This window comes from Scophthalmus maximus, chromosome 20, assembly GCF_022379125.1.
Source record: "Scophthalmus maximus strain ysfricsl-2021 chromosome 20, ASM2237912v1, whole genome shotgun sequence".
In the NCBI taxonomy this organism is placed as follows: domain Eukaryota; kingdom Metazoa; phylum Chordata; class Actinopteri; order Pleuronectiformes; family Scophthalmidae; genus Scophthalmus; species Scophthalmus maximus.
The window spans coordinates 3905008-3977096 of NC_061534.1; the positions used below are offsets into that span (position 1 = coordinate 3905008).

The window sequence follows — 72089 nt, forward strand, 5'->3', positions numbered from 1 at the left end:
AACTGGCTGCAGTCGTCAGATCGTTTTATGCTGAGGGGCAGAGTTGCAGTGTGGTTTATCTTTCAGGCTTTGGGGCTTGAAGGAGATGGGTGAAAAACTCCTGGAAACCTAAAGGACAAACTCTGAGCACTTCTTTGGGGCCCTCTGAACGCCAAAGCGGGGCTTTTAAATAATTTGGGGAGAGCCCACTGGAAGCTGAATAATTCACTGCAGCATGATGAAGTCTCTAGCCAGCTGGGTGTTCCATTAGTAGACTCACAAGTCGACAGCTCTATTGCCTCACAGGCCAGTGGAGGGAAGGAGAGCGGAGGGGGGGGGAACTACGTCTCTGTGAGGGGGAGTGGGGTGCATCGTCCCATCCTCACTCTGCCCACTTCAATTACATCAGCCACAGGCTCTCCGTAAAGAGAATCAGGCAACCGTCTGCCCATTTTGCTTCAGACGAGCCTCCATGCGCCACACCCAACATGTGACATTCAGCTGTTGCGCGTCAACCTCGGAGGACCCCGGTGCTAGACATCTGACGGTGGCAGGGGAAAGAAGGAAAGGAGGAAAAATCGTGTCCTCTGAGCATTTGACGGTGCAGACTCTTGACGTCTAATCTCTTCTGCCATATGACCCGGATATACAGTTTTAGATCTGATCTGGCTGCCGAAGTAAATGACCCCGGTCTTGTCCAGAGGACTGCCATTGTTGGAGCAGCTTCTTCTATGACAGGCAGGAGAAAAATGCTGGCCTGCTGTGGCATGATCGCCAGTTTAGCTCATTTAAGCTCCCCTGGCAGAGGAAGCAATGAAACGAGTGGACATACCAGATCAAACGCTGCTTGGCTGTGACTAAAATCTCCTTTCCTATGAGGCATCAAAACCAAAATAGGATTTTCCGCTGAGGGATATCTCCCTGCCTACCGTCTCTCGCACATACCAATTATCCGTGATAGTTGATAGCCAGGGCATGAAATGTGAGACAAGTGAAGACCTGTCAGTGAGTTACTCTACCATGCAGGTACACGCGCATCGCAAGAATTCCACTTGGCTTCATATAGGACGTACCTTCATACTACTCATTCGTCTATCATGTCCTTTCTGAGGATGGTCCCTTTCCTATCGCATCCAGATATCACTCAGGTTAACCTTGCCTGCATTCCCAAGGCCTCCTTGTCTCCTTGTATGTGCACAGACCCTGTCAACTCTTGCCCAGAGTGACAGAGCAGCCAGCATTACCTTGTGCTGCCAGCCAACCTCATTCATAACATCATCACCCTCACTTGGCCATGTCATGCCTCTTACAGGAGATGGATGTCTCCCAACCAAGGACAGCCGGGTAATGGCCCTCATCCTGACTTCAAGACGGGGCGCAATCACCTGTCATCCTCAATCTGTTTGCTTCAAGCCAGGAAGAGCGAGGGAGTTCCATCACAGGAAGCAATGTGCTCTAAACAGATTAAACTCTAAAGCTGAAACAATAGATTCCAAATGCTTATCTACCTTTGTTTGCCTCCATTCGGTTGGCTTCTATGCAACATGTGTAGTTGATTTCAAACACTAATGCTTCAAATACAGCAATTCATTTTTAAAACCAACATAATATATAATAATGCCAGTGCCATTGGTCTCAACAGCTACCATGTACACATTAGCACCAACTGTGTAAGGACACCATTTCCCATGGGTCTGTCTCCGCTATGCTGACAACGTCTGAAACCATGCAGACCTAGTTCTCCCTCTTCCAGCTCAGGATGCTCGCGTGGTAAAAGTCTAGACCCCTCTGATTAAAATTTAACATCTGCCAAAGTTCTGTGAATCTTTCATTTTCCCCCGGGGGCCCACCATGATGAGTCTAGTGAACACTAATGAACATATAATGAGCTACAAATAGCTCTCCAAATGGCCTGGTTCCTACACTGCTTCCTGTGTCCTTAGATTCATCTCAGTTGGAAAATAGAAAAAAAAGGAAAACAATGAAACATAATTAGTTTTGGTGGTTACAGAGTGACATGTAAAAAAAAAGGGGACAGATCTAGTCGCTGGTGCAATCATTGGGGATAACACTGGGGATACTAAACAAATGCTTATTAGCCCAAAAATTAACTGATTTAATCCCTTATGTCTTTATTAATAATGGCAATGACAGCGTATCCATGACTAGGGGCGCTTCCTCTTTGGAAGATTACTCCTTAAAATCTCCTAATCCGTCACCAGTTAGCTGTTTTCCACGCACCGCGACAGTCATCTCTGCATGTGAGGCAGGCAGCTTTCTAAAGGGGTTTGGGTTCTCTCCAGCCCCAGGCAGCGGGCGAGGAAATGACAAAACACACATGAAGGAAGGACAGAGAGAAAATAATCACGATACAATTCATTCAGTCTCCTCCGCACTGCTACCTAAACCCTTTTATCTATTACTAAGAAACCACTGAGTGAAGAGCTCAGGAATATGCTCATGGTTGAGGAACAATTTTCAGAAACCTTTGAAATGCCAGGGTCAACACGAAACCATGGCTACACACTGGATCTGGTTTTCAGTGAAAGCTTCCATCCACTTGCTTTTGATGCACATTTTTTATTTCAACTTAAACAAACAAGTGGAAAAGCAAAATGCGAGTAAGTGCTATGGACAAAAGCTCCACTGTAGAGATGAAAAATTCCCGCAGAAAAAAAAAACATTGGATCCGTGTAGGGCGCTAATGAGACTAACCTTCCTCCATTACTACTTGACAAAAGCAACGACATAATATTTCCATCATTGGTTTGTTCATCTGAGGTTTTACACGTGCCCTCTTCTTCTGCTGTGGTTTAATGTTACGCAACTGTGCCACCAGCTGTTTGCACCCGACTCCAAATGCGTGCAAAATGGAAATGGAACAGGAGCAATTTCCTTTTCTTTGCCAATTCTCTGGAATTAGACTTCAGATTTGAAGGAAATCTGGCTGCTGACCTATGGCTGACCTATGATGCAGTCTCTCAGTCCCTGAAGTTTTGCGCCATTAACTCTTATTTGTTCTTCAAAACAAAAAAGTTCTGCCCGACACTTGTCTTGATAGTCCTTGAATGTGATATAGGCCATTTCAACGTCGGTTTTCATAAAGCTCTGGTCGTTCCCATCGTCCTCAGATTCCGTCCTTCCTTCCGTTTACTGCTAAACAGTGAATGCTAGCTAAGCTAAGACCATGAACAGCATGTGCGAAACACAGGCATGTTGGCATTATCAGCACGAGCCCGTGTAGCGGTGGCGAGCCAGTCGAGCGCTCTGCTAGCACCCATGGGTTTTAGCTCCCTTGCTTTTATGAGTTTTAATTGAAATAGCTAGACTGTGGAAATCAATTGCCCTCCAGGTAAATTAATAAAAGTGTCTAAATCTGAATCTGCTAGCATGCTGCTATTAGCATTCCGCTCAAGGAAACACTGCATTTAGCCTCATTTTCATCTTTCAATGCAAAAATGAGAATGATAGGTAACAACAACAAAAAAGATAAAACGGGAGCAAGGTATCTGTGATTATTGTGTGGATTATGTTCTCCATTATTATTTATAAAAGGAGATCAAGTCTAAGTTTTAATTCATATTTGAGGCAGTCCCATTCTGCAGGTTTCTCTCTAAAGATGTAACCATATCCCAGGCTGCGCTTCTGACGGCGCATGAAATTGAAAGGTGATATTGAAAGGGCATGATTTTTCTTTTCTTTGGAATTGTGACATACAACGAGGACACACAACACTGTGCGGGTGCACAGAGAGAGGGAGGACCAACGAGCTGAAGCAGGTGACAGCAGGCTGAGAGCAACGTGCTGCTGCCAAGAAAAACCTCATTCCCACCGTGCTATTGCTGTGGCAGACTTGAACACCCAGGAGTGATCGGGAAAAAAATACATAAAGGAGTTATGTGTTTTTATACTATGCCTCTTTTATACAGCAGCTCACCTGGAAGCATATAAGAATCTGACAGGATGACAAAGGACTGATTTGCAGGCTGTCACCCACAGTATATTCACCTGTATCTCTGCGCTGCAGTTTCTGACTCTATGGGGTCTTGATAGAATACAATAAAAAACAAACATTACAATCCGACGCAGGAGGGTTGAAGTGGTTTCTGCAGTACCTACGTTTTGACAAGAAAATAAATGCTGACATCTTAAAGTTGTCTGTTATTCTCTTTTGAGCGATTCATCAAGGTTGAGTCTGAAGTTCAACCCGCTTTTTTCTGCGCTGAAAACACAAAATCATTGAAAACAGTCTTTAAGCACTGCTTTTATTATTGGGATTTCTTTCATGTTAACATGGGTTCAACACGAGGTTTGTACGTCCACGAATCATACACACAATAATGATTCATGTTGGACTTCAGAGAGACTCATTCGTCGTGGTGGCTGTTCCTTCGGTGTGACCTTGAGAGCTTTCAAATGAGTTTTGCCGAAAGAAGCATTAATGCAATGCACTAGTATTTAAATTCATAGCAGTATGTGAAGCTATCTAATGCCTGTGCAGAATCAAACACTTAGTTTTTCCACAGACCTCTGGGCACTTTTCCCTTCCACAGGGAGACGGATTGTATTTTTTCCCCCATTCATCCTTTTTTTTTAATTTGAAATTAGAGATCAATTGCTTTCTTGTCCGGAAAACAAGGCTATTTTACCCCTTGTCAGTTTTAATTTGATAATTCTCACTAATATAGTCAACACTGGGACCCTGTGTCACAGCAGGAAGCAAAAGCAACGGGTGCCAACGAGAGAAGAGCAGATCAAAAAGAGAGACCAATTAAAGGTTGCAACCACTCGTTATTTTCATAATTATTTACTTGTTCTATAAAAAGGTCAAAAACATAGTGAAAAATGCAAGATCCACTTGCCTAATAATTCTTTTTTCACAAATCCAGAAGGCGAAACGAACAACTCAGTCGGGCACTTTTGCTTGATTAATGACTTAAATCACTAATAAGTTATGAAAATTATTTTGAATTAATTTGCTGTTGATTGTCGTATCACTTCATTGGCAAATTGAGGCCAAAATAAACACAATAATGAGGTTTTTGCAAGTGGCAAGTAGAGTCCTTTTCTCAGAGACGGACGTCTTTTTGCAACTAGTGGAGTCTCCCCCTGCTGGTCATTAGAGAGAAAACAGGTTTTAGGCACTTCCTCGTCGGCTTCACTCTCCGAACGCGGTGCCTACGTCCATTTCTATACACAGCTTATGGGTTTTCACTATGTCCTCCACCATATAGATCCCTTGTCCCTTAAAAAGATAGGGAAAAAGACAGAAAGCAGGTCAGCAAAACTGTAACGCCCCCTGACTGAGTAATGGAGAGGCATTTGCTCCACTTGCCCAATTGCTCAGGCGCCGATGAAACAACTGCGAGTCGTACAATGCTGCTTTCTCCTCTTTAAAAAAAAAAAAAAAAGAAGTACAGTCACGTTCTCTTCCTGTCTCGCACATCCCCACCATCAATTTTTCATTTCATTTAACTTCCATCCATCCTCTCACAGCGACCGATCTGCTCGGCCCGTGATGAAGTCCTCATCACTCTCCTTTACCCGTCCCACCCCCTGGCACCGCCCGGACAGATCCCTGCTCCCCGTGGGGAGTGTTCCTTTTCCCCCAAAATATGTCGGGCACAGTGTTGGTTGAAGCTCCACCCCGCCCCTGCGTGGCAAAAACACCCCCTCAGGAGCGGCACTTACAATTACGGGAATCAAACACACGAGACGTGGTGAGGGGAGTGGGTGGATGGGGGGTATGTGTGCACTTTAAGATGACTTGCTGCATTAGGCTGCGGAGGGGAAGTATGGATAATCAGCATTCACAGAAACCCAGAGTGAGTCCGGCCTCCACACTGTACTGTGTTTTTGAGTGAAAGAGTGGATGAATTGTCATGTTACCATTGAAATGATGTGCAAGTGGCACATTTTCAGTACATAAAATAAGTTAAATCAGTGCATGTTTGCAATCCCCCCCCCCCACCCCCGCCCAACATATTCAAAAGGACAAGACAAGATAACATCAAGCACCAGAGGACCACTGCTGCTTCGCATAAAAGATTCTTCAGATTCATTTGCACCCTGTTGCGGTTTTATCAGCTACTATGGTGATAAAGAGCAGGCTGCCATGCAACAAGGGTCCCTTGTTTCTGATGGAAAATCTGTTTCCATCATCACTTATCATTTATCACAGTCTCTCTCTTTTTTTCAATGTCAACTTTTCCATCTCTCTCTTTTTTTGACAATACATTAGTATGACAACGGATGGAAATCCATCTGGTGGGTGAAAAAAGCGACTCGGTGAGTTGATAAACACGTTGGAAATATGGTTATGGTTGGGGAACTATATAACTTAAGGTAAGTGACACGGTTACAGTTAATTACATTAATGTATATGAGAACGCAAATATCCACAGATGTTGCTCCGGATTAACGGCGAGCAAGTGGGTGCTCCACCAAAAATGTAATAAAACGATCTTAATTTTTTGTAATTGTGGCAGTTCTTTTTGTTTGCCAGCTGTATTTGTATTATTGTATTCACATATGTAGGTCTCTCAGCTTAACCCTAGTTGATTTTCCATAAACTGACCAACCGATTAATCCTCACATTATGAAACTCAAATAAATGATGGAGTACACTATGCAGTACTTCAGTCACATACTGTACATACATCACCCTGGCACATACAGCTGCACGTGGAACGTTGGTGACCAGTGGTCAATTGGACAAGTGTAAACAACCTGTATAAACAACTGGGACGTGGCTTTTGAATCAGGCTTTTCGTCTGCCGAAATGCCGGCTGATTGACATTTTGTTGTGTTTACTTCAATAAAATCTTTCATCATTTTGAAAGCTCACATTTTCTTCTTCTTCCTGTGGTGTAAACAGGGCCTGTTTATGCCCCAGTTCTGTACCAAGATCAACATCAAGATCAACTGTACGTCGCGCTGCAATTCGACATAAACAGAAGAAAATCCTCGAACAGAGATCATAACTGATGAAAATATAGCTTTTCCAGTCAAATGATTGTGAATCTAGGAGGAGAAGTTCAAGAGTTTATTCCCCTTGAAATCAGGGATGGGGCTCAGGGGCTCTCTCAGATGAGGATGGACGACATGACAGCTCCCCAAAGTGAAGCCCTGATCGCCACCTGGTGGCTGGCTGCAGGACAGGTCGTGAACCCCGTCTCCTCCATGTTAGCAGACCAAATACAAAACTGAAAGAACACATTAAATATAATTTTCTCAAAGATGTAATTTTAGGTAGTTCTAATCACAATGGTGTATGTTCAAGAGTACATGTGTCTGATAAGTTTGGTTTTAATTAGTTATTTGATTTTTTTAGATTTTTTCGGTGTGAGTGAAACGTCATGATTGACAGCTGAGACTGACTCGCTTTTGGTCGAACAAGATTGGACGAGTACGCTTTATAATCAATATTCTGTGCAGACACTGACTCCAAATTACGTCAAAAGGGTAAAATTGGAAATGCCAGCCTGAGACTGTATATTACGATGTACGACATGACAGCTCCCCCTAATTGAAGCCATATCATCTTGATCGCCCCCTGGTGGCTGGCAGCAGTAAAGGTCATAAACGCCGCTAAAAAATTTAAGGTGCACATAAAATGATTTTTTTTCACAAATACAGGTTGGTCAAATTCCTCGATACCGTAGCTGCGCTCCACCATAACTCCTGTACAGACTCAGGCTCCGGATGACATCAAAGGCACAAGATGGCGGCACCCGTATCCAAGGATATCTTAGCTTCATTGTTGTACAACAGGAGGAAGTCTTTTACAGTGTATGGCTCCAGCTTCTCAGGATTTGCTGTTGTTTAATTTTAATGATAAAAAAAAACGAATATATTTTGTTGTTGTTCAATATATATTCTAAGATCTCAGGCTCTCTTACTGATGGATGTGTCCTTTGTTAAAATATATATTACTTGGTCGTGCTAGATTTACTGTATATGTGTAGTATTTCTAGGGCAGTGAAACATTGCCTTTCAGCCTGGTGTTAAGTTACTCTTCCAGCAGATTTTCCTCCTACATAAAAATGACTTTTTTTTAATCTACTCATAGATCTGTTCTGTGTTATTTTATCCCATAACATGCACATACTGTAAACCTGACTCATACCATTTACATTTGCTGAGGAAAAAGTGGGGGAGTGAAGGGAAGATGCCCTCTCCTCTTTTCCCTTTACATTTTAGTATTGATTCGAATGAAAATGGCATATGCGGCAGAATCACTTTTCCATTCATCACGGCTGCGGATAAGAATAAAGCCACGTACACCGCAATTGATCACAGTGGCAAAGCAGAAAAGAAAACGCGTGGCACGGCCCCTCTCGAGGGTACCACACCCCCGCCGGTGCGGCCGTTGTAATGTGATAGATGACTTTATGGATAAATTAAACAATAAGAACGGAACTAATGTGTGTAATCGTTACGGGATATGACAGTGAAATGTGTGCTATAAAAAGAGATGTATGGCAATAGAGTCACGCCGCGTTCACCATTCCTTACTTTGATCATTTCCCCAGTTAAATGCTCTCTCCTCTTCTTTTTTTTTTTACAAACTCACTCTTGGCATTGTCCTCTACTTGTATTGAGACTTCAGGCATCTAAATGGAAGGAAAAGGTTTCTGTGGTATTGGCAGAGTAAAGACATGGTTATATAAGGGAAGTGGCTATCCAAAAGCCAAGGGTAAAAAAAAATAAAAATACCGAAAAGCATGTGTTTCCAACAAGAGGCCCACTTCATAATGTGGCCTCAGGAATGAAAAGACGTAGTAAAGAAGAAAAACTAAAAAAACTCCAGACGCTGGGATCGTGGCCGCACTCAAAAGGACAGAGATAGAAAATTGCTATCCAGAAGAGAAAGCAGCCATTCTACCTTTTGTTTGAGATTTTTTTAAGTGTTAATGAGCCCTCCGTGTGGCAGCATTCGGGTCCAGGACGGTTGGAGGAAAACCCCCCGCCGCATGTTGCCAAAGAGGCAGGGAGGCAATCAGTCAGGCCGAGAGTTGACACGGCACCCGTGGGGGCCGACGGCTCGGTCCTCTGGGAAGGTCTCTCTCTTTGATAAACGCTGACGTTTGTTGAGCTGCGCCGTTCCTCCGTTTGTTCTACCGCACTATCACAATCCCTTTATGCTCACTACCCTTTTGTTTCCTCTGCTGCCTCTCGTCATTTCTTACGTTCTTCAGAGGTGTTGATTTTTGGTACTTTATGGTGCTAATGAGTCCTCGTCTCTCCGAACGCACGTGGCGGGTGAACCACAACAAATACAATAAGCGCATGACAAATCTTTTGATTATACAGACGGCGTGTTGGAAGGGTCCTCCTCTTATTGGCACACTCCAAAAGAAGTGGTGGATTCCTGTTCAAATGAGCAGCCATTATAAAAACATAGTGACTTCACGTGAGTCGTCGAAGTCGGTCAAAAGACAAATGTTAATAGATTTGTTTTCGTTTTTGACTCCTGTCTATCCGGCGAGAAGTTTGTCGCCGACACCTATAGATCCTACGGAGACACTTGTTCGGCGGATGCTCACATGCCTGGTTCATCAGTCGGACGGAACTCAGGACAGGAGGAGTTCAGACGGAGGCTAGCGTCTTAAACTGCTCATTTGCCGAGATAATGGATTCACAGGAGAGTGCTTTGTGCTTCCGCAAGCCCGGCCGCAGCCGCGTAACTGAAATAAACACATTGCCTCTTGCAGGAGAGCAACGAGATTTCCAAGGTCTGTTTACACTGTGCTCTTTCAATGCGGCCAACACGTCGTCGAGCGAACGTCGAGAGAGCCTGTAAGATTTAAAAATCCCCCCCCCGCTATCAGGTTACACATAGTGACCCAAGCGAATTCAGATTTTTCTCCTGAGAAACAAGGAAAAAAATGATACTGCAAGGGAGACGTTTTTGACAAAATTCACTGCACCACCGTCTTTCACATGCAGTGGCTCAATTACCACAGTTCCCTTGTTGTATTGTGATTGATAACGTATGTTCCCAGGCCTAGGTTAAATCTCAAACATCCTTTCATTACCTCCTGAACTCTCCCCATGTATCATGCCACTTCCTTTCCCCATTCTTCTGCAGTGTGCACTAGTCGCAGCCAGCACACATGTGGTTAATACGATGATGATGTGCAGACCTCCGAGTTCAGTAGGGTAGGGGATTTGGCGTGGGCGTGGGCGGGCGGGCGGGCGGGCGGGGGGATACAGGCCCCAGTCGACTAAAATAACCAAATAATTGGAATTTCTAAAAACAATGGTTTCCTGACTTCTCCGCGACCCCTCACCTTATCATTTAAGGGTCGCGAGGCCTAAACTTGAACCCCGCGTACTCCAGAGCATTTGGCGAGCTGCCACCTCAGGTTAACCCCGCAGCCGGCAGCCTGCCACAAGAGTTACAGGCCTGTCATGTGCGACTCGGCGGATGTGGGCCGCTCAGATAAGCCCTCCCACTGGATGGCTATTGGATTCTGCTTCCATCCACTCTCTCCCTTCTGGCCTGAAATGCAGTTGCAAAAGCTGAAAAAGCCACACGTGACATTTACAAAATGGTATGTACGACTATAGCATTCACCATTGTTTCATCGCATAGTGAGTTAAGTGTGCAAGCCACGTCCTCTCTTAGAGATACAAACAACGCAGTATGTTGAGTGGACACACTACAGGTAATGATGTGAAACAACAAACCTGTTGCTCCTGGTCGGTACCAGGGAAACAACAGCTAGTTACCTTGGTTACAGATCTCTATCTCCCGCTTGCCGTGTACTGCAAAGAGGAGAGAGTGGTGGACAGAGTGGTAATGGCATTATTAAAAAGGATTTCTGTCCGTGTAGCCTGCGAAAATGAAAGAAACGCAAGAGATCAGTCGTCACATGGTTCGGACACATGCACATCTGTGTCAAGAAATGAACTGGGTTTGAATTCAGGGGCTTACAACGAGTAAAGATGAGCAATTAATCTGCAATATATCTTAATATATATATATAAAACCACAAATTGTATTCACTGTGATTTCATTTAACACATTTGAATTATTTGAACCAAAGTTAGATGAAGGATTATCAAAGACATCAGTATAGCACGTAGCCTTAGCCCGCTTATTTGGTCAAATATGCAATTATCTACAGTTAATTTCTCCGCAGTAATTAGTGTTTCTCTAAGGAGCTGTGAACTTTGAGCTTACTGTAATTAGACTGGTTCGGTATCTCTATCTCTTGTTAATAATGCAGGATGAACACACGACGCACAGCTAAAGTCCCATCTAGCGCCGGCATGCTATTGCTTATTTTAGCAAACTAGGGCTAACATGCCTAGTTAGCCTTGTCCGCTAGCTTCCACCTCATGAATGATATACTGTACAATACATCCATTTCCATGGTACTAAACTTTCGATAAAGGCTCATGACGTTCTCGAGTCAGCACAGCCTCACAGAAATTGACAGCGTGTTTCCTAGCAACCCCAAATGTCAGTCAAACCCTGCCATGACTCGGCCAGAGGCTTGAAGCTCCCGCAAATAAGTCCAAAAATGGTATAATCATATTTTGACAAATGGAAAACGTGTTGAAATTGCCTTCAACTGCCTTCTGTTTGACTTTCAAATGTCCAGTATGTTGGCTAAATTGTGTTGTCTCTAAAACTTTATCATAAAAGTCAGTTGGGTTTAGATTTGCCTCTTTGGATAATTTCCTTGTTCCCTTTGTAGCTGATCGCTGCTTTGTCCTCTCAAAAATAAATATGAGGTCTAGTTCATCTTCTTAAAAATCTCATCCACTCCTCCTCCTCATCACATTTAATCATTAGATAGTATTTTGTACACACTTTTCATAGGTAGGCCCACAAAAAACAACCAAAATAAGACCCTGTCAAAGTTTCTTTGTCTTCATTCTGCCATTTGTTAGATCTTATAAGCAAGTAGAGGCAGGGAAGACAAAATAACGACGAAATATAAATAATGTGAGAGCATGAACACCTCGATACAGCATCAAAATATACTCCCGTCTGCAAAGCTCGGACCCCCTGCTGCTCACCGTTTATTTTGCTGTATTGAAGTTGAGAGCAGATTTATGTTGAGCTCCACTCGCTTGAACAGAGAAGGAGAAATGTTTTTTTTGTTCTCACCTTCAGTTTCTTTCCCCCTCAATCTGCGTTCTGTCATTGATTTTGCTGTAATATCCCGGCGCGTTTCTTGAGTGGATTCATTACTCTTTTTAATCTGAAACCTGACAACAAAGGAACACCGTCACATTATTATTACACATAGATATGTCTTCTTAACACAACTTTGATCTTTGCTCTTCATCATAGCAAAAGATTCATTTTAAGCATTGAAAACAAGCAGACGGACAGATGGAAATGAGTTAGAGAGGGAATTATTATGAATTTCAGTGAAACATTTACACTATTGTTTGTTGGAACTGTTCACCTCTCTGAAGGTCATGTTGAACTGCACTAATCTAAAATCATTGGGGGGGAAGCACTGGCTGCAGTTTCATAATGGTTTAAAAATTATGATTCTATGATTATGCTTATTTTAACTCCAGTTCTCATTTTATTTGCACTCACAAAAATAAATATTAGTGTTCATTGATGGCTGAAGCTATTCAGATGTGCACATATTTTCTGACTAATTTAGCTGTAGTGTAGCTGGTATGTTGCTCTTTATTAGTTCTTGCAGATCTAAAATTGCTCATTTTAGTTTTTGCTTAAATCAATGCCATTCGTGGGAGGCCATTAAATTTTTTCCGGCTTGCTGATTTTTTTTTTCCATGTCACATTATCTGTGTAGTGTTATAATTGTTTCGTCTTGTGTGTGCGGGTTAACCCCCCAAGAAATGTTTACAAAGGAAAATCCAATTACTCGTGATGCCGACACAGAACGCAGCATGTGACCAAAGACACATTCGGATGCCGTCAGTCACCGAGGAGCAATTTGTTGTTGGATTGTGACGCGGACCCGCGAGGTCGTGACAATTATGAAAGATCACAGATGCAATATCATTATTGCACACCACTTTCCACTCAAGTTGCATTCCCGTGAGTGAGACAAAGAGGGGTTTTGTGTTCACAAGGCATCGCTGCTGCCGTGGAAGCTCTACCTGTCTGCACACTTCCTGACTAGTGTTTTTTTTTTTAAATTTTTATTGAACACAGCATTAATGCACCCACAGGCCTCATCATCCAGGACGCCACAGAGTGACTCTCTAACTAAAAGGCTTCAATTGTTCGATTGTGTCCTCCTGGCTATGTCGCGGAGTGAAAAGTGAAGGGCTTGTGTGTGTGTGTGTGTGTGCGCGTGTGTGTCTGCGATGCAGAGCGTTATGTGCACAGTGAAAGAGCTAACTGTGAGAGTGTTGACAGGGATTCACATGAGCTCTGGCTCTGTCCGTCTTTGACGCACATTCATCATACACACAGGGCCTTGCGTACAAGAAGATTACACACATGCATGTACAATTATTTAAAGAAAAAAAGCTCTTTCTTCAGAGGGGCGACCGTCTGTCTCCACAACGTCAACTTTCCAAGAAAGTAAGAAAGGCAACTTTGTTTTCAGCATGACAACCGTTCATTTTTTGATCATAACCAGGCTTGAAGGTTTTGCACATTGAGTTTTTTTTTAAATGCTATATAACACAGAACCTCTCACACAGACACACACACGCCCACAAACACAGGGTACAGAAATATAACCTATAAAATCAATACTTTCACTGATGAGGAGCCGAGTCCCCCCCCCCACCCCCCGACCAGCATCTGTTTGACAGACAGACAGACAGTTGCGTCGGCTGGCGTCGAGTCTCGCCTCTGAGTGGAAATACTCCCCCTGCGTCATAACATTTACCTCAAGTCATCGTCGGGAAGGCGCAGGCACAATGGCTGGCAGTGCGTTTGGCTCGGCGGCGCCGCGCCTCACTCTGTTATTAGACGTCATTAGACAGGCAAATGTGACAGATGATGAGGAAGACAGCGCAGCAAAGGCCCACCCCGAAATAAGAAGAGAGAAGCCTTCTAAAAATCCCATCTCATTTTTGCCCACTCCACAAAAAAACACAATTTCTGCAGCAGCATTAAGCTGTCAGTTGTAAGTGTGGCGCCACAGACTCACGCTCGGGCTCCAAAATGCGGGGTGCAAGGGGAGGGGGGGGGGCCGGACAGGCTGTGGGTGAGCGTCTTACAGTAAGCTCACGGTGCCGTTCACATTATGTCCTGCTGGGAATGGAAACATGAAACATTGTACAATAAGTCACTCATGGGTTGTTGTTTTTTTTTACAGCACCCTCCAAATTGATACTTTTCCCACATGCTGTTGCAAGTCTGTGAAAATCCTCTGCTCTTGGCTCCAGCCCGCGAAGGAGCTGCTGCCGATCAACGCACTCCTCTCTGCCTCTTACATAAATAAATAAAACATTAATGAGGCCCCTATTTATCATTCCTCCCTTCTTTTTTCTATTTTTTTTTTCGATCTGCCTCCTACCCTTCCCTCCCGAAGTCGCTCTTTTCCACCAACTTCCTCTCCAGCTCTCTCTGTTATCGTCTGTGGTTTTAAGCTGTGACTAATGGTTTGCGGGAGCCTATCGCCAGGCTACCCAGCGACGGCGGAGACAGAGAACAGCCATCAGGAGGTTTGCCGTACAGTCACACACCGTCGGTATCGTGCGAGACTCATCCGGGCGCAGGGATTCAGAGCAGCAAAGTGCACGTTTCACTGTAAAAGAGCGTATGGAGTTGCATTTCCCCCTTAATTTGAATATACTTGCCCTTCTCATCGTGTCCTGGTCCTTTGACAGTAATAAATGTAACGCACACAGAACACATGAATAAATACATTATAGTCGTAAAGTCCTCGGAAAAAATAAAGACAAGTCCTGTAAACTACGTCACATAAAAAGTTGTATGTTGCTACCATATTACACACCGGGCGACCAAGAGATGGACCAGAGCCTGACTGTTAACATGTCATTTGATCATACATTTGTTTTAAATGTTTCAAAAGAGAAGCAAAGACACCAGAAAATGACAAAAAAGACCAAATATGACATGTAAAAAGACCACAAATTTATATATATATATATACATATTGGGGGGGGGGGGTTGATGCCTTTTACCGGTCTGAGCCCAGGGGCCCATTCTCTCATAACAAACACGATATATAACAATTTTGTTTTGTACGAAAAAGACTACTCGATAACAGTGACTCACGATTAAAAGAAGTCCGTGATGCTTCTTCCATTGTTTGTGGCATGAAAGGACAAGCTGATGCACAATACAATATGTCCCTTTTGAAAAACCTTTGAAAAGGTTATTATTTTCATTTTCATGATATTCCACAGACTGTCCGGGCTGCAATGTTTTTCTGGGGTTCCAATGTACTCTGTTTAAAAGCTCACTCCAATTAAATAAGGTCTCGTCTTGCACTGGATGACTGATATAAGATACGATGATCCTTTACTAGTCCCACAATCGGCAAAAAAGCAGCAAGCAGGGTAGTAAAATCACAAAACATCGGGGAAAAAGTCATAAAGTAAACATGCCATATAGCATGCAGGCAAATATTTAAAAAAAAAAGATAAGAATGATTTATACTGTAAACCGTCTTGAGGCAGTAAACAGCTCATCTGTCAGTCCAGACTAGAAATCCACTGCCCTCATGTTTTTTTAAATGTTGTCAAAGAGCGCCACCTTGTGGGCGTCCGTAAAACTCAATTCATTCATTTATCTCTTCAATGTTTTTTTTTTTCCAACACCTTTTCACCTTTTATTTTAAACTATTAGTGTTTTGTCGTAGTTGAGCGAGATTGATTTGCCAACACCAAAAAACGAAAGATGATTTGTAACGATGACGATGATGATGATGATTATTATACGTCCTGTTACTCTTTGCACACAGGAGAAACAGGAGAGTGGATAACTGGAGGGCAGGTCGGTGAGAGGAACCATTATTGGTACTACTGAAAATAAAGCAGTAAGTTGGAAATATTACACTGTCGTCAGTCATCCAATGATAAACATTTTTTTAAGGTGTCAATTATACATTAGTCTTTTAATCATGTTGCGAAAGAAATATGAGATAATCTGTGGTATTCAGAGAGCCTCGGAGGAGCGCGGTGAGTTTTGTTGTTATTGGATCAGAGGTGACATCACCTCTGTCTTTCTTGTTTGTCCTGAACAGTGGGGGGGGAATAAATATGATATTATCTCATGGAGCTAAAGCAAACGGACTACAGTGTAAAGAACGGGACTTTACCGACCTCAATTCTAAAATACGGGGAGTCTGCTTGGGTACAATGTCAGAAGCGGCGAGGCGTTTAGGGTCATCATGTAAATTACTGTTGCATATGAATCATTTTACATCTCATGTCACATGGTGGTAAAACACTGAAACATGCCGATGGAGCCGCTGCGTTTTTTGTAGTCCATCAAATGTGAAGTTTAACCATATATAATGACGTAGTTTAGTGGAAGTCGAGTCGGATTCTCTGAGCAGCGCTGTCGGCTCTTCCTAAGTCCTCTGAATCCTCCATTACACCTCTCCTTTACTTCATGATGTTTTCCACTGAGGTCAAGGAATAGCAGGTAAGTAGAAAAAGACGATAGGAAGGACGATCCGAATCCACCCATGGTCACTTCTGATTTCTCAGCCTCAGCTCCCCTTGTCACTAACTACTGAGGCCTTCACAATCTCCGCCTGAAGCTCTTACCATAAGCTCGCTGAAATGCCTCTTTTGTTTTAGCATCTGGAATTTTAAGAATCCCTGCCTCCCGCAAGTAACGCGTCGAACGTGTTTAGTGAAACACACAAATAAGCGAGACGGAGGAAATACACAAAGCTGGAAAAACGTCGAGAAAATAATAGATGGTGAGTGTAAAAAGACTGTACATAACATACAGGGTTCACACATTACGGTAATCACTGCAATTACACAAACCAAAGGGATGATTATAGGAGGAATACAGAAACGTGCGTTCTCTGGGTTAAAAACATTAACCGAAAAGCATTTGCAGAAAAACATACATAATAACATACATTATTTTCCAATGAATGGAAATAACTGTGCATTACTGGCATCATAATACTCGCGGACAATTCCCAAACTGGATAAACATGCATGCCGGGCTGTCTGGGTTGGATTGCACACAATGCACAAAAACTATAGAGTGAATAGAAAACCCCCTGTTCTCTGAAGCGCTCTCGAGGTGAGCGGAGATGCTTTTTCGGGGGTTTTCATAAATTGGCAGAGTGCAAAATACGAGCATGATCACAAGCATCAACACAGGAAATATTTGTGGAAAAATATTTTCCTCCCCTTTGTTAACGACTGAATTGACAATTAAGTCACTGATGACTTAATAATGATGATGCCACAGCCAGTTCTGCAGCTCTACAAATGTTTTTAGCACTTTTTTAGTTCATGGCACATTAACAGCATTGTTCAGTCTTCGCTCTCTCATCAAGCATGTTTCTTGAAGCAGCAGGCGGCTGTTTTCTTATTTATTTTAAAAAAAATTTATGAAGGAAACGACCTCTGTCAAACTGCACATCAAACAGCAGACGGACAAAGTTCGCAACTGTGTGGAGAGGGAAAAAAGGGAACGTAACAAGTTCCCACGGCCAACATGTAATGAGCCCAGTTGTGCGCGCCCCCCTCTTCCAACAACTCTGAGATCATCAAAAGTGAAAGGCTTTTAAAGATTTGTTTAACACTTCAAAAAGCAGAGAAACATGACGTATTGATCGCTGCTTGTGAAGAGAAAAGTGTGGTGTTCATATACTGTACAGCCTAACTCAGATGCAACCCTTTAAACATTTATCAAAGGCTCATAAGAAAAATAGGAAAATATAGATACAAAAGGTGTGTGCTGGAATATTATTAATTCATTTTCTCAGTGCGATTCATCCTGCACCAGGAGAAGCACTGAATGAAACGTATCATTTAACCAGGAAAAGCATCACCAACCTATTTCAATCGTGTCCGTGACATTTTGGTGCGAGGGAAGAAGCAATAATATTGACAATCATTACTGGAATCTTTCCTCTGCTGCTCCGTGCGGTGTAGTAATTGCCTGACCACTCCCCCCCCCCCCCCCTTTTTAAACTAATGGGGCAATTTTAACACGAGGAATAAATCGTAACATCCTAATCATACTACTGAAGATATGAGGAGGCACGTTAACATGAAGTGTAGAGTCGGCTGAATTCACAAGGCCACCGATGGCTCAAGAAACAAACCTTAACGCTTTTGTAAAAGAGGCAGCTCCATGGCAACATTTTTGAAATGAGTCTCACAAGAGACACCTTGACTTTTCTATTAAATGGCTGAATCGTGTGTTTGTGTGGTTGTGTGTGCATGTGTGTGTGTGAGAGAGTGTGAGAGTGTGTGTGTGTGCATGTGTGAGTGTGTGTGTGTGTGTGTGTGTGTGCATGTGTGAGTGTGTGTGTGTGTGTGTGTGTGTTTGCATGTATGTGTGTGTGTGTGTGTGTGTGTGTGTGTGTGCATGTATGTGTAAGTGTGGGTCTGTGTGTGTGTGTGTGTGTGTGCATGTATGTGTGTGTGTGTGTGTGTGTGTGTGTGTGTGTGTGTGTGTGTGTGTGTGCATGTGCATGTGTATGTGTGTGTGCATGTGCGTGTGTGTGTGTGTGTGTGTGTGCATGAGAGTGTGTGTGTGTGTGTGTGTGTGCATGTGTGAGTGTGTGTGTGCATGTGTGTGTGTGAGTGTGGGTCTGTGGTCGTGTAGAGGTAGTGTCTCCTCTTGTGTGGGCTGAAAGTGTTTTTTTAATAAAAGAGAAAACAGAGGGAAGGCAAAGCGCGGCTGTTGTGTTGGTCTATTGTGCTGATTGACCTCAGCGCTTTCAGGTGTAACTATGGGAGCAGAAACTGCAGTTCATCATTGTGCTGGAAGATGAATAACATGCCGAAGACTAGTATGTCACAGCGATGCATCAAAAACTGTGTACACGCACACACAGACAAAAAAAAAAGTTTCTTTGGCGAGCGCAACAATTGCTCAAGAAAGAAATGTCTGAAGAACTTGAGCCGACGCGCTCTGAGGTATAGAGCGCATGCGGGCATCTGACATTTATTAATGGCACCGGCTCTTCTGGAGAATTTATTGCAAAAATTGATTGGCATGCACTGTGAAAATAATCCTGTAGCACAAATGGCAAGAGAAGCAAATTGATTATGCATCTGGAATCTCATTTATCAGCGATAAACAATACAAAAACTGATTGATGCCTCGGGGGTTCCATGCCAATATATTCTCCATCATCCTACAGTGCCACGGCCGCGCCAGGAGCCGCATTTACTCCGTCTGTCTGCCGCCGCCCGACACGAAAACGGATGTTGCCGCGCGATACTGATGACAAAACAATAACGAGGCAGGAGAGGGGCCAAGATTGGAAAACAATACAACCAAATTACAGCTGAATTTAGTGACGCCCCCCCCCCCTTTCAGAACTAGACGATGACAAGCACATTTGTATCGTAACCACAAGATCAGAATGTGTTATGGCTCTGGCATAAAGAGGGAAAAAAAGAACACGGAAGGTTGCAGAAGAACTCAGCAAGAAGCTGCAGCCAAAGTTAAAAATTACCAGGTTAATTGAATCCGCAGCCACAGCAGATGGCAATGTTGCTCCGTCTGTGCTGCAGCAGGCCACGGCGGCGAGGAGGAGGAAAAATCCCTGCGGACGGCAGATGGCAGTCTCGCTTCATTACACTATCGGTCCGGCTGGATGTTGAAGACACTCCGGGGGGGGGGGGGGGGGGGGGGGGGAGACAATGGCAGCAGAAAAAAAAGGATGTCACTGCCAGAGATGGCAGTCTTGCCACAGTGTTGCCTCGGACACTCGGGGTTGCTGGGGGGGGGGGCATAATGAAAAGAAAGCATGCGGGGGGGTTGTCAGAGGGATGAGATGGGGAATAAGGGCTGGAGGTCGGACAGAAGGGCAGAGTGTGTGAACGGCAGAGATTAAAGGGGCCGGGACACATGAGACGGAGGAGGGGTGGCAGCAGAGGGCTGGTTTCATTCAGATGAGGGCTGAAGTGGTGGGACGGGGTGGGTGGGGTTAGAGTTTGTATGCCCCTGCCGCGGCCTCGGACCACTTCCCCCGCACGCTTACATGGGAATTCAATTTAACTGCATTATTAATGCCCTTTGATTATAATGTCGGATAGTCGCTGCACCCGCAACCTGTGCGCCCTTTTGCTCAGGTGGCGCCCTCGACTCTTTACCAAAGTCAAAAATCTGTGAAAATGTCCGATAAATTCTTGCAGTTCATTGCTCATCCCGTGTCCCCCCCACCCTCTCCCTCAATGCCACCCCCTCACTCACTTACTCACTGCGTGATACACAGAACATGGCAAACTAATGCACATCTCTTCATGTACATTAATAATAATTTGCATAAAGACAGAGGAGAGGGAAAAAAAGAAAAGAACAAGAGGCTAAAAAGCAATTTTGCTCAGCTTGTTTTTTTCTCTCTCCATGATGTGACTTGCATGAATTGCTTGTGCCCCTGGCACCTATTTCATTTTCCAAGAATGCGACACACTGGCAGTATTGCGCAATTAACCAAATGACCTCTTAATCATGTCATCTCGCCCTGTCCGCGTATCACTGACAGAAACAGGCAAATCTGATCGCTCATTTCAGCCAATCACCCAAAGCAAAAAATATAATGGAAACTTAATGAAGTGTATTAAATGTCCTTATATTGTATTCCGCTCACATTAAACAAAGGCAGCTCCTAAACAGAGGTATAGCATTGTGTTCTTCGCTCTACCGAGAGAGAGGAAAAAACGAAATGCAGAAAACCCCACGGGGAACATCTCAGCGGCCGCAATTGAATCCTCGCGATGCATTTTTTGCGTTACAGTATGGATCCTCATTTCTCCCCCCTTCCTAGGTGCAAAGGGAAACAATGGCAATAGCGGCACACTGGCGACGGCAGCAGCCTTCCTGTTTGTGTGCAAAGCGTCCTAAAGCCGGTCATTAATTTCCATTAAGTGCTGTCACAAAGGACCATTAACCAGGCGTGAGAATAATCACCTCCCCGGAGAGTTGACCTGTTTATGGCACAGGTAAGGGGTTAATAGATACAGCCCACCTTTGTGACACAACACTCATAACACACACACGCACACATACGCATACGGCAGTGTGCATTCTGTAATGATTCATTTCCATTTAGGATGTTCACTTTCCATCATCTGTGCCAAACTGGAAGACACACGTCTCTGAAACAATTGTGACCATTAGTTTTCCCGGTACACGTGTCATTAGTTCCGTCTCAGCACTTTTGTGACCTCAAACATACCGTGTGACCCCAAAACATCTTAAATACCCTGTAAGCATCTGATAAAAAAGGTTTTACATTTGGCAGGCGTAGACACGTCTCTCTCCAGAGGTGGTTGAGACCAAAACAGAGCTGAAAGGCGGAAAAAAAACCAACCAACAACAGATGAATCAAAGAGTGAATGAAATCGAAATGGTGGATGGGAAAATGATTGATAGCGCTTCATTGTGTCTATTGGATGTGTAGGAAGTGTTCCCTAACTAGCTAGCAATTATTTTTTTTTGAACCATTTGGTAAAAATTGTGATGTGTGGCTGTTTTGGTATGATGTTAGCTTAGCATTCTATCGCTCAACAAAATTAGCATCCAAGAGATATATTTGTGTTTTTCATGACAAAGGTCTTAAAAAATGGCCGATCAGTTCTTACACGAAGCCACTGATTTCTGTCAAAGTTGGAACAATTTCGGTTATTTAATTTTTTTCTCACTGGTTTGCAGTGGGTGGGTCTCATGTAGAAAAAAAGGTAATGTCATATTTCCACACACCAATTCAGCAACTTTGCACAGCAGTGGCATTGTTTGCTTATGCCGACATCACTGTGTCAATCAAATGTCATCAAAACCAAATCACGACACACGGTCCTGGAGCGGATTGTCTGAGCTTTCAAGCATTAATCTCTTAATCAGTAATTCCCCCTCACACTTTTACTTTGATTAATGCTCATGTATGTATGTATAAATATCTAATGTTACACATAAATACCTCAGGCTTAAAGAAAGTGGATGATAACATCATTCACAAACACTGACTGAACTGCAGTAAATGGCAAATGTGTTCCTTTGTGCTCTTATCTTTGCCGCCTGCCCCACGACAACAGTACGTACAGTTGCAGAAAAAGCCGCATGCACAAGTGCGATACAACCTCAAGTGCGACATTATCAGCTTGCAGGTGTCACACGGGAACTTTGCTATCATCAAAAACTAGCTATCATTACAACCAATCAGTTGGCACCTCAGCAAAGTTGGAAGCGTTTAGAATAATAGGCCACTTGACATTTGCGATCTTTGCAGTGGCGGAAAATTCACTTCAGAGTGGATTTTGAGGATTACTTTTGGCTACTTTCTTCTCACTAGTCTGTGTGTGGATTATCCCGTGTATATGGCATGCTCTCCAAGTAATTTTGGTGGAGGGTTAGGGAAAAAAAAGGATTTAGGATTACATGGACTAAAATCTGCTCCGTATCTACCATATGGAGCCTATGTCTATCCATTATCCATCAAAGTGTCAAGCGCCGTGTGAGGGAGCAGCTGTCCATGGAAGGCCAGCCAATTGGTTTGATACAGGTGAAAAGTGATGTATGATTGCCTGAGCAAACCAATCACTCTCCGGCTGCCAGATGGCTTTGGCCTAGGGACACTGGAACCATATCAGACCTTGATTTCTTCACTCTCTAAGGGTTTCACCTCAGCGCTACCATCTCGGTCTGGCCTGCTTTTCCCCCCGGTGCTGATGGGTGACCTCCCTGGCCTGACTCTTTATTTGAGCACACTAATAAATATACGCAGAGGCAGCACTGGGATCCTGTCCTGTCCTGTCCTGTGGCTAACGGCAAAGTCTTTACTGACAATGGCAAACAGCAACCGGGTAAATGGAAAACAAGCACGTCTGTGGGGAGAAGAACTGGGACTGGTTGGAGAAAATGGCTGTATCATGTGTTGGTGAAGGTCCTGGTAAAAAAATTAAACTGAATCCAGGAAGCCCAGTTTGAATAAAACCTCCAAAAGTTTTATCAGACAACACTATGTACAATGGGTTATGATGCTACACCATATAGAATATTCGGATTTTGCATCTGTGGAAGGTTAGGGCAACAATCATCCTTCTCTGCAAATGTAAGTATTGCAATAAGCTACTAACGCTACACCGTTAAATGATTTTCCACATCTTCGCCAGCATTGAACTGTAGTAAAACTTGAGGGAGGACAAACTTTTTGCTGGATGGCCATGCATTTATTCTTTTTTTTTGTTTTGTTTTAGGAATCCCATCTGTTGACACCCGCGCAGTGGGCTACAAACAGCGTTTGAGCCGTGTATTTATTCTTTTGTCCATTTCATGCACATCTAGCGAAGCAGCTGTCTACAACTGTTTCTCTGTCTATTTTCTGACGACTTACAGACATCACTGTCATTGTGTATTGGGCGAGTGAGCGCTGCCAAAACGCATCGAAGTGTTTATGTGGCACACTCTGGCTAGAGGCAATCGGGAGCCAGACTTTGACGGCAGTTTGAAGCTGCTGCTGCTGACGTCCTGCTTGCACTGTGACATGACTAAATATTGTTCTTCGCCGACTGATTCCAGTGCATATATTCTCATAAAAATAACAGGCAAGCAATGCATTGGCATGAAAGTATTGGGTAACACGGTTTTATTCATTTTCCAAGAAGTAACTCTTTCATTTTCTGTATATCACTTGGTAGTTTGGAAAAGTCGCCTAAGACCTTTTAAACTTCAACCGAAGGACTAATTGCATGCTGTTGAAAATTGCTTTGATTAGAGATTTACTTATTCCAAATAGAACACTGTGGGTTCAAGAGGATTATGAAAAATATTGGATTCCATATAGGATTCCATGTATTATGACAAAAATGGTGGAGAGACCATGAAATAAAAAGATATTGAATCATGACATTCGTGTTAAAGTAACAGTTTAAAAGGCTTTTTGGTGACAATAAAAATCAATACAATGTCAGTGGGGTTGGTATGTCTGATACTGATCACTGCTTGATTCCACTTCTCAGACATTTCTAGTGAAAGCTCCAGCATGAGGCCCCATGTTAAAGTGACATTGTGTTGACAAACTATTCAAAAATATCTTCTTTTGTTTCTCCTGCCACTTTTTTAGAAAGCAAAATCTTATTTTACTTGAAACAAAACCGACCGAAATCAGTAACTGTGCCATGTTATTTTAATTCTTGTGAGGCTTTTTATCCCATACCTTTTTTTTACCTGTGAAAAAGTGATGTTCGACATATTTTCATGAGATAAAAGCAAATGCCTCAGCTTTGGTTGTCGTTAATCCATGGCCGTAGAAAGTAAGTACGCCAACAGAGAGATTAATCCAGAAGATAAGCAACCAAAATCCAGTTGTTGTTTAAATAAACTGAACATCTATGATAAATAATTCCATCTTGAAACATAATTTCGCCTTCAAGGAACCTTCAGTTTCCATCCAAACTGTGGAGTGAAGCTGATTCACTGTAAATCCTGGTCTGTAAACGTCATGACCGCCATAGAAACATTTGTAATAAATACTTACTTGGTAAGTTTTTGTTTATGTTGACAGAAATAAAAAAAAAACTCATATTATACCAAAAGCCAAAAACACTGCAGACAGAATATTTACACAATAAAAGGTCAAAAAATAAAATTTAGTTGACATTTCTGGAGTCTCACTCTCACGGGGTTGATGACACCACTGGGAGCAGTGGCTGCTTTTCCCGCTCAGGGCAGATAGACAGTATGCAACTGAGTGAACTTCTTTTTTAGACTTATTATTAATAACCTCTTTCTCACACTTGTACCCTCTTTTGTGTAGTGATTGGCTAATCACCACGCTGACAGGTGCGATTGCGGCCCACGTTAACACCAGTGCATCTTCCAATTATTTCGCAAAAGATATCAATCAGTGCAATATTGTCTTTTGCGTTTATAACCCTTATTCTGGTAACACCCATTGTTATGGGGATTCAAATGGCTCAGATCTTATTTTCATAACTTACTTTTTTATCCCCTTTCACTCGGTATGCATTCCCTCACACCCATCATTTCACACCCCAGCGCAGCCACACATCAGGCCACCACACACTGAATTACCCCGAATAGGTTTCTCTATAAAATTAAAGCGCATTGTCGTCTTTTAGATGTTTTATGCTCTGTGAGTTTGATTGACTCAAACATCCGTGGCCACAAACACATGCTTATCTTCTGTTCTTCGCCCCCATTCCACTGGAATAGGCTATCATTTTACCCCTGCGTGGTTCATCAAAGATGCCATTTCTCACCCTAAGGTTTGAATTCTTTATCTGTCTTAAGGGAACATTAAAGCAGGCAGACCATAGAATTGCCTATTTGTTGTGTACATTGGATTTGTGTTTGAGCAAGATGTAATGACATTGTCTGCTAGTTGCCATGGCGCTACAGGAGCCCCGTAGTGCATTTCTTTCTCATTGTGTGATTTTGTTGTCCTTCTGTTTTGTTTTCTTCCTTCATTTTTTCCTTTACTTTTTTATTTGTCCTTGCTCGTAACTGTCATGAGTTTGTAGCACCAATGATCTCAAAGCTTGATGCTCAGCTGACGGTGTGAAGTAAGTGAGTTATTAACATCGCATTAGAGAAGAAAAAAACTGTATAAATAACAAAGGACAGGGTTCAAATCGTTAGTTTTTCAGTGTAAAGCAAGATGAACTCTTCAGCCACAAAAACATGACTAACTTTGAGATGGAAAAACTGTGCCCGACTCCCCCGTCTCAGAGCCGTTTCTGTTGTTTCCCATCAATGTCACTTTTCGAAAACCGACTGCCAATCTATCACTCCCGACTCCCGACTGTCAAAAAAGAGGAAAACATGGCTCAATTTGAGGTTCGCTAACATAGCTGCGCCGGAGGAGAAGACACTGCCTCGGTTACCCCCCTTGGAAATGATTTGTGTCTGCTACGTCTTCACTAAGGTGTCCTATAAGCGGTTGGGAAATATACTGTACAGTACTTGAACAGCAATGCCAATATGCAGGTTGCGAATTGTGAAAAAACATCCTTGTAACTATTAAAATCCTCCACAAGAGAAAAGGGAGGGCTGTCGCTCACCTGGCTGTGGTTCTAGTTTATAAGATTCATGTAACATAAAATATTGACAACTTTACCATCTGTTGTAGTCTATCCTTGCACTTCTAAAATGCTTCACATTAGAAAACAATTAGACCCCCGCACCCCTTCTTTCAGCCATGTTAACACAGAGCGCTGCCTCCAATAATGCTCAGCGATGTCTTTTTCTGACATGGAGCAAGTCCACCGAGACCAAAACTCCCAATTTCAGTCGTTTCCAGAACAAACAGCACTGTCTGTGTTCATCGCAATAAAATTCCATGTCACCCATTCCAACAGTGTGGCGCCTTTAATGTCTTTTTAATAGCTTTTGGATAACAGCAGATTTCCGTGGTGCAAGCAAGCCACATCAAGCTGTGGTAACACAGGGCAGTACTTGTTAGCAGGATAAATTCAGTGTTGGTTTTGGTCTCTTCGTGGGGTGGGTGGAGAAAAAAAAACAACAAAAAACCCACACGTTTTATCCGCTTTTAGCGGTAATCATCATACTGCTCCAAACAGAACAGACGCAAAATGCGAGCACCAGATTTGAAAATGACTCCTGCCGACGGAGAAATGATGACATCTTATCGGAGCTCTGGGAGCCGTGGAGCCTGAGGGGTGTGTGACGAAGGCAAGATGGAGGCGCGGGCCAATCGATACTTCACTCTGTATGAAGCAATAGGCATTAAATACTCCTCTTTCTCCTCCCCTAGGAAAAGAGCAACATATCAATCAAAACCCAATCAGCCATGTCCATTCCACACACAAAAACACCCTGGGGCCACATGCCAGCTGTCCCTGGCATTATACATATACATGTATATTTAGTCTGAATGTGGCTGCACAACCTCAGCAAAGGTTAGAAGATTACAGTGGGAACGCAGTAAAGATACAGCAGGAAGGAGATTTTTTGGGCCTCCCGTAACGCAAGCGAGTTTATGAGAAGAGATCTCGCAAATGACTGTTGACAGGGCAGGGGTGCATTCATCAAGAAAACAAGCCACATGAGCACCGAGACCAGAGTTAGGGCTGGAATGAATCTCATAGAAACAAATTTAATCAAAGCGCTGCCACAGAAGCCATTTGTAATGTTAAGATCACAGCATGAATCCAGAGGGAGTGGTGCAAAGGGCCAGGGAGAGACAGAGAGACCGATTGAATAAATGAATGTAGAAACTTTCTTGTTGGAATAAGGTCTTTGGAGGCTTTATTCTGCATCCCCATTGTTAAGTCATGAGGTGAAGGTTTGTGAAAAAGGAGTCATTTTGGTATTAAACGGTCGTCGCCTGTGAGGCTCCAGATTCCGAGTGGTTTCAGCCCATTTATAAAACACAGCCACACATTCCTCTGCACCACCTTGTCTGCAGACAGCAGCTCTCTCAAGGTACGGGGGCCTGTTCATATCGAGGAACAGCAGCGTGCTCCGTCTTCCACAGCAGGTCTTGACAAGTCCTGTCCGCTGACTGATTTTTTTTAAAAACACCCCTATAAGCTTTGAAAATTGTTTGTGAAGCGAAAATGGAACGGAAATCAAACGGGAGACAGATCTGTGTTGAGTTTATCTCTCGTCTCGGGATCTGAATGCGTTTGACAGAAATAGGATTTTTTTTATCAACACTGATAATGTATTTTTAACAGGCGAATCAAAGCAAAGTTCAAAGTGTTCATTGACAATGTACAGTATATGATTTACTTTCCGAGCGGGAGAAGAATGTTAGACTCTGAAAATACTTTGTTATGATAAGGAAAAGATCATGTTCTCGGTTGAATATTGAAAAAGTCAGACTTTAGAAGAATAAGCCTGACCACGTGTAGACAAGAATCCCAGTTGCCGTTACCAGAGTCTAGCAATTTGAATGTGCAGCATCAACCATTCCCCCACCTTCTTATGAATTCTGAGCAGGACATGGCAACAGCGTGTCTGGAATAAGAACTTATTTTAAGGGTGCATTATCAAGATAGCAATTGTAATGAGCATACACAGGTTTCTACATAGGCCCACCACGCTTTCAATTTGCGCACAAGCAGATCTTGTTCCTCTGCAGAGAAGCCTTCTCCTTCGCTACCTCACAAATCCGCCCTTGCAATAGCGATCTCCCAAGTGCACGAGGCTTTTAAATGGAATGGTAGATGGCACTGATTAGTTCACCGCATGTTAAGCTCAAAACTAGAGACTAAGTACAAACCCTGTGAATAATGCTCCTGCCACAGAGGCCCATTTTTACAAACTATCAAAAGTGGATTTGGACATGCCCTTAATGTACTTGCCCCCCCATGCGCATTGGATCGTGCACTCAGACTGATACAGTAAGAGCCCCGTCACTGAGAGGTTGTTGATCAGCTCATCATAGATTGTTAGGTACAGTTAGCGGCTGAGCTAAATGAAAATGCCAGTAAAGTCAAAGCAGGGCCAGCATAGAACAAAAGTCTTGTAACAATCAAAATCAAGAACACTCCGGGATAGTACCACACTAACCTTTATCAAGTCATATTATGCGGCTGTCTTGGCTTTCATATAACTACGCAAGACACACGGCTGCGGAGAAAGTTATATAATATGAAAAAACAATGCTTCCTCCGGTGGGTTTCAGGTAAATTGATATCGGAGTCTGTTCTTGGATTGGTTGTTGCCACGGGCGATTTTCTGCACGGCCTGTCCTCCCTTCTATTCTTGTTCTCTGATGAAAATTGGCAATCATATAATAATCCACTTATAAGCGCTCGCTTCGCGGCAGACTCAGCAGCGGTTTTCACTTCAGAGGGCCGCGGACACCTCGGGCTGCTCGATCATGAGCTCTCCCAGGCCAAATGCAGAGCTCTCATCTTAGAGCTTCCTGTGTAATCCCAGATCAAAGGTCCCAGGGAAACGGGAATGGATTCTCCACTCTAACAAGCACACTTTCTCAGATGGAGGAAACTGAACCCATTTTTTTCTTTATCTTCCTTCTGCAGGTTAGTTCTCTCAGTGCACTGGAAGATAGACCTTGCCATGATAGTGTGGGCCTTGCTCGTAGCAGAACACACAGGAAGATAGGCCCGCAACGCTTCTCCGGCTGTTTGATGTCTGTTTTCAGCCTGGTCTGTTTCCAAGCTTCCCTCGGAGTTACAGCTGATGATAAGCAAAAGCGTATTCATTCCAACAGAGTGAGATGTCACGCAGAACCCACCGGGATTTAAAAAAAAATAAAAATCTGCAACTGACTTCAAAAAATTCAATAAAACCTTTTTGTCAGGGGTTTGGGGACACAAACCCAATCATCACCTCTGATCTGGAACTTGGTTTGAGAAGCAAAAGGAAAATAGTGTGTATGCCACATGAGAAAACCATACATTAAATTTATTCCCAAGAGTGGAACGAGAAGATTGATAGAAGACAAGACTGATATCGATTTGATGCCTGATAGCCACATGACCAGTGTCAGTGGAATTTGCTTTTTGTAAAGAAATATATGCAAGATGCACGAATGCAAAACCTATTCAGACTCCTTAAACCTTGAGTTGGTGGTAGGGATTGGTCAGATATGACTTCACTTGCCTTGTTGATAACGTGTTTTATTCAACAAGTCCTCCAACTCATAAGGCAAACTATGTCAGATGTGCTAAAAATGACCACATAGAGAGTTTCTTAAAACAGCCCTACTAACCGCAATGAAGTAGTCATTTTGAACCAATCAAAGAGGTTTCCTTAACAATAACCCTAATGGATTTGATGCTGTTGAGCTTGTTATTCAACGGCATGTTGTAAAAGCAACACATTGTGTAATTAGTACTAATACGACTGAAGAAGTTGTCCTGTTTAGATGCCTGTTGCATTTTTCTGTCACTCTTAATGATCAGTGAAAGAGAAAGACAAAAAACAGATAGGGCTCACTGAGATATGGGGAAGTGAGACGGGAAGATCAGAGAATTAAAATCTGGCCCATGTTCAGAGTCTCTGCTTCATGCTCCGGAGCCTTTGAAAATCAGAGGGGCTGACTGGCAGCCAGATTTGAAGAGATGGAGGAGTATGTGTGTGTGTGTGTGTGTGTGTGTGTGTGTGTGTGTGTGTGTGTGTGTGTGTGGGTGGGTCGGGGGGGGTGTTGTTGTGAGGACAAAAAGAAATGCAACGGGAAACATCAGATGCAGACAGACAAACCTGAAAGTCAAAATGACTCAATAAGACATCAGTAACTTTTTTCCTCATGTTTTCTACTGCCCCCCTTAAAAACAGATGAGAACTGAAAAGATTATTTTGACACCAGTCTTCCATGTATTTTAGTGAGACGGCCATCGATGAACCTTAATCAAAATCGAAGGCTATGGAAAAATGAAAAAGAAATGGTGGTACAGGAGATCATGCTGCTGTCTGGGTTGTGTGCAAATTGAAATTGACTTTTTGATAATAGTTAATTAGGGTTATTTAAATCTGTCTGTATACATTTGTCCCCTGTGTTTGATTGTTCCTATCTTTTGTCATGGTTGAGTTTCAGTCTGTTTAATTATACTTTTGAGTCAGTCCAGTTGGAGTCTGACTTACCAGATGAAGACTGGGGGGCATATGGCTCATCCACACCCCGGGCAATATAAGTCCGAGTGACTTGAAATTTGAGAGTATGCCTAAATATGCTCTACCATAAAAGACCGCCATGACAGATTTTAACAAGTGATCATTGCAGGACAGAGCTACATAATTCTACATTAAATGGACAAGGTTGGTCCAACAGCATGGCCGCCATCGACCAAAACGTCGAAGGAAAAGCTGAAAATTGCTCCAGCTGTCTCTGAGCAGTCCTGATTAAAATCAGTCAAGGCAACCTGTGTAAGATACTGTACATAGACACCACGTTTAGTTAATATCTGATAAAGGGTGGTCAAATAGCAACATTGATTCAAAACTCAAAATGCTATTCACCGACTTCTTCATATATAGAATGTGGTGTTAAATCTAGCAATGAGGAGCTAGGTGATTGGATAAGCTCCAAGGAGAAGAGTTCTTTTCTTGCCATTAAGTGTAGCGAACGAAAGCTTATCCACAATTTGCTGTGGATAAGTGACACTATTTTTGATTAATCATGGTGAATTTTGAGTATTTACGGATTTTTTTTTATAAACCAATGTGTGTCCACGTTTTAATTTCCTACGAGTCTTTTTCTTTTACATCTGCTCCAAGGTCCCTCCTCTTGACAACTGTGACAGCCTAGTTGTTTACAGGATTTAGAACTCATTACAGAGGGGAGCTGTTTTCTGCTTCACCTGTGCAGGATGCAAGGGCAAATTAGCACCCCTCCTGGAAAATTTCACACCATAAAACATCGGCAGCGGAGCAGGTGGCATCGCTTCCAGCAGGCCGCTAACAACTTTTGCGAGACACACTGTGAACCCCTAACATTATGAACAAATTAGCGAGGATATTCCAGCATAACAGAGTGCCAGTTCATCTAATGAGCGCGATGGCTACACTTACTTTAAGTAGTGCACATACACCAAAGCATTGATTTTGGTCGATTTGCCACAGTTCGCAGGAGAGCAGCTAGGTCACAGTGAACGCCCTCTGTACTCAGTGTGGAGGGAGGACGATGTTGGTTGGTCTGTCACTTTAGTTCAAACTGAAATTGGAAAACTATTGGATGGACTGTCATGAAAAGAAATGATGGGTCCCCAGAGGGTGAAGATTCCAGAGGATCCCCTGACTTTTGTATTGTTCATGGAGAATTAAAAAAAATTCTCCTGGAGGAAAACGTGAAGAACGCTTTGAAGTTGTATCTTGACTAGGGCACACTTCAGCTTCTTGTGGCAACAAACGAGTTTTTACAAAAATAAAACAGGGCTCGGATTTGATTAAGAGACAATTGCGGGTAACAAGTCAGTTCTGGTACCACCCGGAATGCTTTGATTTCCACCAGCAGCATCAATGAACTGGATGGACTTGGATTCAAGTATCATTAGTGTTAATATCATTATTCAGTGTGACAAAATGCACACGCCCACATGAAACCCACATTGTTGCTATACACACAATGTATTTTCACGACATTAGTCCAACACTGCGAAGATAAGTTGAAACTTTACCAAATGGGGTGTTAAGTGTTTTTTTTGCTGAAATGTAATTCTTGGTCACAACAAAGACATGTTCTTTTCTTTCTGCCTGAGGTGAATAATTCAGCGAATTGTAGAGGTCTGAATCACAGCTGAAAATAACTGACAGTGCAAGGACACACATCACACATCTGCAGCATTTCTATTTCCCCTTAACTTACCTGCGGTGTTCCTCTGTGAGGGTCACAGCCTCCTGTAAAAGTTTACCTTTTCTGGATGTTTGGCGATTTTCTTCTCTTCTTCTTTCTTCTTCTTCTTCTTCTTCTCTCTGATATATGGCGGATCGCAAACCAACGTTTTAAGGTGCATACCGCCACCTATTGTACCGGAGTGTGTAAGCCCAGGCTTCATACACTTCAGGATTACATTCTACAATAAAAAGTAAAAACAACATTTTTTGGAAATAATAAGAATATTAAATAAAAATACAAAAAAATGTAATAACAAATAAGAATGAAAAAAAATATATTTTATGATCTAACCCGATGTTGTGGCGGTGTGGCGAGCTGCCATTTTAAGGACGCGCCCACTGCCCTCATGACCACGCCTAGCCCGCTGACTGGCTGATTTTTTTAAAAAGGAAAATGGCGCGAACTCACAGCGGAAGCAGTCAGACCCTCCCGGTGTCGATGGCTCGTGTCAACGTTGCCCGGCGTCGCGCGGTTCAGTCCGTTGTGTGTTAGTTCTCCCTGCCGCTCAACCGTGACCTGATATCCAGCCTCCAAATCTCAGCCCGACTCTCCATCCGAGCGACCACGACCCGGGACCGGACCGAACCAACCGGACCGGACCGGACCGTCTGTCACCACCGGAGTCTGCTGCTGCCCGTCTTCCGGGGAACTGCTGTAACGACTGTGACACGCGCGCAACACAACACAGCTTTAAAACCGGACAGGAGGTATCACTCCTACTGACTTTTGGGCGACCAAAAACGGACCCACGGCACAGCAGGCCAGCTCGTGATTAGAGAGACTTGTATATATTGACTGAGACTCACAGAAAACCGTATTCGTTTATGTGGTTTGTGCAGTTTTTCAAGTTTGTATCAAACACTGTGGGGAACGTAGAAAAATTAATTGCATTGCGCTGTTATGTCTGGCTTTTTGGGGAGCATTTTCTTGGTTGTTAACAACATTATAAAATTGTTAGAGTGAGACTCATCTGACCGGCACCCCTGTGGTGAGAGTAATGTAGTTCTGACAATCTATTAATAAAAACAACTGATATTATTTTACCTGTAATAGATGATGGGCCTCTTTCCCCCCCCTCTTCTCTCCGGTAGAGGTGAATTGCAGCCCTGGGAAACGTTTTGTTTTTCTTCAACTTCAATGTAATTTGGTTTCTGAACTTGGTTAAAAAAAAACCCCACCCTAATTCAACCCTTGGGTCTGCTGTTGCTGCAAGCGTTTCAAATTCACACAAGGGCAAACTCCTCTCTTAGACGTTGAGGGGGACTTAGTGTGCATATTTGTAAATACATTCTTTTGCCCCTGTTGTCTCTTTTTAACCGGAAGGTGCAAACACACACCCACAAACACATGCAATAACTTCTTTTGTTCCCCGTGTGAAACTCCACTACGCTTTGTTCGATGGAGGCCGTCTCCCCTCTAACAAGTGTACCAGGTAAACACAGAAAAGTGGAAAAAAAAAAAAAAAGCTTGAGCTTGTATCGAACAATGACAATTTTTCTGACAAATTTCCCCTCTTTTGTACCTTTGGGGGAAAACGTCCCACCGTCTCCTCCGTTCACCCCCCGGGGCTATTGTGTGCATGTAGAACATAACTGCCAAGCATAGCTCTTGTCAAAAGCAGTGACGTCAAAGAGCAAATCGAGACGGCAATATAATTTGACTCGGCGGTGCGGCAATAAAGCACATCAGTATGTTTGCAACACACTGGGAGTGTTATATATAAAAAAAGTAAAGTAAAAGCAGTCACTATACGAGATGCACATAAACTGTACCCACGTCGGGCGAGGGGCCTTGATGGAGCAGGCTTTATCTTTAAAAGCAGCAACAGGAGTGCCATAGAGTGCGTATAAAGAAGTACACAAATATCAATGTTCACTACAGAGCGATAGGAAGGGTAGAAATCTTTCCGCAATACCAAGTGAGAAGGGGTATTTTACTGTGTATTTGTTACGATATGACACATGTAACTAAAATCAGAGAACAATAGATTTTAAAAGCAATGAACTCTGCACTTATATGCCTTTAATGATATGAAATGATAACAAAAAATATAAAGCACAGCAGTGGTGTGAGCTTATATTCTAATGTCAGCATACCATCATGCACATAATGATGCACGGTAAACGGTATATTGTTACGGACTTTGCTGTTTTGTATGCAAAGTATTTTGTTTGCAAGTTAATATGAGGTCCAGATGTGTACAGCCAACATGATTGGTCCGTATGGGAGGGTTAGGGGTTAGACGCTAGTTGGTCTACTGGTTCCAGGTCTGCTCCAATCAGGCTGATGGTCCTACCTTGTGTCATTGGCCCACACACATTTCCACACAAAACATTTACTTTATGGCAACTGCTTAAGCTACAGTAAACCACTTATTATAATGTTGTTTGGTCAGCCTTGAGAGAATGCTGAAATGCTAATCTGCCTCATTGCAGGTTTAATTCTGTGGAAAACATGAACCCAAAACCTTTGGACTGTTACACATTCCCATACCATATGTGGCTATATGATGCTTCCTTAGACGGACATTCGCAGAAAGTGCCAGCTGGTCAGACACCGATCCTCCTAAATTTAGTGGGAGCCGAGCAGTAACCGGTAAACCACGACGAGCCGTGTCAATTTCAGAATGACGGGTCTGTAGAAAAATGTCATTGAGCTCCTTCTGCAGCCCTTGTTTAATTTGATCCTTGAGTGATTCACAAAACAGTTTAATTCAGAGTTTTTTATGAGATGAGGCCTCGGAGACGAGAGACCGCCCTCCTGTATCAAAAAAAAATTCAACGACTGTGGCGTTTTCAGAATGATGAGAATTTCAAATTTTGGTGCTGTTGCTTTATTGCAGAGCTGCCTGTCTGCCACCAAACAGTGACCTGTTCCATCTCCGAAAACAGCCCATGTTTTCACATGCTCTCGTTTCTATAAACGGAATGGCAGCAGAACAGAGAGTGTGTTGAAGCTTTTTTTGCTGAGACTTAAGATAAATGGCATGGTGCAAGAGGCACAGACAGCAAGGGACAAATGTGTGTAAAGGCATCAGCCGAATGACCTTTCGTGTCAGGCTACAGCTAAAGCTGCCACATGCGTCCTGGGATGGCCTTAAGACAAAAGGGCGACTGGGTTTCCTTGACTTTACTCTGCAGCAGATATAAAATAATACCAAGCTGTGGGGATTAACTTCTCATTCTCTGTTTTCCTCCTGATGTCTATCTTGCGCAATTGCCCTCCCCACCTGTCATCCTTTCACTTGATTCATTGATTTAGCCCTGTAGGCAAGATGAGAGTGCAGTGGCAGCGGGATGAAGCACTTGCTGAGGGATATGGACATGATTGTAGCTAAGAAGGAGAAATTACAGCTTGTTATACAATTTCCAGCCAAGCGGTAGCCCAAAGGCTGGGAGAAGGCGGTTCTGTTGGGGAAGGTCAGTGGCTCAAATGGAAAAAACTTTTTCCCATGGTCAACAAGAAGGGCAAATAAGGGCAGTTACTGACCACATGTCATGTATTGGCACAAGAGTAAATGGTCCGTAACATTGGCCGTGATGTATGTATTTCTCTTAGGTGTAGGTCTTCCGGAGCACATCTGAGAAACTACGCTCGGAAAGCAAAGTCTATAATCAGAAGCATGGCAACTCATCAAAAATGGGTAATGATTCTCATGCAAGTTCAGGAGTTGTTAAGATAACAATTTCCATTATTTCTTCGCAGTCTACTGATGTTTCCTTGTGTAAGTAACACTAAATCTAAAAGTATGTGTAGCACATCTGTGTGTTCAGCTTTGACTGTTCTAAAGAAAAAAGGTGTCTGATGACAGACGCTAAGGGTTTTTAAGGTACCGCAATTGCCACCATTAGCTATGTCACAGCCACTGCTGCCGTTGACTGTGTTGGTAGGCCGGGATGAATCTTCAGGCAAAACCGCAATTACGTTTTTCAGAACAGATTCCTTCGTCTGTCCCTTTCAGCTCACGTCTCTCCCTCGGCACCTCCCCCTCACAGTTTGAAAAACTCTGATCTACAGTGAAAACATTATTTCCCCCCCCCCGTTAATTTTCTCTTCCTGATTCATTTTAGCACCGATGATGTAAAACAATGTTTACATAAAGGCATGACAATGACTGTGGAGTTCCATCAGCTCAGCCACCAGCGGTGGGCTCCACTGTCTTGTACTGCATTCATTTCAGTAAATATTTAATGAGCTGTGACAAAACAAAACTGGAAACAAACTAGGAAATCATAGGCGGGAGAGCACAACCCGGAAAACAATTACATATTGTCGCTTAATCATGCCCCGAGCGTGGGAGCAAGCTGACAATACCTTAATTACAATGTCCCAAGAATTGGAAAAGGAGTTGGTTCAGTTGGCCGACCCACGTGGAACTGATTTATTTAAGTGAATGCAGAGTATGCGCAGAGTTGATATGTGATGTCTGGGCCCTGACCTTATCTCTTCCCCGCAAGCAAACACCAAGCTCAGCACAGAGCCCAAATATATTCAGAGCAACAACACCAACTATTTCTGTGAAATGCACACGTGGTTACCAGCTGCCAAAGATGTGGCCACTCCCCAACTGAGATGAACAAATTCAAACGCAACGCTATATGATCAAATGAGCAAATGATCATGGAAACAGACAAAAGTCCATGGTTTGAACTCATGTTTTCTTATATGCAGTATGTAAAGGTGACCAAGAGCAGGTAATCACCTAGTAGAAACAGTGTAAACCACACAATAAGAACTAGTAGTTGCATAACACAGTGTATAGTTTTCTGCTTTCGACAGCAGATTGCGTCCTTACCAGCATCTCGCCACTGTGGCGTCCTCACGACCTTGATGGAACCCTTATACCTTCTGGAACCACTAGGGGCACGAACGGTGTCGGCTACCTCTTTATTTTTAAGTGTGTGTGTGTGTGTGTGAAGAAAATATGACCGTGACTGTCCGTCTTATGTATCACAAGAGTCATAAAGTTTGCAGAGATGATCTGCGTGCAAGACAATCATCAACAACAACAACCCTCATCAATCCGATTCTACCATTTACTAGAGGCCAGTTTTTGTATTATGTAGGAAACCCTCAAAAAACCCTACATGGGGGTCTCCCAATGTGTGTAAAACAAAGGTGCAGAACAAGAACAGGAATTAGCTGCCAGCAGACACTTCATGAAACAGCTGCTATCCTCAGAGCTACTCATATAAAGTACAGGAACAACTACACAAGACATTTACTCAAGCATAGCTTGTAGTAAAACCCATCTTAGCTATCAAGCTACACAGGAGTTCGCAGCTAGGCATTTCAAGCTTCACGAGGATGGCTGTCCTTGTTGCCATCAACATCGCGGCCTCCAGAATGTTAAATATCCAACCACGCGTCGGCCCCAGGTTCAACGTCCACATTATCATTGGCCCCTTCTTCCACTAAAGACAGCTCGACGAGTCAGAGCAGGTATAATTAATAACGTGAGCGACTTGGAGGGAGACCTGGTGTCGCGAACGCTCGCTCGCTCGCTCACGCTGGCCTGGCTCACCCACAGCCATTGTTAACAGAATTACCTCCGCCCGCTGCTATGACAACTCAAAATGTCTGCAGTCGGGGAAGAAAAAGGCCGGCTGACAATACTTGCTTCAAACTGTAATTTCACACATTTGTCACCTTCAGTCGGCAGTGCTCTCCCATCTTTTCCTCTGTCCCCCCCCCCCTCCCTTGCTGAGTAAGGTTTCCCTGATTCTTTTTTAGCTCCCCAAACTTTTGACTTACTCTTCTTCACACTTCCACTTCTTCTTCTTTCTTTTTTTTTATCAGCGTAATAATCCATTCTGATCAGTCGAGCTGCTCATTACTGCGAGGCTGTGACGGTCCAGTGTGACTCCGCTGAGGGGGGAACACGATCAGACCGGCTCCCTCAATGCGACTGCAGCAGCAGCAGAATTAACAGTTTTTACAGCACAGTTTGAAAATTAACTCGGCATCGACGGCTTGGATAAAACATCTCGCAATAAAGTGTGCATTGGATATTTATTCCAGAGAGTAGACCTTGCAGAAACTGATAACAAATTTAGTTCTCTCAACCACTGGACAACAACAACAACAACTTTGCTGGGAGCGTTTGACTAAATTGACTGCATTCAATTCCTCTACATTGGCCTCCTTTCTTTGCATTGCATTGAAGTGAACATGCACTTAACTGTGTTTCCTTTTACTCATATGCACCTGCTTAAAACCTGAGCTTGTTTTTTATTCTCCTCAGCTTACAGCTGCGGACTCACACATCACCACGCAACGTCCATTTTTCCGCGCAATCGGTACATTGTTGTATTTCATCCTCGCCATTTGGCAATCCCTTAATGCCTTGACTTTTAAAAACCCATAATTCAGATGAAAGATTGAGTGACTCACAGCCAAGTCGGGCTGTTTTTCTCCCAATGGCCTTTTGAAATTCAGCCAAGCAAAATCTCTGTTAATTAGAAGTGAACAAAGACGAGGGAGTGAAGGGAGAACACTGACTGAGGTTGACTGCGGGTTTTTTCGTGCCCCGGAATAAACAATGATCTTTTGTGCATGGTGGTTTGTTGGCACCGAAGGAGAAACAAACAAGCCAAAAAAAAAGCAAATGACACAATTTGATAGATGCTGAACGTGAAGTATGCTGAGATCATCATCATTTTTATTATATCTTTATAAAAATGGAGCCAGATTTTCCAAATCTTGTGCAAATATTTATTTGTCATTGCAAAGAGAAATTACTTCTAACAATATTTGATGGAGGGTAACATGTTGACTTGATTGTCATTTTCCTGCCATGATGAAAATACTCGCATTAATAATAACCATTGTCGTTAGAATAAGAATAAAAAGTTTCCCAGTCCTATGCAGTAATTAAAGCGATATTCACACAGGCCTCTCTGTGATATGTTTAAATGCTGAACTCGTCCTTTTTCTTATTCCCATGTGACTCCTATAAGAGTCCCATGTTTGTTTCCCGCTTTTCCTATTTTTCTCAAGGATTCCTTATATTTATTCCTCGACTCGGTCGAGAATTATTGAGGCTGCCGCAAGAAATAATTAATGAGAGCTTTGTTACCATTATGAGAGCAACTTCGGGTTCATCTAGCGGCGCAGCATTGAGACAATACAGGCGGGGGGCACGCTCAGATCCATCAAAAGAATAAAATCTTGAAAGATAATGACATGGGTGACATGGATGAGTGAGTATATTCCTAAATCACCAGTCCTGGGTTGAGCATGGATGTTGATAAATCTGTCCTGAACGTTCTGAAACCTGGATAGAACAGAAGAAAAAAAAAGGGTCCAAACTGAAATCTTGGCTTTGTGATAAATTGCCAAAGCCTAGATTTGACAACTCGAGGAAAAGAAGAAGAAGAAGAGAAAAATAAAGCACTTTCCAGGATGTGTGAGGAGAGGAAATAGTCCAGACAGGCACTGTTAGGCTTTTGGTTTTGTTCCATTGAAACATGTTTGGGATTGTCAAATTAAAGCGCATGGTTCTTTGAAAGTCACTGCTTTTCATGCCCTTGATGCGGATAGACAAGCTGGTCCATGGGAATTGCTTCTCAGACGTCAAAACTGATCGTCTTCCTCCGACACAAATGGAAACATTACTTTTGGGTCTAAGGGAATGAATTGTCAAAGTGGCTGCTTGAGTATATTCCACTAAATCTCCTCAAATGGTTGGCACTGTCCTGTTTCTCCCCAGAGGGTGACTTGCTGCAAAGCGCAATGCCTCATTACTTTTTTTTGGTCTACAGGAAGCGGCATCAGCTCTGTGTTTTCTCTATTGTCTCTGCAATAATAAGGCGCAGTGGGCAATCTGAACTCGGGAGCAACTTTCACCTTCATTGTGGCTTTGAAAGGGATGGAAATTTATCACCATCAGGATCCACGGGGCTCCACTGCTCATTCACACATTACCTTAATTAGGATTTTATGAGAGGTCATTCCTCTTACCTCTTACTGCCACTTAAAGAAGTGCACTGTAGACACGAAAGAGGCAAAACAAATCACATTTATTATCTCAGTTAACTCACCTAAATTCACAGTGCTTCATGTAGCGCATTAAGAGATGTTTAGAGCGCCACTGTAAAAATTGGCCTGTGAATGTACTCTCGTCGGCAATTAAACAGTAATTTATAGATTTGAGTTGCCAGCAATATCTCACCGCCATCACCCCAATTTACCGTTGTCATCAGGCACGCTCACCCCCTGATGGAGATCTTAAAAGCTGCATATAGAGTTCATTAAGTCTTGTTGGCTTAACAATAACTTACATACGTCTATGGTCCGCTGGTAGGGTTGAGCTGATGCTGAGGCTGGCTCGACTTGTGCATAGGCCATCGGCGAGATTCTCTTTCTCCTCTGGCACGTTTGTCATCCATCAAGTCTTCCAACCATGTGGCAACCCACATGTCCATTTTCATATACAGTTTGTGTTTTCCAACTTTAAGACCATATAGGTTGTTTGTCCTTACCCTTGGATATGATGCATAGGAGTGTACCAGTGGCAGACATACTGGACTTTCATTGTCATGTATCAATAATTCACACATGGTCACAGTTTGGTTAAGGTTCAGACAGAAAAACCACGTCACAAAACCACGTCACAACAACGATGGCATCTGATGCTCCAGTTTAGGGTTCTGCGTACTGAATCGAGTTTCACCCAACGTCAAGTTAACAAGCCAACACCTCCTTTGAAGCCTCAGGGCTCTGCTGACCGAGTCCGACGTGTCCTCACCAAGTCATCAGCCGGTCTTAACTTTGCCTCGGCTCAAGCACTGCACGTCACTTTTGTTGTTCAAGAAAACCTGCAACCAGAAATACGATAGGCCAAGCAGACGACCAATGCCGAACTGTTAGAACAGGCACTGCGCTAGTTTTCATTTCGCCCCCTTCTTTCCCCTCCTGATCTAACAATAATGATGATGCAGGCGTGGGGGAAGATCAACAGACCTCGGCGCCATGTTAAATTACAGTGAAATACAGTGTAGTCTTATGTCACATTATAAAGAATCTGACTGCAATTTCACTGTGACTAATCTTCACCAAACCCTGATCCTCAAACTTTTAGTGGCCATTAATTCAAAGGCAGGGATCTGACCGTTTTCTTTCACAGTGACCCACCAGTCGGTCCGGGGGAATGTGAAAGCTTTTTGAAGCGGCATATCTTTGATAGATCCTGTTAGACAAAAAGTGCTTCAGCATGAGTCAATAGACTGTGTGATGGTTGCAGTCAATACTGAGCCGGCATCGCTCACCTGCAACTGGAAGCGCCCCCCTGTTCTGCGGCACTAATCTGGCAATCGGGCCGGATCACATCGGGAAGCGTCTTGCTTCATCACCCTCCCGTGTACCTCCGTCAAAGGGGGCCCTGTCCGGCTAAACACGGGGCTCGTTTTGTACGGAGAGAAGAAGAGGAGGCGAAGAGACGAGATCAGGAAACCAGAGAGGCTTCTGACATTTGATAAATTTCCTCCCATTAGTCAGATCCAGAACACAGGACTTGGAAGCAGCCGCCTCTCGCACTGACGGCTAATCAACTCCTCATTCATATCAAATGTCAAATCAAGGCACAGAATCTGGGCCCCTCATCCATTTTAATATTGTACCATGGCCAGATTTGTCTTTAGCTCACACACGTGAAAACTCATCATGACAGGCCTCTATCACCCGAGTTATTCAGAAAATGAGCCCATGGCCCTTTTAATAATAAAAAGAGAAATGAATAATCTAATCTGCAGATATTAGATCTGTCGTATTTGGAGTGGGCTGAGAGAAGCGGAGGAGGCGGGTATGAGAAAATCTAGAGGGAAATTTTTTCCAGCTCCTGGTCAAACAAAGTAGAGCAAACGACTCTTCTACAGGCACAGTCCCTGTGTTCACATCATTAATCAGGGGGCACAGAAATGGGAGTTTTTTTCTCGCGGGTTTTTTTGTCGACAGTATTTCAGAGAAGCACTGAAGCCAGAAAAATACAGTATGCTTATCATCGTAGTTACTGTGTGTGAGTGTTTGGCACTCTGTCTTTGTTCACTGTGAGCATACTGTACATATACCTGCGCAGCAGAGATTCCCTAAATAGATTATAGTCTCTCTTTATTTGAGTGAAAGGAGACAGGTTGAATGTTCAACGAAATGGAACACGTCTTATTTATTCCAAAATGAAGAATAAAGTATGAAAGTATATTGCATGGTGACATTTTTTTTTTTTTATCCGTGTTGTGCTGACTCGGCTTTCCCTCGGAGAGGCTGATGAGAAGGGATAGCCCCCTTGGATTAAGCGACTGGGGGCGTCCGTAGCTGGCGTTATCGTTTCAATCCAGCACTGCTGAGTGCGCAGCTTCGGCCCCCCTGCGCGGATAGGAAATGACCCCGTCCACATCTGACTGGCACCCTCACCGTCTCCGCCCGACTCCCGGGACCCTCGCTCGACAACGAGCTATCGTGACCTCTTGACACAAGGTCTGAAGACTTCTGCAACGTCGTCGCATTGTCTTGTGACCTGTTGTGTCTGATCCACGACGCTCTCAAGAAACACAGCTGGAGTGTATCTGTGGAAGTCTCCGGCTCCATCTGCTCGGAGCAGCCAGAGTAGCTGGGGCCTTGTGTGGCAGATAGGTAGGGGGGGGGGAGTTATCACATAAAGTTGTTCTGGGCATCGTGCCCGTCAGTGATTCAGTATTTCTGGCAAGGTCTCGTTAATGTTCATGTGCAGAGGTGGGAGGGGGAAAAAAAGAAAAACGCTATCCGCATGAGGGAAAAGTGTGGCCAAATGTGTGAAAGTAAACTGAGGTTTTTCTTAATCGCTCTGACCAGCAAAGTCAAATGTGCCACTCACGTGCCAAGACTGTCTGTGGGTAAACACAAATGACAATTTCTACATTTTAGGGGGAAACTGGGGCTTTCCAAAATTCTCTGATAGCAGTTAGTGTGTGGGCCAAATCCATATTTATAAGCGACAGCCAGGCGACATTCTTTGCCTTCAGCGGGCTGTGCAGAGCAGTAAATTGAATTCTGCCACGCGGCTCTCCCTGACGGAACGCTGAATAAGTGAGACGATCTGTATTTTAGAGAAATGCATGACTGGTGGCCCGCATACACATTAGAATAAGAATGATATGTTGGGCTGGAAAACTCCCATGGCACTTGACAGACAGTGCCACTGCACAAAGGCAGCTATTTTAAAACTGGACATGACACTGCTTTTGGATTGTAAGTAAAAGGCTAAAGATTAATGGTATTTGGGTTTATTTACACTTGGGGACTGATGACTTTAGCATAAAAAAGTAACACTGGAAGGCGTCCAGAATATGGTAGTGCGAGGAAAATAAATATTTTATGTACTCCCATTTTCTAATTTGGTCAAAACTTCACGGATTGATTTTTTTTTCTTCGCCTGCAGCCCGGGAGACAGAAATGATTCCTCTGGGCTTTTCATGTGCAGTTGGCAGCCTTTCCTTCCTTGAATTCTCCAATACTACTGCAACATGGATTATTATACATAATTAATAACAGCCACAGTTGTATCGTTATTGAACCAGACAGAAAATAATTTGGAGCTGTATAAATGGGAATTAGAATAAGCGAGGGTTTGTTTTGTTTTTTTGTTTTGTGCAAAGACGTGACATTGTTGGTTTCCGTGCTGGTGGTCTGATGTCAGTTGTGAGACCACCAACACTCACTTGGCGTCTAAATAATCGATGTAGCAGCACATGCATGTGTCTAGATTTCATCTCTCTTCTGGAGCAAAACCCCAGATTTAACATTTAACGGAATTTAGAGATCATAACTCATTTAATCAGGACATACACAAAGACAACAGAGGAACAGTACACTGCAATTACAGACGGGGGCTTTAATTAGATGTTTTTTTCTATGTCCTAGTTTATTATTCCCTTGCTGCCAACGCTATATTGCTCTTGAGCATGAATCTTCCTCCCTGCCTTCAGTTTTGCGCCGCCGTGTTTTCAATTCATATGGAAAAAAAAGCAATGCAGCATGTGCACTCTTTCGATGGGGTACTGCACTGTAGCGTTGCTTCACAAAGTCCACGGAGAGGCGACTTAGATAGGCAGAAATAGCATCAGTGAGTGTAGGCTGTCCATGCAGGAACATCCACAGAAGAGCTTGCAGAGCTCTGCTGATTTGTCAGCGCGCTCAGCTTTCTTTTTTGGGGATATGAGAGGTTGAGCTTCGAGGAAAATGCCGTCTTTTGGATATGTGGAGCAAAAAAGAATTGCCTTTTAAACCACTTTGTGTGTAGTCGTGGGACGAGGGCTTTGTGTGCCTGGGTGTGGGGGAGCCGCCCATCACCCTTCAACACGTCAATGCGGCTATTATAGATAGATACACTCTGACCAGACCGCTGGAGCTAACAGCCACTTGTGCCCTCTGAGCTAAGGTGCCCTTCTTGAGATAATGAACATTATCCATGAATTATGTCTTTTGACTTGTGCAGTTTAAGGCACCAAAATAGCTCGACACTGGCTCCAAACCTTTCCAAGTGGTTTTCTACCACTGTGATGTATAGATGCTAGGTAGACAGCTAACAGCTAGATGGAGCTTGGTGGCAACTGACGGACAGACATAGACATGTCATAGATAGATAGATAGATAAATAGATAGATAGATAGATAGAAAGATAGATAGATAGAAAGAAATTTGCAGTTGGAGTGCCGCAGATTTGTATGAGCCGTTTTTTTCGGTCAGTTGACCTGAAGCTCTTCAGATCTCCTTTTCATTACTTGACGTTTGATTCAGAGCTCCTTCATTCATCACTACTCTTCAGACGATGCTGTACATCGTGGAATGAAAAGACCCGAGAAGGGAAAAAAAACTTTCACACACATAAAAAACCCTTTCACGGTTATTGTTGCCTTTCAGAAATATGGTCTAGATATTTGGGGGAAAATGAGGGCATGCCATCTCTCTCTGTCTGTGTTTGATGTGTTTTTGCAGGGTGGAAAATTGTCTTTTGCTCCCCATGAGCTCCCGCAAACAGAAACACAGAAGACATATACAGTAGAAGTTTTGTCTTCTTCAAATCAACATTTTAAACTCCATCAATATATTTTTATATATACAGTATATATATATATATTTTTTTTACTGCGACAGATTGACAACTTGGGCCTCCACCTACGCCTGCGAAGAAATCCTCGCCCGTGGTTGTGAAAAACTGCCGGTGTCTGAACTGCTGAGATGTTTGTCCCGAGCAGACAACAGACCGATACGCTTTGATTCGGCGGTGACGTCCCCGTCCCCCCCAGCAGCTTCATGCGTTGCAATACGATACAGTTCAGTACAACGTGATGCAACATTATGAAAATGTTCATTGTAATTCTGATAACATACGACTGCTGCTTTGCGAGGGGGAATTCTAATTGGCAAACGCGCTGCTCATCGAGGAGGAAGCGAGAGAGGGCTGCCATTTGAATCTCATTCATAAAACATTGAGTTTGTCAGCTGTAAATAATGCTTTGAAACAGGTAACGGTATATTAATGGGCCTTTTCTACAGTGGGATTCCTGTGTTAACAAATTTGTTGTTTCACGAGAGGGAGAAAAAAATTTGCCTTCTGGCGGTGTTAACTGAAAAACAGTGTCATAGATGTAGTAAAAATGTGCTGTGTCATAGCAACAACTATAGTTGCATTTCCATAATCCGGCTGTTGTCCTACAGTTATGCAAGTTTCAAACTTCCTGTGTGCCAGTGTGGTATGAATTAACAACCCTGTTACCTAAATAATTCATTTATATCCTATTATTTATTATCAGGACCCTGCTCTTTTCCCTAAGCCAGGTGTTGCATTGATGGATTGAATTATTTGACGGGTAACAAATTGATTTTTTTTTCCAAGTAATGCATTTGCAGATATGTTCAAGCATTTTTGCAATTTGGCAGATATGTTAATTAACAACATTACATTCCCTGAAAGCTGCATGAAAAAGGACCGAAACGACACAGAGGTTAGCAGTTATTACTAATCATTAAAGTTGATGGTTGAGATGATGTCTTCGAAAGAAAACAAATTTGCCATTGCAACCAACAACCCATAGTCACACTGTGGTTGAAGTTATGACATTCAGATTTTATAATGGCGGCACATCGAATTCGCCGCCACGCAATCAGAATGTCATAACTCAACCATATGTGGTCATATCTTTAGTAAAAAAACAAAAACGGCATGAGCTCCCATTTAAAAGAGGAATGTGTTTTTTAAAAGGTCAATATCAAGAGGGTGTCAGCGCCTCATGATTATGGATAATTTACAGTGACTTCCCATGTTAGTTATCTGACTTTAGCGTGCTGCCACAATGTCTTGAGCTGATCCAAGTTCCAAGCTTTGCAACACAAGAATGCTTCACATCCGTCTTACACTGGGAAAGATTCAGTTTTATGTAACAGTGGGGGGTACATTTTATTTCTGCGGGCGGAACACTCGCCTGGCATTAAACAAAGGGAGTTTGCGAAGACGTGACAAGCTTGGCGCTCATAAGGGGCGATAATGAGAGCAAATCAGCTGATTATACAGAATCCTCCCTCTCAGCAGGGGCTGCTAATTCTGACGCCTGCATGCACAAAATCATTAATCAATGAATGCTTCCAATTATGCGGGAGACAGCCCATTCATTCATTTCCCCACCTTGCTCTCAGTTTCTGGCTCATCTCAACGGCAGACAAAGTGAAAGGGGGGAAAGGAAAAGGAATGTGTATTTTAATGTGCTGCAGTACATTAGGACGTAACTCAGGTGTGTCTTTTATGATTTTTCGTCTGCATCCGAGGGGCCAGCGTCGTTGTTTTTGAGTAACTCTGACAGCATCTCTCATAGAATCCAGCAACCTTGAAGAAGAAAATGTAGTTTACACTGTAAAGTATTAAATATTTAAATATTCAAATGAGACACGTTAAGCAGCATGCTTGCGTTTTCTCCCATGCCATGATTCATAAAGGTTCAGCAGTATTAAGTATGCTGGATAGAATTCTCGGAGCAGAAAACATCATTTCTTTTTCTTCCAGTGAAACATGAAATCTAGGTGAAAATCTGGAATTCATCTGTCAAGAATCTTCAACAATGACACAAATTTCTCGTGTCTTCTAATAACTGTCAGGGACTGAGGGATCTTTTTGACTGACTCCACTTGTGAGCGTGCGCTTCAGCACATGCTGATAAACTGCTCATGCTCGCCGTGGCAGATATTCCAGATGAGCAGATGATAGCTGCGATGTTGCGAGGCAGGCGGAGGAGGAAAAGGAGCGAGCAGATGGCGCAGAATTCTCAGGGTTTATTTCAGGAGGAGTTCAGCCTTTACGGCTCATATACCCACTTAATTATGAGACAGAGGGGAGATTGAACCCCCCCCCCCCCGGAAGACAGATTTAAAGAGGCAGGGAAATCTTCATTAAGGAACCTGGACAATCCAGGATCCCTGTTAAAAAATTTTTTTAAAAAGACTGTATAGCTGAAAAAACCTTAACCTCCTTAGAATCTGACAATGAATAAGAGGGTTTGGAAAGGATGAATTGAGACAATGCTCCTGTAAAAAAATAAATAAGCAGCTTATTACGGCCCACACTCTGGCTTGCTTGTTCCGTGACCTCTATCAGCCCTGGTGATTAGCGACAAACTCCACATTGGGAGGAGTTTGTGGTCGATGGATGAGTGGACAAAACACATTGGCACAGGAAACCATTGCTCATTTCCTGTGGAAAAACCAATTGTCGGCGTTGTGTTTTTTTATCCGTGACCTTTCCACGATCTTAACCGTGTGTTCATTATCGTTACCATGACCACAGCTGACTGGCAGTTCCTGCCGACGGTACCATCATTTGGCCTGTTTCAATGGAAAGGGGGCAAATGAAATATATGGCCGTCTATAGGTTGAGGGTCTTTTTTTGGTTAAAGCCCCCGAAAGTTTAATGTCTGCCTCACATTATGATTATTTGACAGAGTGAGACAAAAAAACTTATTAGAATAAGGCTTTGTATGTGAATCTTAGTACCATCAATCCCCACAGGCAGGGGTTGCATCTATAGTTTAAGGAAAGTGTGGGATATGATCTCTTTATGACTTCCCAGCAGCCGTGCGCTCTTTGCAAATATCTCCTGCGCTTATAGCAAACAGGAAAAAAATTAAATAAAGGTCCACCCCGGTTTAATCTCAGCTTATCGCAAACCCAGTTTTGTTTGTGCTGCCCCGACCCTCCTGCAAACTGAACTCCTTGTTTGTCGGCGCACACCTCACCTTTCTTCAGCCGTGCAGGTGGAGAAACCTTTTCCCCGTTGATCCAGATAAATATTGATCCGGCAGCGTTAACAGGCGAGAGTATAGCCCCACGTTCCTGCCAGGCTTCTTCCATAATGCTGTAATTTGCATTCATTCATTTTTCCATAATGCTGTAATTTGCATTCATTCATTTTTCATGTATGTGTAAAGTAATTGAGACTAATTAGAAAAAGGAGCATAGAGGGAATTGAAAGCGTAACTCCCTTTATATCATATGGTGTTTATGTGGTTATTTCATTTCTGTCGTTACATTATATCAGGCGCATGAAGAGAGGGACATTTAGTTCAGACCCGCAGGGTCCAAATAAAATCGCACAGTTGCTCAGGAGCTGGAGTGGGACGTCCACTAACCAGACGGTCGATGGTTCAATACCCGGATTGTCCAGTCTGCGCGCCCTTGGCCAAGACACTCAACCCTAAAATGGCACCTGACGCCATGTGACGTGCACTGTAAAGCGCTTTGGGTGTTCGATACGGTTAAAGAAGCGCTACTTGAATTCAGACCATTTACCAATCAACACAATTACATCAAGTAAACATAGTGTATGATAATGTCTTACAAAGACATGGATAGACCAATGTTCCAAAAATGGGATAGGTAGCGTGTAGTGCTCAACCCTAATGTTTGATAAAACCAAGAGTCATTAAGCCGGCAAATAAATGTATACTCGAGATTTCTTAGGACAGACTTAACTCGCGATAGCCTATCTAGGTCTTTCTTTTTAGCATGCACGCCATTTGCTAAAATAGAGCATAACGTCTTGATAGAGCTGAAGCTCGCCTCTCGGCATCATAAACCTGCGAGAGTTGCTCTCTAACTAAGACGAACAGAAACTTGATGTTTTTTTTTTGTTTTTTTTTACCGTTGTCCACCTCGCAATTGAGCGGCGCTGAAACGACACCCCCGTCTTGTCAGCTCAGTTCTCTCCCCGGTGCCGCTCTCAACAGCGCAGTGACACTGGCGACAGTGAGAATAAGGCCCCGACGTCGCACCGGGTATTGAAAAACAGCTGCTGCAATTTACACTTTAAATAGTGTAAAACGCTGCAAACATCCACTTCACACGCGATCGGAGCCCCGGCGTCGGAGGGGGGAGGTTGGGGCAGAGCGTTAACGGAAAGTTATTTACATTTGAAGCTCTAAATAAGCAAGAGATCTGTGGAAGCGCTCGGGACGTCGCGGCGTCCTCCGGGGGATTCCAGTGGGTCTAGGTAATGTGGTAAAAGAAATACATTTTTTAAATCTTATATTCAGTGTGATGTTCCCTCAAAGAACCTCTGAGCTATTATTGTGCGCTATCAAAGAATTTCGAAGTCATCAAAGAGGAGCTCAGACACTGCTTCATTAGTGTAGATTTCATTAAAAAGGATGAATGTGTGTCTTCGCCGTTTGCCTCGGGAGCTAAAATATATAAAATTCGGACCTCCAGCTGTGTTCACACAAGTTCTGCTCGAGCCGCACACACACACACTCAACACAAATCCGACAGCGTCATCCCTGAGTAAAAGTCAGCCGTCGCTTTGCCTAATGGAACCGAAAGCCCTCACAGTCACAGTGTCGGGTTCTTAACTGACCGTTCCCTCCTCTGCCGCCGCCGTCCGCCTCGCCACTTGTGCCAGACGACTGTGAGTCATCTCGAAGAACTTTAAAAAAAATAAATAAATGTGGCTCTCAAAGGAATAATGTCAGAGAGTGAGTAGCTGAAAGAAAGCTTTTCTCTTTTCCAACAAGTTCTCATCACTAAAACGCAAAGATAAATAGATAGATTAACTAGTGCATTTCCTAAGTAAAGGAAGCCTCGGAAGTAAATGCAGGGCATTGTGTACTGTACATTGCTTTTAGAAAACGGGAACAAGTAACAAAGGAAGACAGACTGGATGGTCTGAGGTTCATCAGGATAATGACCCAAAACACTGAAAGAGAAGAACTAGACAGCGGCGGGACATGACGGACAGAGCGGCACAGTCTCCTATAATGAAACCCCATCGAGCTGGTTTGGGGTGAATTCGGGAAAATTCTGCGACAGTGTTGAGACGAGCTTTGCAAACTATATTTGATTTCCTTTGTTGAAAGAAGTGTCTTTGGTCGCATACGTTAAAGCCCCAGAGGGTAATTTTTGTAATTTTTTCTGGCGACATCTGGTGGTAAAGTTGCAGACTGCAATCAACTGAGCGCCCGACAGGGGACACTTTATGGTGGCGCACAGCTCATTCCGTTTCCGGCAGCGTTGAAAATTCAACGAGAATGCGACGTGCTCTGAAAACGTTTTGTGCAACAACCGTATTCAACACGACGTAGCAAACATGCAGACTCACACGGAGGTCGGGTCCACCTCATGTAACTACATTCAACTCATTCAAAGTCGAAGAAAAAACATTGGTTCTTTGTTGCAGGTGATTAAACATATATGAACACATAATTATGGACAAAGTATTCAATTTCTCTGAATAGGTTCTCCTAAATATTACACACTGTAGCTTTAAATTTAGATTTGAGATTTCATGATCCCTTAAAAAAAAAAGAAGATGCTTAGGTGAATTTAATGTCTTTTTTGTGAACATTGAACCTGTCTTTAGGGCTATTTTGAATATGAAAAGAATATTGAATATATATCTCAACTCCAATAGCTGAGTTTTTTTTGAACACCTGCATGTACAGTAATAGCCAGACGCCTTGGCAAAAAAACTATCAAAACAGAAAACACTACAAATCATTAACTGTGACTCTTGGTGGGATTCTTTCTCTTCTTTCTTTAGTTTTTGGCTGCTAGGCAGGGAGAAAAAACATTTATTTTTCTATCATGCAAGGAGTCACCCCGGCCCTATGAACCTTGCAGGTCACCTGGTCAACTGAATATTGATCGCACTAAAGAGAGGCAATGCTAGCATAGCGAAAAAAACTAAAATTGATTTTTTTGAAAAACACCTTTTGCAGTGAGTATTCTTGAAATCCACCTGTGTTGTAGTAAACCACGAATAGAAAAAATCTTCCTCCATGAGGATGAATTTGCAGATTTCAATGCCCATATGAATAATTGTCACGCTGTTTTTTTTCCTCGCATGTGAACCCTGGTACGGATTATTACACTGTTCAATCAGTTTAAAATATGCTCAGACGCCCTAATGAGTAAAAACTCAAAGTCAGCGGAGAATGAAGGTGGCGCCAACGATAGTCCCCCCCCCAACGACGATAGTTGCCCTTGACCCCCATTTATCCAACATTACAAAATGTTGCCGTAATCACCGCAATTATTTTCAATTTGCCACCATCCCCTCTCTCCTCGGCGAATTAGAGGGAGCTCCAAATTAACAAGGCCGCTGAGATCGTCCCCCATGAATTTTAAGTGTCATTCCCGCCATTTAGATTAGATGAGCTGCGGGTCACCTTTTTTTTTTTTTTTTTTCTCACACTTTTTTTTCTAATGTCTTGAGCAGCTCATCTGCGAGGAAACTATCGTCAGCCGCTGTGGAATATGTAAAGATTAGTTATGCAATGTCAATTACACCAGTCATCAGTTATGCCACGGTGAACATCAGAGCAGCTCTGAGTGATGGCGGGGGAACTCTTCATGACCTTCCACTTTTCTTTTTCCTTTTTGTTTCTCGGGGGCCGGACGGCGGGCCCGTGTGTCGCAGGAGGTTTCTGTGTCAGGGAGGCGAGGGTGTCAGGTCCTCTCCGAGCGGCCGGGACGCAAAGCGAAGCGGACAGCTGCCGATGTCCGAAAGCCCCGGCAAACAGGAAATGGCTAACAGACACACACACACAGCTGTCTGCCGGCATTAGCATGAGTGACAGTCTCGCCACCTTTCGGAGTCGCGCGGACAAGCTTCTCCGTGTCGTACGGGGCGGCGGGGGGGGGGGGGGGGATACCGAGCTGCAGGTAGGTGTCGCGGACGCGAGGGTCGATGGGTCTCCAGATGGGGAAATCAGTGGTGGGAGATGAAGTGCCGTGTAGTGCATCAGCCCCCCGGGCCCCGGAGCATGAAGGTATTATGGGAAACAAGCCCACAGGAACAGGAGCGTGGCAGTGCAATCATTTCATCAGCATTGCACATTACGTGACGCTCTTTGGCCCAGAATATCAATACAGAGAAATGAACCGGGGATTAACAATTTGTTGTTTTATTATAACTATTATAACTCAAGGCCTAATATATTCCCACTGCAAAAGACATACATGACGTGTCCTGTCAGCCGCTTCATAGACGTGTCTTTTATAGTGCCGGCCCAAGGGGAGATGATATTTGGGGCCACAGATGTTCCGACCGTTTGCCAGTGGGATAAACTGGCAGCCTCTGAACCGTTGGGTTTGCTGTTTAGCCATGTGTGATTGACCAGCGCATCGACAGTGGCAAGAAATGGCCACCGATGATGGCCAACTTCACAGAGTTAGAAACTGAATCTGTGACAGAGGCGTGACGGTGAGAATCTGAACCGCGTGGTGAGGTTTCTCCGTTTTGTTTTGCCTCCGCCCTCTCGCTTCTTCTTCTTCTACGAGCAGAAAGATCACGCAGGAAAGCGTAAAGCAACAAAACAGACATATTCTCGCTTTGTATCCCGAGCATGCGATGAGCTCGCTCGGTCGGTCTCCCAGTGGTTTGGTAATGCTCGGCGAGTCGTGTTTCCTTTCGTCTCTCACCGCCGCGGTCTCTGGAGCACGAGGCCGCTGATGAGTCACTTCCTCTCACGCCGAACGCAGAATGCGAATGCACGTCGAGTTGGCCGTCGCCTTTTCGGGGCTTTGCCGCATGTGCAGAGTGCAACAGAGGACATGAGCCAATGTGGGGGCAACACCTCGCTTCCGTGAAGTGGCCTTCGGACCGGAGGGAGCGTTTCACTCCCGAGTAAGTCGTCACACTAAAGGGGCCACTTTTTTCTTCCGCCACCGGAAACTTCCGCTGAGGTTTGCTTCGCTTGCATCATCCATCCAGTCTCTGTAAATGCACGGGGTCTATTGATTGATAACAGTCAAGAGTGAGAACTCATCCCTTGATCTAGCCGCTCTCCCACGCAGCACCCCCCCCCCCATCAGCAGTCCGGTCATTAATCTCAACCGTTATTGGTGAAATGCACTGACATCTCTCCATAAAATGGCACTTAATTTATGCATTATTTATGCCTCATTTATGTGCTCAGGTCCTCCGACTATTTATCAAATGTCCCCTCTCGTGTCAAAACATGGAAATTGAGCGCCGTTACTCATGATACTCGCGGCAAAACACATTAGCGGACAGGAAGTCTCCGGGGACCGGGGCTCACTGTCACAAGAAAGTCTCATCCGGGGCGGCAAGTGCTGCTTTTTTTTTAAGAATAAGTTTGCCATCGAGTAATCACGAGAGGGACATTGCGCCAAATGATGCAACGCGGTTCAACACAGTTGAATACGGAAGACGCCACTTTGCCTCTGTGATTCGAGTCTTTGTGTTCGGTCAGTGCTGCAAGTCTGTGATTTTTTTTGAACGGCAACTGTTTGGATGCACAGATTTTTTCGTTTGTTTTAATATTGAGTCATTTGTGCAGCGGAAACACTCCACACATGACGAGACTGTCACGCTGACGGTGTGCAGCAGTTCGTGAGAAGCCAGGAAGCAGTGGTGCTCCACCTCCACCCCCTACCCTCCGCCCTATCCTATCATCCCCACATTGCCCCCCCCCCGGAGCAAGGTGTGTCACACTTCACAGAGCACGCACACACACACACACACACACACACACACACACACACACACACACACACACACACACACACACACACACACACACACACACACACACACACACACACACACACACGCACTCACCTGCGCTGCCACCGCAGCTACGCATCACCAGGAACCGAACCCTCTGGGTGACCTCCGCGACCTCAGCTGTCGCCCTCCTCACTGTCGGTGTGAATTCATCCCCCGACTGAGAGCGCAGTTTCCGACATACTGTACTTCTCTCTCTCCTCGTGATGTCTCGGTAAACAGCTCGGCAGACCACTGTATATTCTGGAACCCTTGGGGGAGGAATGGCTCGAAAATAGAGGCTAGGGAAAGGGGGACGGATATTATTTGAGGGCAGATTTGATAAATAAATCCAGTGTTTCCCAATTAGCTATGCTGCTTGTACGTCTTTTTGTTTCTCGCAGCGGATTTGTTCTCTCCCAAATGCTTCACAGGGCTCGGAAGACGTTCTTCATCCAAAATACATATTCTAAGGCTTCCGTCTGAAAAAGAAAATGTTTTTTCCATTACAAATGAGGATGTGAATGGGGGAATATGTTTTGGATTTCTTGTAGTTGTCCTCGTTGCATATGTGACGACACATATTTTCTTGACAGCACTGTTACCAACACCTGACAAAGGACCTGTCAAATAGAATTAGTGTCATGTCACAAGAAATTGAATTAAATCATTGGTGTGAAAAACTTTTGCAGGTTCAACAAATGGATGCATTTCCGTCCTCCCAACACATTTTCAATGTCGATAAAAACATTTTTGGAATCCACCATTATTTACCGTCACTATACACTTGTATGAGGAACACTATGGTGATACTTTCATTTTTAGTAACAATGATTACATAAGATGTTGGTCAAAACTTTCCTTTGAGATTGTACTTTATGTTGACACGAATTTTTGCTCACAGGTTAATTCAGTCGTCTGTCTTAGTGCACAGCTGCATATTTTGATCTTTCCGACATTTCCCCCTGCTGTACTCTCACATGGGCTCACTCTGACGAGTTAAGGACATTTTACCCTTCATTTCTGGAAAATTTCAGTTGGCAGGAAAAGTTCCGGAAGAGTTCTCGAGCAACAATTTGCGTTCTCGCCTCCAGCCCCTCCGAAAAAGGTTCAGGCAAACGTGTCTGGACTTCGTGCGCGTGTCTGAAAGCAGCTCAAGTTTAAATAAATCTTTTACATGTGCTCAAGGCCGTGACGTGAGTGAGCCCAACCCCCTCTCCTCATGGTCCGGTCCATAAGGTACCGTTACAGAGGCGAGAGTCCGATTTGTCAGTCCCCCCCCCCCCCCCCCCAAGAGCGTGAATCAATGATGAGAGGACTTAACTCCGCCACGGGGGGTTCTCCCTCAGCAGATGATGCATCTGCATTTTACATAAACTGCAGCAGATGTGTGCAGCACTTATAGCACTCGCCCGGCATACAAATGACATGAAGACGAGGGTAACAAGGGCCACAGATGTTTCCTTTTCTTTTTTTTTTTTAAAGGAAGAAAGCATCTGTTTGTGTGTTTGCTTCGCTCGCTGCACCGTGCGGCTCTAATGACCAACGTTCCCACGTTATTGTCAAATGACACGCAGGTTGAGATACGTGTGTAATGTGCTGTGCAAGAAGGGCAGTCGCTTGGTTTTCAATCATGCCTGTCATACATCATATTAGAGATCTGATAACTATATGCTTTCCTTCAAGAATTCATTTTTCAGTTCATTTAGAGCTGTTCCAAACCGGAGAATTAGATTCATAGCGGATTTTAATTCCAATTTAAATAGCAAGTAAGTAAAAATTGCATTTTTTTATTCCTCATTTGATCTAATGCATATTAATGTGCTGGTTCAAAAAGCAATTTATCTTTATTGAAATTCAAAAGCAAAACCCAATGCTGTTTGCTAAGTTCTATTTCATTATTTTATTATTGATCCCAAGACGCACAAGGGATTTAAAGGGTGGTGAATACAGAAGAGAGATCTGCGGTTAGCCCAAAAACTATAATTAACGTTCACAACTTTTGTTCTTCTCCGAATGTGTGTTTAAAAAAATAAAGAAAAACTATATAAGAGCGTTAGATATATAATCCATAACTGTTTGTTTGTTGCTCTAACAGGTTATTAAAGGGCCCTGATACGTATATTGACGGGAACAGACTCCACATGGGCTGCATTATTACATTTTGCAACCTCAACCAACCTCGGATAGAAGTTTAAAATGAAGTGCTGCGGCGTGAACGGCGAAACGGCACATGTTCGCAAAGATTATACCACAAGTCGGAAAAGTGAACCCACTGGCATTTTCAAAAGTTTAGATATTAATAATCAAAGCACGTAAATATATGCAATTAACGCTTACGTTCCGTTGTTGCAACAATTTCAATTTCTGTAGCATAATTGCACACACACCGCTCAGGTAATGTCAAGAGTAGCCCGTGGACATCGACAGCTGTGATACCTTAGAACAGGATCATGTCAGAGGTATGAGCCTTATTTTGTGATTTGCTTGCAGAGACTTTAACTGTACATTTTGGCTCCGCTTTGGTCAAACTGCAGTTTGACCAGTGAGGTATAGATAATTAGATTGATGAGTCTGAGGAGGATGTTGATAGTGAAAAAGGAAACTGGCTTGATGTACGTCCACCCATGAAGACAGTGGTAGGATACTGGGAATATGTGTAAAAAAAAAAAAACGTTCAACAGGGATAGAAATTGACAAAGACACATCTGAAAGACTACTTGATGAGCAGGATTAACGATGGGAGTATTAGCTCAGTAGCCTGTTAAATATGTTTACAGTGGAAACAATCATTTTTCACAGAAGCAGCGTTGCCAAGAGAAAAGGCCCTTGAGTGTTGCTTTGGCCGTATATATATAAATATCTATTGCAAAGTGTCTCCTTGATGAAAGCAAGGAGAAATACGATTGGATTAGACCTCGCTGTGCCCCCTGGCCCTGGGCCTGTTTATTAATACGCATTACTTTTTAATGTCTCACAGTAAATAATGTATTGGAATTGTGACAATATGCAACTCGGCCATTACCTGCGGGCGATCAGATTGATGGCAGGGGCCAGCGCAGGCCTTGGCCCCTTTGATGACGGCATTAAGCAATAAATTACCGCACAGATGCTAACTGTGAGAATTTATGATGCGCGCAACACATGGGGAGGATAAGAGCACATACGCCCCGACGGTAACGGAACTCACTGTACATCTCCATTAACCCCCCACGCTCCCTCCATTTTGCTTTTTAATTTGAGACAATTCAGTCAATATTCTATACCTATATACTTCCTCACAGCCGTTGTACAGTTTGTTAGACATTAGGAATTATCAATGTGGCAAATAATGTCATAATGCCAGAGATTGCATTTTGCCCCACAACCACTTACTGGGGAAAAAAACCTTTTTTCGCAGACGGTTTATCAGTTGTAATGTCACAAATGTAATCAGCATATTACTCGTGTTTGCAGCAAGACCATATGTCATCACTTCAAGATGTGTTTGGGTTTTGAAACACAGCATAGCTGAACCCACAACAGTAACTTGCATAGACAATATAAAGTACACGATAACAAGCATTTATCCGAGAAACAAACGCCCAATTTAGTCTCGTGGAGCGAGAATCAATGCTGATAAAAGTCTGTTTATGTAAGAAATCAGGCACTTTGATAGGTTGTTAACTGCAAGCATTGTCAATGCTCAAGTCCAGCCGAGCCTGAGGAAATGTTGAGTTGATGGATTTAGCAAAATTATAATAAAATAATAAAATACTTGGGTTTAAAATGAAAAAGCCTGCTACAGTACATACCACAGATTTTAAGTACAAGGAATGACAACAATTCAAGCTTCTAGTTGAATTCACTTTTTTTGATCTGTATCCAAGATTTACTGTGCAATTTTACGCATGTTAGCTGCCCAGTGGTATAATTAGAAAATTTTGCAGAAGCATCTGTCCCGCTGGAAAAGAGATTTACGAATTCTTGGGGGTCTTATACCCTTAACCCTCATAGAGAGTGAAATCATAGAATCCTATTGATGGAAAATAAAGTGTTTAGGTAGAACACATTTATTCTGATCAATTGTACCATACTTAGTAGATAGGGTTAGGCTGTTCCATCTCTTCAAATTATATTGAAATGATTGCCTATTATTTATTTTAACCTAAATATTTGGAAGGTATACTGGAGTGGGGTAATCCCTAGGCCACCCCTAGCTTTTCCACATCTTTAACTTGTACCCTGAGACAATTCCAAAGAACTCAAGAGTGGCGAAGATGTACCGAGCATCCCGAATCGACCATTGCTGTTCTTATTGATAACACCATTATACCTGTAGATATTGCTATTATCACCGTCTTTATAGCAACCAGTCTGACGGTGTTTGAATATGATCGTATGTGCAGCTGGTCTCGGTCGCTCTCCCTCTCAAGGTCAACCCCTAAGCTTGGCAGATGGCCGCCCACCCTGAGCCCGGATCTGCTTCCTTTAAAAAGAAAAAATGCCTGTTGCAAAGTGCTCGCTCATTGTGTGAACCGCTGGGGGGGGGGTCTCCGCATAGAACTGCAAGGTCTTGACACAACCCTGTTAAGTGCATTGAGATAAAGTAGGTTGTGATTTGGCGCTGGAGAGAGAGAGAGAGAGAACTCAATTGAAGTGAATTGAAGCGGTAATGAGAAGCCACTGCTCCTTTTAATATTTTTTTTTTATTATTGACATTATTTTTCATTACAGAATACAAGCTCGGAGGTAATGATATGCAGTTTAGAGTAATACGATTATAAATAACAGCGGGGAGTACACATATGAATAAAGAAATAAACAATATGAGCAATATGGACATAAATTAATACTCCACAGCAAGTTCAGCCTCTGCAGTAGGTGCAAGTGAGAATATGAAATTTTAAGAATTAAGAATTAGCATAATATACAGATGATAAGGGTAACGTATATACTATAGGTCAGAGAAGTACAGGAAAATCGACTGTGTAAATTTGAATACACTATATGATACATTCAGTGGTATAAATATGTAATGTTTGTATCGGTGATTGAAGGCCAACGTCCCAGTTTATGAGTACATAACGTGGGAAATGCTGCATAAACTGTTGCGCCAGTGATTTTTTTTTATTATTATTTGAAAATACATTTTCCCTTCACCTCTTTAGATTGAGCCTGACTCAGTCGTCACCTATCCCTTCATACGTAAAGCAAATGTCGCAGCCTCTGGTCGGCCTCCTACCGAGGCTTCGATTCATTTTCATATTCAACCCCGACCTCATTTTGTCACACTGACTGCTGACGCCGCGTTTGCACTCCGCAACCCCGCCCACGGTTCGCTCACGTTTTGAACGCGCCAGCTGAACACAACGTGGGTGTTACTGAAAAAAAAAAAAAAGAAGAAATAAAATAATATAAAAATGCCCCGACCAAGTGTGGAATGATAATGTGTGTGTGTTGCGAGAGAGAGAAAAGACAGACCTCTGATCCAAAAAGCTGTGATTTCAATAAGAATGTGAGAGGAAATATTAATAACGCAAAAGTGTGGGCCTGTCTTGGCGTTGAGCGCCTGGGCTAAAAAGCTGACGGCGGACAGAGAGGGACATCTACTGTCTGTGTCCGTACTGCGGGCATTACGGCAGGCTGGCAGGGGCTGGCGAGAGAGCATCTGCTCTCGGTGTAATGAGTGTGCCCCGCCTCCTCGCACACACTCTCATCATTACCAGTGTTTAATTAGAGACATCTCAGCCTGGTTGTTGCGGAGGCTGCCGACGCTCAGGGTTAGAGAGAGGGGGGAGGGGGGGCGTGACACAGACAAGAGGGCGCTGAACATCGCAGATACGACGTTGTGGTAGGCAGGTACCGGGTCAAGCGTCGGCGTGTAGCTGCCGCCGCTTCTCAGGTGGTGTCGTGTTACACGCCTTGTTTATCGGACTGAAACCAACAGTCTGACAAAGGCTGTGCAGTCTACGACATGAAGAAAGCGTCAATAAACAGCTTGCTCTCACTTGTGTACAGTTTCTTCATCGCTGTTGCAATTTGCTTGGAGACCCCAATGTGAACACCAACACAGGCACCATGACAGCGTGATCATTTCTGTCTGCATCAGGTCCTTCTGAACATGAATGGCCACGTTCGTCCCTGCCCTCTGATGGCATGCGAATTACGGTAGCGCCTCCTGAAATAGAGAACAGCTTTGTTGCCATGGTTACAGCAATAAACGTGACGCTAAGCTTATGGATCCGTTATGGTTCGGTTCTTTCTTTCTTTTTCTTCACACAAAATGACTCGGTCGAGTTTAATGAAAAACACTGTGTCCCGTTGTGTCTTGTTGACACATCCATCCACCCCGAGCACCTTCCAAATGTGACTCTCTATACGACATCATCTGACATGCTTATGTCATAATTACTGGAGCTGCTCGAGGTCACCAAACAAAAATATAATATGCTGTAGGCTGTGGGAGGACAGTTTATAAAAGGTCCAATACACAAATGTACCTGACGAATTCTAAGCTTTGACTGAGACATCTCCGAGCTCCTTTCAGTACCGGAGCTCCGGGTGGAATTTCCTTCATATTTCACCTTTTTTTCACATAATAAGAAAAGAAATTGGATGGCTGAAAAAGCTCCCCATTTTTAAGGCACTGAAGATGTTCTCAAAAAAAAAAAGAAGCTCAGCAGGAGAAAGCGCCCATGCAATTTCTCCTGTGATTTTGGTTTTTCTATTGTCCCTGACTGCTAGAAAATAGTTTTTTGAATATCTGTTTTCTCAACCTTTTGAATAATAAAAAAAAATCTTTAATTCTTTTATATCTTGAACTTAATCCGATGCAAACGGTTGAAACTGTTTACATGCAATAATGCTGATCACTTAAATATTTAATTTTGTGTAATCTACGTTCACAACTGTGCCATTTTATGCCCCCACGGAATCCATAAATGATGGCATGTAGTGGAGATTGTTTTGAGCCTTTTTTAACCCGAGGTTCGTTACTCATCCTGACTATTATTTACACGTGGGAATTTTCCACTTTGTCGCTTGGTTTTATAACAAGTAGAAACCCATCATCGCGGCCAGCACGTCTTCATCGGCCTGGCTTCAAAAACGGCATGTGGCTAATGTGGACAATTTACACGCGAACCACGCGGGTTAATAATTCCCGTCGCCACAGGCAAACGGACACAAGGTAATTGCCAAAGACGGTGTGCTCAAGTCGCACAGCTTGACCCAAGTAGCAAATTGGAGGACTCAAGTCGCTTTTTTGGTAACATAGATTGATTAGACTTTGCTTGGTATTCAGGACTGGACTTGACTGAAGACGGATAAGCCAATATGAAGTAATTACATTTTTTCTGGATATTTAGAAGTTTTGTTTCTGAGACATTGGTGCTACAGCGTGCAAATCTGGCAACCTACTAGAACATGGCAGACCAGTCTTTGTACCAAAAAATAAAACATGTCAATGGTGGTAGGACGAAGAGAAACGCTCAACACAAGACCCAACTGCATCAGTCACTACAAAAACAAAAAAAGAAAGGTGAAACGAATGTGTAATTTTAGATAAGTCATGTCAGACATTTGCCGGGAAGCTAAACTATAAGTTTAGCAATGTTATGCAAATCAGTTTATGGAATAACTATGTGACATTTTATGCGACAGAATTAGTTTTTCATATGAAAAATAAAGGTGTATTTCATGGAATATATCAAGTCGAATACATTTTATTTATTTAGTGCCAAATTGCAAATTAATGACATATGATACTGGCTAACTACAGCAGATAATTAACAAAAAATTATAATAAAAAAAGTTTTTTATTGAGCATGTATTGTGATGAAATGATAATTTAGACCTATAGTACATTCATATTTATATTATTACCACTGTTTATACTGTACATATCTGTCAATCATGTATCTACTATACTCTTTATACTAATGACCATACTGTATTTAACTACTTCAGTGTATTCATACAGCACATATCCTATTAATATTTCATTTTACTATACTAGTATTATGTACATACTCTGCACTTTACTGCTTTTTTTTGCACTTCTGGTTAGATACTAACTGTATCTCGTTGTCTCAGCACTTGTAGTCTGTGCAACGAATGAATGAATTGAAAATATATATTTTTTAAACTAATAAGGTCTTTGCTTTAAGAGCTCTTCACGTAATATAATAACTCACCTCTTCATCTCATAACATGCCATCTGGCAAGCGGCAGAATTGGTGGTTTGATCATCCTCTTTGAAATTCACCCCTTGACCCCTTTGACTCGCCACGCGCCTCCGCCGCGCCTCCTTTCCTTGAGGACAGTTAAAGAGATGCTGAGTCAGGCCGGCGTTGGAGGTGACAAATGTTTCTCCATTGATGTTGTGCAGATGATTTACAAGCCCAGTTAACCAGGGAGGTCTGCCAGGCAGGCACTGGATGTGAGTAAGTGTGTGTGTGCGCGCAGTGGAAAGATGCATTGGAGAGTAAACACATATAAATCAGTTTATCCACATTTTTTGAAGGGACACTATGACTAACATTACAGTAAAATAGCAGCTATTGCTGATGCAAAGATAGTGAATTAAAAAGAAAACAACAACACGAAAAAATAACTCTCCCAGAGAATGCTGATCTGGACATCTCGGAAGTCCAGGCTTGAAGTCAAGGTTACACGTAGACAATGGCTGCGCATGGGAATCGATTGGATTCATTGTGTAATGAGGAGGGAAAGCGCGACAGGCCGAAAGCTAAATATATTGACAGATGACGGCGTGACAGAAGGAAGCCGCAGACTGGGCCTCAGGAGTACAGGTGGCGATCACAATGTGGGACGTTCTGGATCAGTCCGGATCTGGCAGGAGTTAGTGTGGCGGAAATTCTGATTCCCTCGAGAAATGAACAAACAATCATTCAAACATAACAAGTTTGAATACGAGTCATATTCAATTGAACCAAAGTCCAACAGAGTCTGTTCAGCTGGTTCAGAGCTCCTTCACCATGGAACGGCTCAGAGGTCTGACCCAGATCACACGGAAAAGACATCCTAGAGAGCCAGGCCAAGGCGGTCAGGTCACGGAGAATGTTGGCCTGGTCACCTCTCTGAATCCTTCTTCCTGGCCCAAATGTCTTACTACCCCTAATAAAACCAGCTGTTCATTAACCCCTTCTAAACCACATTTCCCCTCATCTGCTTCTCTCTCCCCCAGGCTCAGCTGATTATGACCTCTCGTGGACAGTCCTTTCCCACGTACCAGGACACAATTTAATACATGATTATATGAGAAGTTACTCCACAGTTAGGTTTCTAAATCCGGACAGATGGATTAAAGGGCACCCTTAGTAAGATTTCAGCAAAATTCCTCTTCATTTCACACTGAACGCCATCATAGGTCTGCGCCCTGCACTTTAGTGAAGTGGCATTCGAACTTAAGCGCCCACCAGAATGTGAATTCAAAGGGAAATCATCACTCGAGGGTCGATTTAAGTCCGCCCTTGCTACGATCTTTTAATGTTACCAAAAAATTATCTTTTTTTTCCTCCCACCACCACTTCAAGAACTTCTGATGCCACATTCCTTCCTTTCGCAGCTAAAAGGAACCGACTTTTAGCAAACCGAGGAGCTGAGATCAAGGAGGGTTAACAACTTCTTTCCTTGTTTCTTTCTTTCTTTACCATTTTCATTCCAACAGTTGACCTTTCACACGGAGCAAGTCGGGGTTTGGTAGCCTTTAAAGTGTCATTGACGATATCTATATAATAATACATCACTGACAACTTCCTGGAGATCAATAAGCTCAATTCCCGAGGTCTGTGTAAGGAGGCAGGGATCCACAACAGCAGCAAGGAGAACAACTTTCATGTCCGATGTTCCGAGGTTTTCTGAGGTTGGTTTTGAAAGTGCATAAAACAAGATATATGGAAAAGGGGGAATTGACCCCCCATTAAGAGTTTGAGCCCGCCATTGTAAATGAGAGATTTATCACAGCTTTAGTGGACAGGGTCACAGCGGAGATAAAGTGGGGTTCCACAGCAGCAGAAAAGTTTTTGTTTTGTGGCCTTGAGAGCTGAGGGAGCCCCCCGGTGGACCCGGAGCTTCATTCAGATCTGTTGGCAGATCTCCCGGGAGCCTCTGCGTGGTTGATATAAGGCGCGACTATCTGTTGTGACAACTCCTTATTAACATCTAGCATATTAGTTCTTTTTCTCCCTCCCCTCCTTTATGTCTTTTGTCTTCCCCCAGCTCCCTCATCTAAATTGTATGTGGAGGGGTGTCGTGTGTTTGCGAGGGCACATAAATCCACAGAGCCGGCTCCAGGCAAGGTCTTCATCACCAGCTCATTTCTCATCACTTTACATAAAGTCAGCAGTCCCCAGCCTCATAATTACACAGGACATCAGTGAGTGTGGATAAAGGAAATGCTTTGTGCCGGAACGACCGCAGAGACACATTGTGATGCTCCGAGTCCAATAAGTTATCTGGTCTTATCTAGTGGTGATTATTCTAACGCGCAATAATGCTCTGGCTAAACCATTATTTTAGGTTTGCTATATAAAAAGAGGAGGCTTTTAATTAGTGTTTTAATGTTAGTTTTTGATGGGTTGTAGTAAAGAGTGAATATGCAAATGCTAAAGACAGGAATGAAGTAGAATTAGGCCTCCAGTTGCAAACAGGAGTAAAGCTCTTATTTGTGTGGTTCCCAGCACATATGATAATATTCTATACATTGACTACCTGCGATCATATCACAACTTGGTATAAATGTGACCATTGGGACTCTAGCTGCTCACAGATTAGGAACTGACGTCCAGACATTTTACTGAAATCAGGGACTATGTATGAGAACGCAAATGTTGCTGTGGGAAGTGATGAATCGCACAACTGGGGTCAACTATGCGAGGCCTCCTGTACCTTTTAAAATCTTTCAAATACAGAGGGAATTGATGAGGAAGCCGTAACGTTCCACAAATTCATACTTGAAACAAACAAACAATGCTCCCACGTGGTTTTAGATTAAAGGTCTTTCTGCAGTGGTTCCAACACTGTGGCCTCGGTCGGCTGTGTGACTATTCCGTGTTCCCTCTGAGGCCCTTACGCTCGGGTTTTCTACGAAAAAAACAGTCAGCGTATGGTTAATTAGCGACTTTTTTTTGTTGACTTTAATTTGCGAATGGTTGTTTGTCTCCGTGTCAGCCCGACTGCGATTGACGGGCGACTTGTCCAGGGTTGCACCCCCGTTATCTGAGATAACACCCAGCAGCCGGCAACCCTCGATACACGATAAGCTACTTAAACCATCGAGGACGAGAGAGTAGCAGAAACGCCAGGTTCACAGAGTTCAGCAGCGGACGCATGTGAGGCTCTGTCTCACCTCAGGCGAGTGTCCAAATGTTGCAAGGAAGGACCAGCAGAGATATTCATTTTCTTTTATTGGGGTGCGTGTCATATGCATGTTTAATAACTGGTATGAGCTGGTTCGTTTTCCACTCCGTACAATGGTCCTGCCGAACTAATGGATTTGTCGGGCAGCAGGAGCAAAGCTCAGTGCTAACTCGAGGGAAATAACCTGAGTGAAAGAGAAAATAACGGAGAGGACAGGGGAAAGAGATGAGAGTAGAAAAAAATATCTGGGATCTTTTTTTCTGATGATTCTGCAGCTCATACCGTGTGCTTAATTACTTCATTAATTATCCTGCCACCAGAAATTGGGGGGAATTTAACAAGTAAGTCATTAGTTAATCTTCAGTTACAATGCGCTGGCACGAAGGTCAATACAATGAGTCACTTTAAATGAGATATATATATATTCAGATACAATGGCTTTTGAGGGTCTCTCTGCAGATGGATTTAAAAACACTGCCAGCCAGGAGCAATTTGTCATTTTTATGCAGTCACAGCAAAGGACGACTGTGCATTTTCACGACAGGAAAGCACTGAAGGTTTTCTTTTTTTCCTCTCCACTGCACTGTGCATGTGCACAATGCTCCCAATGATTTTTTTTCAATGCAAAAACAAAAATCTTCGCCTTGTGTTGTCTTTTTAAAATATGGTGGGAGTACATGAACATGAAAATGGTAACACACACACACACACCCCCCTTCATGCATGTGTGCGTCACTCCGTGTGTTCCATACCATTTTCGCAGTGATTAATGTCCCGCGTCTCCTCTCTGTGATCAGAGATGATATCCTATAATGGCCTCTGTGTCGTCATTTGGCGCTTGCAGCCGGAGGCGGTAAACAACCGACACTGTGGCTCTTTGAGTTTAACTTGAACAAAGGCACCAAAGTGAAAGAAGAAGCATCCTGCAATGTACCAGTATAATACAAACTAAATTTTCATGAGCAGGGTTTCAATCAACCTTGAAAATTATAGCACGCAACATTCTTCGTAACTGCATGGTGTAGTAGGGCAACAAACTATTTAAAAATGTATAATACCTACTTAGGGGCTGCACGGTGGCGTAGTGGTTGGCACTTTCACCTCACAGCAAGAAGGTTCTGGGTTCGAATACCGGTTCAAACCAACCAGGGCCTTTCTGTGTGGAGTTTGCATGTTCTCCCCGTGTATGCGTGGGTTCTCTCAGGTTCTCCAGCTTCCTCCCACAGTCCAGAGACATGCAGAATGGGGTCAGGTTCATTGGAGACTCTAAATTGACCGTAGGTGTGAATGTGAGAGTGAATGGTTGTTTGTCTCTGTACGTGGCCCTGCGATAGGCTGGCGACCTGTCCAGGGTGAACCCCGCCTCTCGCCCAAGGTCAGCTGGGATTGGCTCCAGGGCCCCCGAGACCCTTAAGTGGATAAAGCGGTAGACGATGGATGGATGGATAATAACTTCTTATGTGGACTCATTTAATATAAAAATGTTAAACGTTTACTGCCTCCTATTGAGAACACACACCGTCGCGAGATCTCGCAAAAAGCTGTGACGTGGCTAATGCAGTTGGTCGCTGTTGAATTGAACCGTGGCGGCCAAGTCGATGCGCTCTGCGACGAAGAGTGTCCGCTAGCGTCCGGAGCCTTCATGTTTGAGGTCGATCCCAAGATAAAACTCTGTAAACCTCTCCGACGGGCGCGTGCGCTCCGCTGTTGCGTTTGGTTTGGTTTCCGTGCCAGCGTCGACAGGGGTGTAGGCACCAAAGTCTGGGCCCTATACATAAGCAGTCTCTGCTCGGGGCCCCCGCAGCCATGATGCCGATCCATTTCTGATACTGTGCGTGTGCGTGTTCTAATAGTAACTTGCACCAAAACTGCTGTATTGTTTGTTGCTGTTGTACAACGGATGTAGCTTCCTGCTGCTCCTTGTTATTGCCGATTTGCCACTGCTGGATGTCTGTAGGCTGCACAGTGCTGCACTGGCATCTGCTCTCTAACCAGAGAATGATTTCCCTTCCTGGGAAAAGAAGGACTGATAGAAATGTGCAGCTGGTGGTGAGTATAGGGAACCAGATGGCATCCAGGTCGTCCTGCCTGCTGATGGTGACGGCGCATGAAACTTTTGTTCACTCCTCGCACTGGCGGACTGCACCGTTGGAGTTCCATGCAAATGTGGAGTGCAACTTTTATTCCTCCGTTTTTTTTTTGTTTTTGTTACATTTATGCAAGTCGGCGCTGCCTTCAATCCACGGAAAATTGATTTTACACTCCCTGCTTCCAAGTGCAGTGATAAATATATAATCCCATGCATTATGTATAATCCAGCGAGGCCGCTTTCAGTGGGAAATATTTTGATTCTTTAGCCTATAAATGTGAATTTGAATTTGAAAAAGATTTAGTGTCGATACAAAAAAAACATTTTTTTCCCCGTTTCGCAAAATAACACGTGGAATAAAATTGTCACAATTATGATTTAAGACGGACAGAGGAAGAACAGTTTAACAATGTGATTTGAGGTCCAGTGCCAGCCTTGACAGGTTTTCTTTCGAGTGCTAGGGACACATTTTTGTCAGCGCCAAAACATAATTGAGTTTGGATTCCCATAACAAATGCATGACCCCTCACTTTATTTGCCAGCCCCTGCTTTCAGTGTTACCCGTAGTTTTGTTTTTGATTTCATTAGACTCAAATTAAGGCATACTGTACATTCTCACACAAAAAAGGGTCTGGCAGTTTTTTCTCTTCCCTTGAGCTCCGTTTCTCTCTTTTTTTTTCTCATTGTAACAAGACTAAGCCCTCAAATGATTTCCTAAGATTTTCATGTTTTAATTAATCTATTCTGTGCATGGAGTGAGTAGTAAGTAATAAAGTCCCCTGTGGTTAGATTATAATAGTACGGCAAGTGTTCGGAAAGTTCAGAATGAGGCAGTGGCAGAGGAGGAGAAAGAAAAAAAGAAGAAAACTGTCACAAAGTGCTCGGTGGAGATAAGTGGACGAAACACAGCGAACAAGAAATATATATTTTTAAAGAAACAAGGATATTAAAAAAAATGGGGCCAGTTTGGGTGTGTGTATGCATATCTGTGTGTGCATGTGTGCGTGCGTGTGCGTGTGTGTGTGTGTGTGCGCGCGCGTGTGTGTGTGTGTGTGTGTGTGTGCGTGCTGGCTGATGGGTGAGTCTGCATCCACAGACACGTACACCTGTGAGAGGATATGAGTGGTGCCCAAGGCAACACTGGAACAGCCTGTAGGAAGAAAGAGGAGTGAATTAAGGATGCATGAAGGTGCAAATGGAGCGCGCGGCGCCGCCAGAGTTAATGTAGCCTGCAGACTGCGAGAATTCTTAATTATGGACACAAACACCGAGACAGGTCCATTAATGCCAAGTAGATATGCTCCTCGTGGAGACTCCTCCCGACACGTCCCAGAGAAGTGTTTTTTAAAAAAAATATATATATATATATTTATGTAGTGATTTTGCAGTGAGCTTTATATAACTACATAGTCATATCTGCATTATATTTCTGCCTTGTACCTTAATCCAACGCACGTCCAGAACAAAGGCCTCAGCCAATCGACGCTTGTGATTTCATCGCACCCCAAACCCAAACTTGGCAAAATCAGGCCGTCCTTAATCCAACAGTGATTTTTTTCAAAATGTATATTTTCTTTGTTAGAATCTATAGTTGAACACCTCCTTTACTATATATTGTGCCTCTCGGGGACAGGATTAGGAGGCACTGGGTGCTATTTCCAGATTGGCCATCATGAAGGGACACGACAAGGTTCCCGTAAGCATTCAACCGTTTGATCCAGCTGCCTTTGAATGAATTTGCAGGTTTACATTTGAGAATGAGCGAGATTGATGATAGCGAGTATCCTCCAGAGGCGCAGTTTGTTCCCCGGTCCTCGGAGCCACTATAGCTTATCAATCAGTTGCCTGTACAGCTGACTGGCCAAGAATCCCTCGCCGCCCATTTGCATTATTTGAATGTTATCCGTTTAAACTCTCTGATACAAAACCCTGATGATTGAAAAGTTCATTTATGACGGCAGTTTGGCAGAAAAACACGTGTACGAATGTGATGAAACATCCCTCGTCCGACCGGCTGTTTTGTGAATTCAATTTTTACAGTCATCAAACCAGACGCTGCTGTTACCAAACATCATCTGTTCGTTTTGTTGAACACAAGCAAAAGCCGCGGTGATCGCTAACACAGACGTGCTCATGTCGCCCCCGCACGCACGGTCGCTGCGATGCTTAGCTGCAGCACAGAGTCGCTGTATGAACATTCTTAAAAAAAAAATCACACCAGATGTTTGTCCGGGACGTGAGGAAATTAATAAATAAGAAGCTCCTCGGCGCCGTGAGCTTCTTTAATATGCCCCCGAAAGGACTTTCGCTATCATCAAGTCTCATTTGTCTTGGGAGAAAATACACAGGTAATTGCAAAATAATGCATCTCACTGCGGAGTTGTCCCCCCCCCCCCCCCCCGCATGACGCAGGAGATCACAGAGGACATTCTCATCCTCAACAATGGCCTCATCAGGTGCATCACATTTTCTCTTTGTCCCTCTGGTGGAAACAAGGGGGGGGGGGGGGGGGGGGGGGGGGGGGGGGGTCGGGGGGGGGGCGACGGGGCGACGGGAAATTGGATGGCAGGGATGAAAGAGCGGGATGGCGTCTGGGTTGGAGACCTCCACCTCCACGGTCAGGAGAAGCTTGTGCAATGTACATGGCGAATAAGAAATAAAAAAAAATGATCGCTAACGCCGTTCTGTACAGGCGCCGTTGTCACGGACTGATGACGCTGAATAAACCGCACCGTGAAATTTGATTTCGCGGCCTGACGCTTAATAAAGTCGGACAACCTTTCCCACCAGTCGCTGGTCGACCGGTGCGCACCACCCAGTGGAACCGCGTCGGACGCTCTCATTCCTCTCTTTGTCCGACGCGATCGCACGGCTTCGATTTCCAAAGTGCTCTCATTTTTTTCCGCGGATTTCTGCCGCACGCTCCTCGTCGGCACGGAGCAGCGCGGAGGTTCCGCACCGACAGTTCCATTTCAAGCATTGGGGCAATGGACCCCATTCGTGATGACATTCATATGCACACATTGGAGTAAGAACGTAGGTTTGAATCCATCAGTGTCGAGTTATTTCCAAAGCGCTGGAAGCCGAGGAGGAAAACTTGCAATCGGGCGGCGACGCTCCATCAACGCAGATTGTCATTTTGTGTATATACAAAGCTCTATACAGTCAAGTTTCTGACGCTATATTGTATCATCAGAGGGTTCTTTTTTTGGGAGGGGGGGCCTCAAATGTTTGCTTCTTATTTGTCCGTTCATACTTGAAATCACTCGACTTGTTTGAACATGAAATCCGACACCAGATTTGACACGACGGCGCGTCCTCGTCACCGTCGGTGCGGCCGAGCGCGACCTCTTTACGCGGGCCGCCTCTGTCTTTATTACGCCGTGCCGCCATTTTGTTCTTCTTCTATTTGCATAACCGGCTCTGTGAATGGATATGCGTCTGTGATTCGTCCTGGTTTCAAACGGCACAGCGCGACGGGGGCAGGGAGCAGACGCGAAAAACAGCATTTCGTGAAAAACACTCGCAACACTCGCAAAGAGGAAGAAAAAAAAAAGGGTCGCGCTGTACATAAGTGGAATGCGCTTAATGAGGCCGACATGCCGTTTCACACACGCCTGCTCAGACACACAGTGGGGGGAACACGGGGGCTGCCGATGTCCCTTTCATAAATCACGTTCCTCCGGGTTCCGGATTTAAGAGTTGAGCAGATTCCAAAATCCATTTTGATTTTCAACGCTGGCGCGAGGTAATAAATCACGAAGGACACTCCTTTATGCGTCCGCTTAAGGAGCAGTGAACACCGGCTTGTAAATCACGCGTGACTTTGCCATCCTCAGCTGCAGGTGAAGTTCTACCCTTTCTCATCTTAGCATGACTCAACCCCGGCTCTTTCAGCCGTTTTTGAGCAACAGTTGCGTTGAAGCATAATTGAAACATACCTTTGGAGATGTGAAACGTGAGCGGCGGCTCCCCACTTTGAAAATAGAACAACAACGAAACAAATAGAAATGTAAGGCTGATTTTTTTGTTTTTTTGTTTGGGGTGTGTGTGACTTGAATGCATCGCCGGTTCACACAGTAGGTCAATGTAGACAAGAAGGCCATTAAGAAAGGAGCCTTATGTCAGTGTGCGGACATCCTCAGGGGATTATGTTTTGTTGATGATGCTTAGTCGGCAGAAAAATTGTGTGTGGCAAAGA

General features: G+C 43.6%; 1 long non-coding RNA gene across 2 annotated transcripts; it reads right to left on the bottom strand.

The window, feature by feature from the left end:
* Positions 1-4212: 4212 nt before the first annotated feature.
* LOC124849735 lies at positions 4213-33446 on the bottom strand. Of its 2 annotated transcripts, none has more exons than XR_007030218.1 (6): positions 32820-33446; positions 32428-32589; positions 12107-12207; positions 10717-10821; positions 10275-10486; positions 4213-5224 (listed from the first exon to the last, which is right to left on the bottom strand). It is a non-coding gene; the product is annotated as an uncharacterized LOC124849735 (long non-coding RNA). The 2 variants fall into 2 exon arrangements; XR_007030217.1 differs by having other exon boundaries at positions 10275-10506.
* Between the last annotated feature and the right edge of the window lie 38643 nt (positions 33447-72089).